This window comes from Sciurus carolinensis, unplaced genomic scaffold, assembly GCF_902686445.1.
Source record: "Sciurus carolinensis unplaced genomic scaffold, mSciCar1.2, whole genome shotgun sequence".
In the NCBI taxonomy this organism is placed as follows: Eukaryota; Metazoa; Chordata; class Mammalia; order Rodentia; family Sciuridae; genus Sciurus; species Sciurus carolinensis.
In genome coordinates, this window is record NW_025920258.1 from 20,366 (window position 1) to 92,454 (window position 72,089).

Here is a 72,089-nt window from a genome sequence, read left to right on the forward strand (position 1 = left end):
TGGAGGTGGAAACTCCACAAACTTGAGAACCAGGCCAAGTCCCCTCCCTGACCTAATTAGGTCATTTAGCACAGCTAAAACAGTATATTTAGAGAAATATAGGTATATGTTTTCCTTATTTGTTATTGGCATTGACCAAGTGGTTTGTAAAGCGGCATGCTTTAGTATCATGATAATTTTAACTTATAAACCAAGAAATTCATTTTGTATTTACTTCATGTAACTTCATAATGGCCAATTATTGTCCAAAGCTTGCAGTGGCATATTTAGAAAAGTCCTAATTACTCAATAGACTGATAACATTTTTTAAAATAATTTTATTTGACCTAAAATGACTTTATTCCCAATTCTACATAAAATATAGGAGATCTCACATTTTCCTTAACTTAAGATGTTAACTAAATTACTTAGTTTTGTTTTATTTTGCTTTAATTTTTCTAGGGCATTAAATACCTATTATGTTTGAAGTATCATAAACTGGAACATAAACAAATTAATGATCAAACTGCCTTTCACAATACAAGGCAGCACTTAAATTTTGACTCTAATTTTTAGATGGCTTGTATAAAAACAACCTATAAGCAGTATTTGTTATTTTGCTGTAAGTTGGATGTGTTCTGGATAGTTCTTAACTATTGATAACCTTTGGGGTACTATTTCTTCCCTCCAACTGAATGTAATTCATAAGTAAATGCACCTTATGTGTTTAAACAATTTTTTGTAAACTTTTTTAGATTTTGGTGCTTATACTCAATCACATTCAGCTTGTATATTTTGACATTTAAAATACTTTCCCTCAAATTTGTAAGTTAAAAGAATAGCTATTTTACAGTTCCAGGGATTGTACAATAAATGTTGCAGGTTTTTTTTAAACAATGAAAATAAATACATCTTGTTTTACACATGAATTTTTTTTATTATCTGGCAAAGTAATATACTATGAAACTTTAAGGTTTTTTGAAGTATTTATTGTACTGCTTAACGTGCAAATAAATTAAGTCAATGCTGTTGTTAAACAGCAGAGGATATATCATAATATGTATAGAACTTAAATATCTAGATGCCAGGACACCCCTTTGATTTTAAAGATTGTAAAAGGATGACTTTTGCTGATGCAAAAGTGAAGTGTCAACAGATGAGATTAAGGTTAGTTTAACTGCTTTGGTGCAGTATGTTTTTGTTTGGCTTCTGTCTTGTATAGATTGTGCCAACTTGACTTTGGAAGCAATAATTTTACTACATTTATTTCCATATGTCTTTAAAGTCAGCCATTATAAGTAAACAATGCTCATTTAACAGTTTATAACTTCTTTATTAAAGTACAAATTTGATGTCGACATTTCAGTAGTTTACTGTATTTAAGGGCTGTGGATGCATATTTTATTTGTAATCACAGATGATTTCCTAGGACAAATGTATTTTCATATGAATGTTAAAATAGAGTAAAAAAGGAAGAAGAAAATAAGTGATATTTGGAAAATTAAAGAAAAATTGAGCCAGAAAAAAAAAAAAGAACGTTTTCTTGACTGAGATAAAGTTTATCCCCAAACTAGGATCCAGTAGAAGTCAAGCTCCTGCTTCTCCGTTGGGGGTGAAGACCTAGGCCTGGGCTCCCCTCTACTCCACCCCTGAGGTGCTCTGTACCATTCCCCGGTTCCTCCTGTCCCTGTCCTTCGGCATCCTGGGTGAAGGATGCTCTCCTATAAGTTCTGTCATGGCGAGGGGCTCCTCATGCTGGTGTCTGTGGTCCTTTGCAGGTGACAGCACGTGTCCTGATGCCTGACAGCTGGAGGTCTGCCAATTTCTGATCCCAGAAGGTGGACGCTCTAAGCCTGGGCCCGGCTGGGAGAAGGGGCCAGAATCAAGGCCCTGGTGAGATCATCCAGCTCTCCAGGCCTGAGGGGCCAGCAGGGGCCAGGAGTGGCCTGCCCCGGAACCCTCTGCCAAATTGCCATTTTCAGTATCATTCGGGAATTCTGAGGTGAAGAACAAGATGTAGGGACATGAGACCCCCTCCTGAGTGGCCCTTTTTGTGGTTTCAAAAAGCCCATCTTGACCTCAACCTTCACCTTTGGTGGCCTTTCTGTTGGCTTCAACCAAGTGCCAGACCTGTCCCTTGACCTCTGGCCTTGGGGACCACCTTTGCAGGCAGAGGAAGACTGAGGACCCCCAGGGGTGCCATCCCTAGGGAAGCCCGGAACCCGAGGCCCCTCCGTCACCTCCCAGCCAACCCAGCCCCAGGAACCAGTCCAGAATGACCCCGCTATGGCCAAGCTCTGGTTCAAATTCCAGCGGTACTTCTGCAGGAAGCCCGTGCACTTCTTCACTTTCCTGGTGCTCTACCTGACCACAGGGAGCCTAGTCTTCCTGCACTCTGGCTTGGTGGGCAAGCCCGCTGTCTCCCAGAGCCAGCTCAGCCTGCCCAAGGAAGGCCCTGCCCAGGGCAATGAGCTGCCTTTCTTGGGCAACCTGAACCTGGGCCCAGGTTTCCGAGAGGGCGAAGCTTCCAGCAACCCCGCAGGCACGGACCCTCCTTAAAGGGCAAGGAGGCCAATGAGAGAGCCAAGCTGGGTGACTACAGGGGAGCCTAGAGCAGAGCCCCCAAGGGGAGAGTCCTCCAGGAGAAGGAGGAGGAGCAAGGTAAGAACCCTATGGATCAGGGCCTGGGAGAGGGACGGAGGGACAGGCCAGAGGGTAATACAGTTCTAGCACTGGCATTTGATAGGAACCAGCTGTCCCAAGCTCATAAGAGACATTGCAAGATTTCACTATCACCCCTCCTGCTCCACAGTAAAAAATAACTGAAGCTCAGAGAGGTTAAGCAACCTGTGCAAGTTTGCACAGCTTGTCAATCAGCAAGTTTGCTTTTGAACCCAGCTGTCCATCAGGGCTCCAAGCTCCACCCCACACCCCTCACACACCTTCCTCCAACTTGTGAAACTCACACAAAATTACACCAGCCAGCTCTCAGGTATATCAGGCCCAGGTCCTGTTATAAGCACTTGGCATATTTGGAGTTATTTCCACAAATCTACACTTGGTTGCCATGATTCCCGTGGTAAAGAGGAGGAAATGGGTTCCAAGAGCCCGTGTTTACCTGGCTACCAAGCGACAGGGCTTGGGCTCCACCACACCACCCATGGTCCACATTCTGGGTCCTTGGCAATGGGTCTTCAGGGGATGCCACTGCCCTGGCCATGTTTGATTGCATTTTCTTAGCAATCATAAAGGCATAAAGGGCTTTACTGATTTCCACTGAATTCCATGGGTTGAACATGACATGTAAAATGCTGTGCTCAGCTGACAGATGTGGACACAGGCTGGTAGTAGTGAAGACGCTGGCTCTCGGCTCAGTAGCCCTGGAGCTTAAACCAGGTCTCCCTGGCCAGGACACTTGGCTCCCTGTGACGGCACCCTAAGTCTACTAGCATCCCCATCTGCCCAGCATGCTGGGAGGGACCTGGCAATCCATGAGATTGACAGGGATGGGTCCCCAGATCTCAGGCCAGATGGCTTGGAGAATACACCAAGGCAGAGGGAACACCCGGCCAGCCTTGTGTCCACGGATTCAACTCACAGAAAGTCCTCTCTGCACCATGGAGGGATGCAGGGTGACTGAGGGAGCTCCTCCTGGCTCAGAGGCCTCTAGTAGATTCCATGCTCCTGCCCTGGGGACTTCCCTAGATCTCTGTCTCTTGAAGACCCCCGTGTTCACTGGGAAGGGAGAGGCAGGCAGCACACAGCAGGACAGGTGGGGGACTGGGACTCACACTCCACCTCCACCCCATCCAGCCGTGTGGTGCAGGCAATTGGCTTGGCCTTCTTGGGCCTCAGTTTTGAAATCTGTAAAATAGGGGTAAAAATGGCTCCCTTCCATGCAGTTCTGAGCATTCAGGGAGCTGACGCTCAGGAAAGTACATGGCACTCCCAGCCCAGCAGAGATGATCAGAGATGTTCAGGGGTGCTCATGGGGTCTTCCTGGGAAGGAGCCCATCTCCCAGGTACAGGTTAGGCAAGAGGACCACCCAGTGGAGAGGCTGGCCACTCCCAGCTCCACCTGTCCTTGGAAAGCCCCAAAGCTCCTTGTCATGCTTCAAGGCCAGACCCAACCCCTGGGAGGTGCCTGGCCACCTCCCAACCCCACCTTGGAATATCCCCCCTTCAGCCATCTTGTTGCTGTTCACCAGGCATGCCCAGTTTGTTCCTACCTCAGGAACTCTGGGTAGGCCATTCTTCCACCCTGGATGCTCTTTCCCCAGATCTTTCTATGTCTCCCTTCTTCCCTTCCTTTGAGACTCCAATCAAACCTTGCCTTCCACAGATGCTTCCCAGGGTGACCCAACAGGTCCTGCTTCCTACCTGGTCACAACCACATCCCCCAGCTTCTCTTTGGTCACTGCCCTTATCACCATGGAGAGCACCCTGCTCCCCTGCCAGCTATGGGAAGGCAGGGCTGCTGCCTGTCCTTGTCTCAGTTCCATAAGCACCTGAGACAGCACTTGGTGCTGAGCTGGCTCTCCACTCCTGGTCCACTCCTAGTTGGAGGAACACATGGTGGGTCCCCCGCTCCCGGGAGGACTGCCAAGTCTCAGCTTTTCCATCTCCAGGAAACTGCCCCTTCCAGTTTCCATGAAACCCTTCTCCCCAGAGATTCCTGCCTGGCCCACGTAGGAATGGTCATGACCTGTGCCTGTCTAGATGCCCTATAAGGTACCAATCCCCTTGGCATAGTTTATACATGCACAATCATGTCCCCATTTGTTGTGAGAATGAAACAGTCAGCCCTCAGTGTCTGTGGGTTCCATTCCCTCAGATTTGACGAGACACAGATGGAAAATAATTGAGAAAAAAATAGGTTGCAGACATTTTTCTTGCCATTTTGCCCTCAGTGATACAGAGTGACAACTACTTACATAGAATCCATGTTGTATTGGGGGGTCGTAATAATCTAGAAATGACTTAAAGTTCCAGGAGTGTGTGTGCAGGTTCTGTACAAACATGACACCATTTTACGCAAGGGACTCAAGCATTGCGGTATTTTTGTATCCCGGGGGGATGCTGGAACCATCCCCCACAGATGCTGCTGAACTGCCATATGCTGCTGGCCCTGCTACTAGTCACCTTTCTCAAGCAAACTACTACATGCCATCAAGCTTATTTACTTTCATATCATAGTGAAATGATATGTGCAAAATGCTCATCCTGTCTTCGGATTATACCATAGTCACTTATTAGTTGCTGTTGTTCTTATCAGTAGCTGATATCTACTCACTGATCGTTAAAGACTTTACCCGTGTGAGTTCTTTCATTGAATTTGTCCAACTCAGTTCAGAGATTGTGCTGTTTCACAGATGGTAAAACTGAGACCCAGAAATCACTCACCTGGGACTACACAGGTAGTTTGTGGAAAAACTGAGGTTTAAAATGAGGTCAGTTAAGTTCCAAAGTATGTGAGCCTTCTCCACTGCTATGCTAGTCAGCCTTGCATGCTGAGCCCAGCAATGCTCTAGAGTTTATGAAATGCAAAGAGAGAAGAAAAGAAAGAAGCATAAGGCAGCCCTGGCTGGAGTCTCTCCACAGGCAGCCTTGGGATTGGTGGTATTAAGATACACCAATCCACAGATCCACCCTGTCCAGGAGGGACTTATTCAGAGCCCAGCAGGACATGACAACCAAGTGGATTAAAGCTCAGCAGCTTCTCCCACCTGGTGCTAAACACATGGGCTTCCTCAAGCCAGCGGGGGATCTGCTGGAGGCAGCAAGGCAGAGGGGAGGTACTGGACAGGAAACCCAAATCCTGGTGCCACCGGTAGAGGTGGTTTATGGGTCAACTCAGGAGCCCCACCCGGCCTGAGCTCCAGAGCAGCGGGTCAGGGTTGAATCCGGTTCCACAACTTGCTGGCTGTGCAGCCTCAGGCAGGATCGTCACTGCTCTGAGACTAAGTTTCCTCTAAGGGATAAAAAGGACTGAGCACTGGTGTCTGTTGTGATGTTTCCGGAGGGTAAATTGAGTGTGTGTTAAGTACCAGGTGCTGGGCTGGCCACTGTACATCTATTACTTCTTCATAGCAATACACTAAGGTACTCTGATTAACTCCAGTCACAGGAAGAAACTCAGGTACAGAGAGGTTAAGTAATTTTCTCCAGGTTCCCCAGCAGAAGGGAGAGGGTAAAACTGTATTTGAATGCAGATGGTTGGAGACTTTCTTTCCTCCCTCCCTCCCTCCCTCCCTCCCTTCCTTCTTCCTTCCTTCCTTCCTTCCTTCCTTCTTCTCTCATTATGCATTTTTTGTATGCCTAGCCCCTTCCTGGGAGATGCAGACTCAGAAATAATTCAAATGTTTTTTCTCTAAGGAATATTCACAGTCTCTTAGGGAAGGACAGGTAGGTTAAAAAAAAAAAAGCTATATTTTCAAACACTAACCGTCCATTACCAAAGCCATACATGCTCATTGTAGAAAAATTAGAATATGTCAAACAGATAGAGCCCAGGAGGAAGATGGCTGGACCCCACCAGCCGCCCCACAGGGGCTGGTGCCTCCCCTCCCGCACCATGGCACTGCGTCTCCAGCATCTTTTGGCATATTTGATGGGTCACCCTGCTTCCCCCACTGTAGCAACTTTTACTTTGATAAATTCTTCCACAAGGAGTCAAAATTATTTCTAATTTGAAAACATAGTGCACAGTACTGGGAAAATCACTCAGGAGACAGTTCAGCGGGGAGCAGCTTCGAAATTCCCAGGGAGACCCCTTGGTGGCCTCCTGGGGGAGAAGCAGTGGAGGGAGCTGTGGGACCCTCCAGCCCCCAGGCCCCTGCGCATGAGCAGGAAATGCCAGTCCCTGCATGCAAAGCCCAGACATCCTGGAGTGGTCAGCCCCAGGACCACTTCCAGGGTGGTGGAGCGTCCCGAGCAGTAGAGTACCTACTTGAGTTTCCAGCCTGAGCATGTCCCTGTTCGGCTCGGTGCGCAGACTCATTTTGTGTAACATCAGTGGGCAATTGATGCATTTGTTTTCCGGGGCCACCACAGCTGAGTTCCCTAAATGGGTCCTTCAACACAGGGGTTGAGGCTCACGCACCTCCAGAGTTCACAGGTCCAAAATCAAGGGGTTGGCAGGGCCACGCGCTCCAGAGGCTCTGGGGACAACTGCCCTGTGCCTCTGCCCTGCTGCCCTCCCTTCCCTTGGCTTCTGCTGTTACTCCAGCATCTTCTGTTGCCACAAGGCATTCTTTTGTCTCTGTCTCTTCATAGGCCAGGGGTGCTTGACCACTGAGTTATATTCCCAGCTTGATTTATTTATTTGTTCATTTATTTATTTATTTGGAGACAGGGTCTCACTAAGTTCTTACTAAGTTGCTCAGGGCCTTGCTAAATTACTGAGGCTGGCCTCAAACTTGTGAACCTCCTGTCAGCCTCCCGAGCTGCTGAGATGACTGGCACGCACCACCATGCCTATTTTATGTGTGTTTGTTTTGGTATTAGTTATTGAACCCAGGGCATTTAACCACGGAACCACATCCCCAGCACATTCTATTTTTTGTTTTGAAACAGGGTTTTTATTTTGAGACAGGGTCTTGCTAAGTCGCTTGGGGCCTGGCTAAGTTACTGGGCTGGCTTTGAACTCACAATCCTCCTGCCTCAGCCGCCCAAGTTGCTTGGATGACAGGTGTGTGCCACCACACCCAACCCCATATGGCCATCTTCTTATAAAGACTGCGGTCATGTTAGATTGGAGCCCACTGTCCTCCAGTGTGTCCTCAGAACTCAATCACACGTACAGTGATCCTATTTCAAATAAGGCAGCATTCTGAGGTCCTGGGGATTAAGACTCTTGGTTTGTTTGTTTGTTTGTTTGTTTGTTTTTCAATGAATAACATACCGAGTAGAATTTTTGTTTCCACTTTCAGGGAGAAAATCCTACTTCCAAGAGCTTGAGTGACATTCAGAGGTTCCTGTGGCACTTTCCTCAGGATTGGAGCCTAGACCTGCCTGACTCCAGGATAACAAGTCACTTACTGTCACCAGTCTGTTCACTAGCCATTCGGTAAGGGGTGCAGGTCATTTGCGTTCGGCCCTGGGAGGAGACTTCCTTGCTCTGGGAGAGCAGAACTTCATGAAATGTTAAGTGGAGCAACGGGACAAACTTAGGAAAGAAAGATCCCCCCAACCATGAGGAGGGGTCCTGACACTGGTTTCTGGGCTTGAGACAAATAGCCCATCTCAGGGGGCCTGGCCACCATTGTAGTCGGTCACCGTGGAGACGAGCTGCAATCGTGAGATTGCATGATAGTGAGCTGCAGATAGTGTGAGCTTGGCCACGGATCCACCCTGAAGTGGCCTGGGAGCCTGTCCCTGTTTGACACACCTGACCACCCCTCACCCCCATCTCCAAGAGAGTCTGCTGCCACAGCAGGATTTGAAGAGGGGCATGAGTAGAGACTGAAGAAGATGGCAGGGGACTCTCAGTCCCCACGCTGATGAGCCCAGCAGGGCCATAGAGCCCCAAGGACAGAACTGATGGTCATGTGGGCGGCAGCCTGCACCCAAGGCCAGCAGGAAAGGGGTTGCCAGGTCTCTCCCAGGACAGGTAGGAAAGCCCCAGGGCTCTGCCAATTCATTAGGCCCTAGTATGCAACACACCCGTGTCCTCCAAAGCATAAGGAAGGGCCCCGAGTCTTCCCTCCCTCCTGTCCACAGATAAGGGCATGTAGGTCAATCAAAAAGTCTCTGTTCAGCCTGCCAGAGGGGAAGCAGGGGCACCCCAGCACTTCAAAGTGCAGACTTTGGGGACAGTGGATACCTAAACACATCCCAGGAGACCCAGCCTCTCCCATCCCCCCCAGGGTATTCTGAACAGGTGGCAGATAGCCCCAAACTGTGGTACATGGGAATGGATGGGCCTAGGCTTGGGTTGGGTCTGAGGCCCTCACTCCCCGGTGAACTCGGGCAAGAGACTAAATGACATAGCTGGAGATCAGCACAGGTTGGTCAGTGTGCCCCAGTGGTGGCAAATGACAAGAGAACCCACCCGGGGCTTCAACTAAAGAAGAAAACACAGGGGACCCTGTCACCAGGCTGTAGAAGGGGCTCCCTGGCCTGGAGTTCTTGTGACTTCATGCTGAGCATCCTTCTGGAAGGCTCAGCTTGGCTCCTCTCTACCCTAGCTGCTGGTTCCTCACTGACAGGCTGGTGCTGGCCCCAGGGATGGTGGCTGCTGGTAGCTCTGGACTCACACAATGCCAACGCCATTAGCCAGGAGAGTCTTTAACCTGAAGCAATTCAGTGAGCAGTTGGGTGTCCTCTTCTGGGTGGGCAATCTGATAGGCACTGTGGGGGTCAAGGTCTGGAAACCAGGAAGAGGAGCATCCTGCAGGCAGATGGTGCCCACCCCTCCATGCCAGTGGGGAGCTACGAGGCACCTGCATACATATGTTTTCACTTTTGTAATTAGATTGTATGTGACCGCTGTCCTTGGGTTGGCCAGATGCACCACCCTCGATCCTAACTGACAGCCCACAGTCATGCTGCCACTGGCTCCAAGCAACCTGTCCATCAGGTACTCCTGTAGGCCTTTTGTCTTGAAGCCCATGTGTCCAGAGGAAGCACAATGCCCTTGAAATAAACTGGAAGGCGAACCTGCGCTGAACTTGAAGGGAGGCCCTTGCAAGCTGGGCAGAGTACCTGGCTCCTGGTTCATTCAGAAAAGAGGAAGCAGAAGTGGACATCAGTAGCTGCCAATCAATGATGATGCCCTGCGCCCAAAGATCAGCTTGTGAGGCCGGTGCAGGAAGAGTCCTGGTTGCTCGGTTCCTCATCTGTGAAACGGTTCATGAGAAAGCAGAATGAACGGGACAGGGGCGTGGCTCTGCAGGAGAGCACTCACCTAGTGCGCATGAGCCCAGGAAGCAGCTACAAACCTCCAGAGTGTCACTGTCTGAGGTCCCTGCTCCGGGCAGGTGATGCTTCCTCTAAAGGTGGATGGTACCTCTAAAGGGTCGCTGAGCAGGGCTCCGGTCTCCTAGAGAAATCCCAGGGGTCCCTGTGGAGGCTCAACTCCTGCAGAGCTGGAGCCTGCACCTGGCAGGGGAGCATCCGGGGCCTGTGTCTAGGTGATGGGATGGCATCCCTGCTAGGCTCCTCTCCTCATGATGAGGCAGGGGAGAGCGAGGTCCACCTTTAGACTGGATGGCAGCCTTGCCATGGGAGGGGATCGAGGGCCCTTTAGCATTTTGTTTGTGCATACCTCTGAGGTCCACTTAATTCAAAGCACTGGCTGGATTCACCGCCCCACCTCCAGTTGCTTTTGTGTGTCGGCAGTGGGAAGAGCTGGTGTGGGTGTCTCAGAGACCCACTTCGTTAAGCCACCATTAGTGCCAATCTCAGGAAGGACACCTTTCCGAGGCTTCCCCCGCTACTAATGGGACATTGAGAAGGTCCCCCGATTCAAGAAGTAAGAAGTTCAGAATGTGGGCCAGATTGCTTGCATCCAAAGCTGTGTTACCTTGGGCAAAGACCATAACCTCTCTGGGCTTTGGTTTCCTCTTCTGTATAGAGTGGGACTAGTATGCTCATGGATTATGGTAACATTCAATGGAGACAATGTACATACCGCACTTACCAAAGTGCATATCCAAATAACAATAATAGTAATTTTAAGATGTAAGGGAACTGAGCACAGTCATGCTCTCCTGTAATTCCAGCAGCTCAAGAGGCTGAAGCAGGAGGATCACAAGTTCAAAGCCAGCCTCAGAACTTTAGCATGGCCTTAAGTAACTTAGTGAGACTCTGTCTCTAAAAAAACAATAATACCTAAAAAGATGGGGATGTGTGGTGAGCCGCCTCGCCACCATGATAAGATGGCGCTGGTTTCCTGAAGTGCTTTCTAGGTAAACAAGCCCATATTGGTTGAGCTAACTTTTGCAATGGGAGCACCTATGAACATAGGCCAAGTGGCAGGAGTAGATTGGCTATTGCAAGAGTATAAAAGTGTATGAATTCGGCTCAAGAGGAGAAGAAGAAGAAAAACCATGGTTTTATAATATTAAGGTCCTTATTAAACTGCTGAAGGAAGATTCCTGTGTCGTGCTTTCTTGCGGGCAAGGGACACGACAAGTGGTGCCGAAACCCGGGAGTCAGAACTTTCCGTGGTTAGGGGGTGCACCGGTAAGTACCACAGGTAAGTGGGGTCCACACATAGTGGGGCGCTTCTCTGCAGATAAAGAGAGAGCGGGAATCGACCTTACATAGTCGATTAAAAAAGAAAAATATTTAGTTGACCTTGCATAGTCGATTAACAAAGCGGGAATCGACCTTACATAGTCGATTAACAAAGAAAAATATTTAATCGACCTGCATAGTCGATTAACAAAGAAAGAAAGATATTTTGTTTTCACTTTCTTTCTGCTTGCTCTGAAGGCTGCTTCATTATGGGCAATTCTCCATCTAGTTCAGTAGTACAGTCTTTAGATTTTTTGTTGCACTCCAAAGAGCTCAAGGTCAAACGCAGTACTTTAGAAACATTCCTTGTAAGAATTGATAAAGCAGCCCCATGGTTTGCTGTCTCCGGAAGCTTGACCTCCTGCTAGCTGGGATAAGTTGGGAAAAGATTTGGATTTCCTTCAGGAGCAGGGACAATTGGAGAAAGGAGTGATTACCGCTAGGAATTAATAAAAGGATGTATTCTTGATGGTAGATGTCAGGAAGCTATTCATAAAGGACAGAAGTTCTTGAACAACTACATGAGGAGAAGTCCGAGGATTCTATGAGTACTTCCAGTAAACATAGTGCAGGAGAGCAGGTTTATGTAACTATTCCAAAGAGGAGACTGTACCCAGATTTAAAAGCCCTTAGAACACAGAAGAAACCAGGGGAGTCAGAATCAGACGGTGATGAGGAAGTGAAAGAGCTAACACAGCACTTAAGGAAGGTGAAGATAAAAGAAGGGGGAACTAAGAGGCAAAAAGATTTTAGACAAAAGGACTATGAGGAAGAAACAGGAACCAGCTCTAGCCTATGATCCTCCCCCATATGTGGGAGGGGTTCCAGGCACGGGTAGAGCTTTTAACTCTGCAGCTTGGAGGGCTGCCCATGTAGAGTTGAGGTTTGCCTGTCCTGTATTCCAGGACAATGATGGGGGAAGACATCAGGAACCCATAGAATTAAAATGATAAAGAATATAGCAGAATCTGTCCGCACTTATGCTGTGGATGCTGCTTTTACTATTGCCCAAATAGAGGGGCTCAATAGATTCTGCATGACCCCCTCGGAGTGGGCCGTTTAGTGAAAGCTTGTGTTTACCCGGTAAATATTTAGACTGGAGAGCCTTCGTGTTAGAGGGGGGCCAATGAACAGGCTGCACGCAACCAAGCTATGGGCAAACTCTGCCTGGGATGTGGATATGCTTCTGGGGCAGGGTAGATTTGCCAATCAGCAAACAGGCTTTCCATTAGAGGTTTATGAACAAATTAATAAGATCTGCATTGCTGCCTGGAAAGCACTTCCTAATAAAGGAGAGGTGCGAGGTAACTTAACAAAAATTGTCCAAGGCCCCACAGAAGCTTTTTCAGATTTCATGGCTAGAATGGTAAATGCAGCAGGGAAGATCTTCTGGAATGCTGATGCAGCTATGCCTTTAATTAAACAATTAGTATATGAACAATGTACAAGAGAATGCAGAAATGCTATTAATCCATTTAAAAGCAAAGACATAGAGGCATGGATGAAAGCTTGTGAGAAATAGGTGGCCCATTAACAAATGCAGGCTTAGCCGCTGCCTTCCTTCACATGGAAGGGCTATTAAAGGCTTTATTAAAGCTAATGGAGCCCTTTAGAGGTTTCCTCAGCTAGGAAGTTTTTAAAAGCTGTAGAAGACAAAGCCCCTTGGTTTTTAGATAAGGGCTTGTTGGATCAAGAGAAACTATCACAAGAGACAGAGAAAAGGCCCCCCTCCTGATCCCTTTCCACGCAGCTCCATGGCCACCTAGGGAGGGAACCCATGTCCTTAAAGCAGTCCTCCCCCTAGGCAGAGATCTCAGCAGCTCCATCCTCAAAAGTAGTAAGAAATAATGTTTTGTGATTTTCTGCATTCAAACCTAACCTGATTTCTCAACCAGGAAGAAAAAGGGTTAAAAAAGTCCTGGGTGATCCTCCCTCCCCCTGCCTGGCCTTGCTGAAGCCTACATGCTGAAACTACAACAGTCTCAGCGGAAAAGGGGGGTAACCTAAAGATAAGAAAAAGAAAACAAAAGGGTGTCTGTTTTAAACTTCTGGGTTGCTACACAGAACTAATTCATTTTCCAGGATTCTTGTTTTGTTTTGTTTTTCTTTAATGCTGTATTTTTGAGCTCATAATTTTGATCTTGCATACCTAGGTTAATGATTTTTTTTTCTCTTTTGATCAGTTCTATTTTTTATTCAACTAAAGTTTTTAAACATCTGTTACATTACAATGGAGATTCACCTATAAAGTTACAAGGCCTTTGATTTGTGTTATTGTATGTCGTGCTGTCTGGTGTCATGTCTTGTCTGCATCAAAACTGAGCACTCCTAAAATTAAAATTTAAAAATGGATCCAAATACTTTTATTCACGTGATTTAAAAAGGTTCAATTTAATTGAATAAACTAATAAAAGTGAAATGTCTTTAAAAATAACTTACAAGTCTCTAGGTGGTCAAACTAATGAAATGTTGATGTTAAACAATGTCTAATATCAATTGTTTCTAGGACTTTTCTTCAACAGGAGAGAGACAGCAAATACTGTTCAGGACACCTGCCTGCTTTCTTGGTTTTTACAGAATAAGTGAATTAAAGTTAACATATATGGGATTACTTAAATGTGTTTGTAGAGACATCTGATTAATTTACAAAATTAAAATGCTCATTGTTAATAACATCAAGTACTCTTAACTCCTTAAATTCCATGGAGTATCATACTTAAACATTATTGGTGCTTTCATAGGTTGGTAAATAAAAAGGGTTTAAACTTGCTTTGTGTCATCACTAAACTAAAACAAGGTTACTAAGAGTTATGTCTTAACAAGTACAATTCTATATACAAAGGGTTCTAAAGGTTTCAACTGTGTTTCAATTAGAGTACTATAAACAACAAAATATTTAATCTTATTAAAATAGAGCAATCTATCTAAATTCAGAAATTTCATAAGAGTTGTTTCAGAATGTAAACAAAAAGGGGTCAACAGATAGAAAAGAAAAAATAAAAGGGTCTGGTATGGAAATATATTTAGTAAAAGGAAAAAAAATGTTTCTGGGTAAGAAAGTGCTTGTGTGATAAAATACATGAGGGTCTAAGTAAGTGCTAAGAAAGTCTATGTAAGTAAAGGGCAAGTTTCAACATGTTTGTGTAAAACTAAGTTGGTTGTGTGTATGTGAGACAGCTAAAGCTATTAAAGGTTTTTCCTAAGGTGAAATACTAATGTTCTGATATAAACCAAAGTTTAATCTACATGGTAAAATGACATGGTAAAATGACAAGGATTTCTTAGAAACACTAATTTACTCTTAACTTTGTGTCTATTAAGTTTTATTCTTTAAAACAATTAGTCTTAAAAATTGGGGTGTATACAATTATGGTTAAGCAACTGTTAAAGTATTGTACTGTGTTACAGAGTCTACATTTTTCTTAAGAAACTAAATTTGGTAAAAAAAAAGTGTCAAGGTAATTGTAAAATGGTTTCTAGTTGTATATGAGATGTGTTCATATTTTTCAGGTACACAAGTTTTAAAGCAAGGAATTTATTAAGCTCTGCTATTCTCCAGATTAAACTTGTCTGTAATGGTAATCTTAAACTTATAAAGAGTAAATTTTAATTAGGGATTTATTTCTATCATTTAATGTTCTATTATAGGACCTGCTATCAATGGGGTACGTGTAAAATTTGTTACTTTTTACATTGAGATAAAGAACTTCAAATATAAATGTATTTATAAAAGTTAGAGCCTGACTTGTTTAAAGGTTAATTTTGTGAAACATAAAGGTATTTTGCCACTTTATCACACAAAAGGAGAGTTAAAAACTCTCTCAGCCTTTCTTTAATTCATGTTTTAGTTACAATGTTAAATTGTGTTAATTATAAAGTTTATATAGACTCAGGAAACAGTATATGTAGACTACTTAATGATATTTAAGGAAGAAACAAAGATCAACATCAAAATTAAAACACTTAAGATTTGTAAGGAGCCACGCCTTACCTGACATAAGACTCTGCCTCCCACCTTACTGCATGTTAAAGTGAGTCCAAAATAAGTCAGACTTCAGCTTATTTAAAGTTATAATCAAAAGATTGTTTTTTTTGTTGTAAAATTACTATGATCTCAAATAGGGAATATAATGTGGTTCTCAGTCAAAATTCAAAATAGCTATTATACAAACAAAATATATTTTACTCTAACTTATTTCATTTTGTAAAACTGTTACCTATTAATGTTTTGCAGAAGTAGCTGCTTCAAAAACATGCAACCTAGGTAACTTGTGATAATAAGCCATCACCTAACAAATAGTGGTAACAGATACCAGAACAAATAGTGGTAACTTCCAGAACTAATGCAGACTCCAGTTAGATAAAAGGGTAAATAGCTGTAAAGTTATGGACATTAAAGTTAAAGCCCAGTACTCTTACTTTATGACTAGTGAGACTGGCTTGCTGGATGATTAAGATCAAACTTAGAGATTGGAGTACAGAAGGCAAGATACACCAGTATTTGGATCTTTTGCCCTCAGTCAGCCTGAACCCAGGAAATAAGAGGACTTCTCTAAGGAGCACTTAAGGTGTTGGAAACTGTAGGTGCCATCAATCCTAACAACAAAGTTTCATCTTTATTTACTCAGTTACAAAATTTGATTTTGGGCCGTTCTGCACCCTTTTTTCCTGTACATATAAGAGCTCATACAACTCTTCCTGGACCAATTGTTGAAGGAAACGCAAGGGCAGATGCCGCTACCCGCACAATTTGTTTTCTTTCTTCTCTTGACAGTGCTCGAGACTTTCATAATAAGTTTCATGTTAACTCCCAAACACTTCATAAGCGCTTCTCTATTCCTCAAGCAGAAGCGAGACAGATTGTCTTAGATTGTTCTCATTGTGTTCCATTTCATCATCTCCCTTCTTTTGGTGTTAACCCCCGAGGCTTGCGACCTCTTACGATTTGACAAATGGATGTAACTCATATTACAGAGTTTGGTTCCCTAAAATATGTTCATGTCTCAGTAGATACTTTCTCTGGAATTATACATGCCTCTGCTTTGGCAGGAAAAAAAGGCCATCATGTCATCTCCCATTGCCTAGAGGCTTGGGCCGCCTGGGGCCTTCCATGCTCCTTGAAGACAGATAATGGGCCGTCGTACACTGGTCAACAATTCACCTCTTTCTGCTCCACTATGGGAGTACAACTGACTCATGGCTTACCTTACAACCCCCAAGGTCAGGGAATCGTGGAGAGAGCTCATTGAACGATTAAAGAACTTTTGCAAAGACAAAAAGGGGGAATAGGAGCAAGTCGTACTCCTAAAGAGCGTTTGTCTTTGGCTCTTTTTACCATTAATTTTTTAACTTTGGATGCACATGATAATTCTGCGGCTGACAGACATTGTTCGCCGCCTGCCCCCCTTTTCTATTTCTATTATCAAACAGTTCAGAAGTGATTTTAAATTGTTCTAATGACAATATTACCTGCCTGCTTTCAGAGTGTTGGAACGGTAGTGAATCTGTTGCTGTGATTGTAAAAGTACCCACCTTTGTACCTGTCCCAGTGGAGGTCAATCCAGATAATTTTCCGTTGGTGAACCTCTTCAGAGAAAAGAGAGACTTTGGCATTACCGCAGCCATAATAACTGCTATTGCTGTCTCTGCTGCTGCAGCCACTACCGCTGCTCTAGCCATGACCAATCAAGTTCAAACAGCACAAACCATTAATCAAGTCATACAGCAAACTGCACAGTTGCTAGAATCCCAGGACCGTGTCAACAGATATATCCTATCAGGGATCTTGGCGGCGAATCAAAGGATAGATTTACTACAAGTACAGTTGGATGAACTTTTCAACATTGCACAAGTTGGATGCATCGGGAATCATAAACACATGTGTATAACTCCAGTAAGATATGAAGAAGCAAAAAATCAAAGCCACTTGATTTCCACCTTTCTTGCAGGCAATTGGTCCCTAGAAGCTGAAAAGATGATGACTCAACAATTATTGCAGATTGCGATTTTAAATGACACCCGTGTTGAGCCTGTTACTTTGAATCAGTTCTCTAGCTGGCTCACCTCTGTCTTTAGTTATTTTAAAGAATGGGTTGGTGTGGGGATTTTTGGATGTGTTTGTTTTGCAGGCATTTGCCTTTGCCTTTGGTTTATTTGCAAGCTAAGAGTACGTCAAGCACGTAAAAAGGCGGTGCTAATTCAGGCTGTGTTAGCCATTGAACAAGGGGTGTCACCTTCTGTGTGGTTGGCTAATCTGGCACGGGAATAAGTGTCATTTTTAGTATATCTCTGTTAGAGTTAGAATTATCATTTACGCTAGGTGTCTGCAGGGTATTGCTGTAATTACTATGTACTTTTCTTTGAGTACTGTCAATTTGCATTCTGGGGATTTCTTGTATTAATTAAGGCTTCAATTGTCTTGTAACTTCCACCTTTGATCTTGAGCTATAACAATAATGTTGGAGGAGAGAACTGTTACTGTATGCCTTGTGTTCATTATGGTGCCCCTGTATTGTGCAGCATTGGCAAGAAGGGTAATGTGTTTTCCTACCTCAGACCTTTACAGTTGCGTAAGCTGGATAAGCTCCCCCTAGTATGGTTTTCCATACCGCTATGTCTTCATGGATACAGGATGCGAGGCAAAGCACTGCACTTGAGAGTTTTATTTTTGAACCTCAAGGAAGGCATGCCCTATTGCATGTGGGTTTGATGTCCATGTCCCACCCTACGAAAAAAGGCATCGGCTTAGGTGATGTCAGGCCCGGAGAAGGCGCCACTCTGGGATTGACGTTCACTGCCACTTTTGCACAGTAGGATAGGGCCTCTACCTTCACCTGTGTTCATAAAATAAAGAAGGGGGAGCTGTGGTGAGCCGCCTCGCCACCATGATAAGATGGCGCTGGTTTCTTGAAGTGCTTTCTAGGTAAACAAGCCCATATTTGGTTGAGCTAACTGTTGCAAATGGGAGCACCTATGAACATAGGCCAAGTGGCAGGAGTAGATTGGCTATTGCAAGAGTATAAAAGTGTATGAATTCGGCTCAAGAGGGAGAAGAAGAAGAAAAACCATGGTTTTATAATATTAAGGTCCTTATTAAACTGCTGAAGGAAGATTCCTGTGTCGTGCTTTCTTGCGGGCAAGGGACACGACAGGGATGTGGTTCAGTGGATAAGTGTCCCTGGGTTCAATCCTTGGTCCCCCCGCCAAAAAAAAATGGAAAAAGTCTAAACTGTAAAGTCCTGTCTTTGTGCATAAGAGTTCACTGTTCACCATGAAATATAGGAAAATTTATTACTTTAAGAAAACTAAGTGCATGCTTTATAGTTGGATGGCTGTTTATATACTTTGAAATGGTCCTTTGGATGGGAGCATTTGCCTTGAACCACCATAGAGACAAACTGTAAAGTGCTTCAAACAACACTGTGAATGGCCAGTTACTTAATCTGCTTACCTGAACTATTATGTGCAGGACATCATGGTAGGGGCATTTACACAAACCACTCCATTTCAACCTCACTGAATTGTTAGTTTCACCCCCACCATAAAGAAGCCTCTGGAGGTGGCCAGCAGGAATGGTAAGTTGCTGTCAGAGGTTAAGTCTGTAGAGGTGCCTTAGTATGGGCCTCATCCTGGGTGGCGTAGGACACTTCATTTGGAGCTCAGGGGATGGCATTGTCTTGGGTTTCTGGGCACCCAGCTGTCACCAGGAGACCAAGGCCCAAGCCACAAAAGCATCCCTCCCACTCCAAGTGGGCCTACAAGACCCCAGGCCCCTCCTGGACCAGGTACCACCAAGACCCTGGCCTCCAGTCTCGTTTCCCCAGAAGGAAGGAATCGGTACCCAGGGCCCCACCAGGTCAGCCACTGCGGCATGCCGAGGCTTCTCCCGTAACCCACACCAGACTTCTCTCCTCTCCCTAAAGCCAAGTAAATCTGCTGCTACCTGGATGACACCCAGAGGCAGGCCCTGAGAGGCTTGTCCTTTTCGACTACAAAAACATGACCATCTTCTGTTGCCAGGACAACTGTGCTGAATGTAGGCACCCCACGGTCCCCGGACTGCTCCATGTCGACCCTTTCTTCTCCCTCCTGCTGTGCGAGGGACGGGGGCAGTGAGCACCAGGAGAGCAGGATGCAGGCGTGCGAGTGCACATGGGTGTGCACACACAGGGACTAGCGGGCCTGCGGGGTGACTGTGCAAGGCTGCGCCCAGGAGCGAGTGTGCCGTGTGCAGAGCATGGGGTTGGCCGGCGAGCATCACGCAATCGCCTGATCCTTTATAAACAGCAGTGGCACAGCTGTGGTCCTTGGGAGCACATGCGCAAGGGTCCAACATAGTGCCTGTGTCCAGGTAGCCGATGGCATTGCCAAACGTGCCTCACTGAGTTGGAAGTGAACAGGGTTGTGAGGACTTGCACGCGGCTCGGGAATGTACAAGTGGGTCAGTCTGTCTGCACGAGGCTCATTTGAAGGGTGAGGTGAGGACCCGGGAATGGGGGCATCTGATGGTTTCTCAGCATAGAAACCCCTGGCTGCTCTCCCAGGAGAAACACTCAGCTCTCCAGACAGGCTTTCCAATCTGAGCAGGAGCTGATTAGAATGTTCGATTAGACTGTGCACTCAGGGGGTGGTGCATGCCTGTAATCCCAGCAACTCTGGAGACTGAGGCAGGAGGATGGAAAGTTGGAGGTCAGTCTCAACAACTTAGCAAGATCCTGTCTCAAAATAATAAAATAAAAAGGGCTGGGAATGTGACTCAGGGGTAAAGAATCCCTGGGTTCAATCCCACCCACCTGCCCCCCCTAAAAAAACAAAAAATGTGCCTGACGGTGGAAGGAGTGAGTTTTAAAGAGTAGATGAGTCTGTGTAAGACCAGCAAACACAGACAGGACCCCTAGGGCTGCCATGGGACTGAGCTGATCTTCTCCTCCCCTTGTCTCCGGGATCTTGACCTTGTGGTGGCTCACAGGGAGACCTTTAATCCACTCACCACCACACTCCAGCCAGCTGACTCTGAGGGCCACAAGCTCTACTGGTCACAGCTGTATGGCTTGTGCAGAAATGAGCTAGTTTGTGGCCACTGAGTGACTGTTCCTGCTGTCCCTGATTAGCAAACACTGTCCCCTTTATAATTAGCTGCCTGAGAAGCCCACCATTAAAGTCATGAACCCGGGACTCTCTCCAGCTTGGGAAAAGGACCTCGAGTCCTTGATGACGTGGACTTACTAATGAACTTGCCAACCCATGGGGAGATGGAGGGGTTCCACAGAGCCCCTGCCCTCTGACAGCACCCAGCCTAGGAGGAAGATGGACACGTACCCAGAGCAACACATGAGATGGGGTGCAGTGGCCAGATGTGCTGAAGAGGCCCCTTTGGAGGTGACAGCCAGGAAGCGCTGGAGCCCTTGAGTGAGTCGGCTCAGGTCAGCAGCATTGGCTGCACACATGTGCTGGGATCAGGGGCCAGGCAGCCACAGCCCTGCTGCAGGGCTCCCTATCTTACTGGGGAAAGTGAGGTGTGGACAGGCTGAGTGGTTTCCACTTGGGAAGACTCACTCCTGTCAAGCACTGTCCCACGGCACTTGGCACACAGGTCCCTATGAGGCTGGAGGCTCATCTGCAGATGAGCACGCTGTGCTAGAGACACCAAAGCAGGATGGGCGCTGAGCCAGGAGCGCTTACAGTGGGGACGTGAAGGGGTGGAGGGAGCCACATCGGGGACTCAGGACAGAGTACAAAGGTAAGACCTTGAGCTGGATTTTGAAGGATGAATAGGAGTTTTCTAGGTATTGACAGTAGAGTGTGTGGGAAGAATCATCATCTCATGAACTAGGAAGCAGGGAAAGAGGGAAGGGCCAGGCTTGCTCCTTTTGTAACAGCTGACTCACAGGAAACACCAAGGGTCCCACAAGAATAACCTTAATCCCTTCCAAGGGCACACCCTCAGTGACCAAAGACCTCTCACGAGGCCCTACATCTTAAGCCTCCACCACCTCCCCAAGGCACCACCCTGGAAACCAGGCCTTTGACACATGGACTACTGGGAGACCCTCAAACCTCATCCAAACCACAGCACCTTGGAAGGTACTCGCCCTCCGTGTTCATCAGCTTCCCATTGCTGTAACAAAATACCTGAGACAATTAACTTATAAAGAGAAAAGGTGTATTTTGGCTCACAGTCTGGGAGTTTCCAAACTATGATTGAGGGGCCTTTTTGCTTTGGGCCTATGCGGAGATGGTGCATCATGTGGGGAGCACATGAAATACCACAGCCACTCACCTTTTAGGAAATGAGAGGCAGGAGAAATGGCTGGGCCTCACAATTCCCTCCCAGGGTAAGTCCCCGGGGACCTAAGGACTTCCAGTGAGGTGCTACCTCTTCAAGTGCCTACCAGCTGCCGGGAGCACCTCCCTGGAGGTTTGTAAGTACAGTTTAGAACCTCCACCCTCCTGACCCAAGAGACTCCCTGGCCCCTTTGTTCTTTTCCTGACCCAGAAATGATGGGTCCCCTGCCCCCCCAGACCTCCGTCCTTTGGATCTCTGAGTGATGAGGTCCCTCTTGCCTTGGAATTGCTAATGCTGCTGGACCCTGTTCATAGAAAGTGCTGCTTCTGTCAGTGGGGTCTTTATAAAAGAGAGGACCTGGGACATCTGAGAACTGGGGCTGAAGAGACAGGAGACTGAGGTGGGCAGATGTGGGAGGCTCGCCAGCCACAGGATTTGGCTGGGTATCGGGTCCCAAGATGCTCAACTTGTCTGAGATGCTCTTCCCCACCTGCCCCAGTGAGCAGCTGGCTGCAGCAATGCCACATTTGACCCAAGCCACCTGGTGTGGAAGCCACAGGTCTGGCTGGGCATGTCCCTCCATCTGGAACCATGCCATCCAGGGAGCTGACGGTCCCCACAGGATGCTCCTCAGGTGCCCGGTGTTTTGCAGGCTGCTTCCTGAGGCCACCGTGTCTCAGAAGCCACCGTGGATAAAGGGGCTGAGCAGAGCCTGTCTCCCTCCCTTCCCTAGCTCCCTAGACCCAGGTCCAGAGCCAGAGCCAGCAGGGACTGTCATTTTTTTCTAGACCATGTAGTCACTGAGCATCATTTTTAGGAAGGGTTCCATGCATATGGGGGAAAAATAGTTAAAAATCTAAGCATGCCTGGGTTGTTTTGTTTTGCAAAAGGCATTGCTTCCTTGGCTGGGTCTGGAGCATAGTTTTACCACCTTCTGAAGGAAAGTGAGTCTCTACCCCTCCCCTGCCTCCAATCCTTTAGAGACATGGAGGCATCAATCCTGGGTGACATTTCCTGGAATAGAGAGATGAATGTCTCCTGTCCCCAGTCAGGGAGGACCAAGGGAGCAGGTGGGGACACATGGCGGAGAAGGATGCGCTGTGGATACGGGTGGTGGGTCATGTGGGTGGGCCACGCCTCAGGCAGAGATGGGCAGGGGGGTGGCCCTGGGGTGCTCCTATTCCTCTTCTGGGTCTCCCTGTCCTCAGGGTCTCCCACCACACCTCCAAGGCCTCCCAACTTCCCAGCCTCCCTGACTCCTCTTGGGGGTCTCTTGGAGTCTCCTTCACCCCGTCTCCTGGATCCCCAGGCTCTCCTGATGGCCTTGGGGCATCCTTGTCTCCCAAAGGCCCCTGTCTGCTGGGGTGCATGTATGGGGTCTCAGTCAGGGTCCCGGGTGCCCCCACCTGACAGCAGCCTCCCCCAGGGGTTAACTGTATGCTGAGCTGGAGTTTGGTGCCAAGTGCTACTTTGGCCACAAGATCCAGGTGGCCAACATGAGCGTGGCCCAGTGCACCATGGAGTGCATGGGCGAGCCGGGCAGCGTCTGTGGTGACACCAAACGCCTCTCTGTCTACTGGCTCCAGCTGGTGCAGCAGTCGCCCTGCAGGTGTACATGAGTCCACCCGCCTGTGTCTCCTCAGGTCTTGTCCCCACTGTCTGCCCCGCACCTTCCATGGTTCCCCAACACCCCAGGCGACAGGTGTTGCCCACCCACCTGCCTCCCGCCGGCCTTGGCAGAGCCCTTGGGTCCAGCTGCTCCGAACATCCCCAGGGCCCCTACCCTCCCCTGCCTCCCACGCCAGGGGTCTCCCTCATTCCTACCTGGCTTCCTCCTTCCCAAACTGAGCTAAAGCCTGAACTTGTCCTTCCTTGCTGTCTCTAGTGATGGTGATGATGACAATGGCCACCACTGTCCTGGTGATGCCAGCAGACCCTCTGTCCTTTCTGAGGATGACCTCTGGAGCAGCCCCTCTGCTCTCCACAGTGACCCTTGAAATGGGCCCTGGTATTTAGCTGCTCCCATTTGTCAGATGAGGAAGCTGAGTCTGAGTCTCCATGTCAGGAGGCTGGCAGACAGCGGAGGACTTAGACCAACTCAGGAGGCCTCCACGCCCTCCTGGCCCACATCGGGGCCTATGGATACTTCCAGTTGGAGTCTTGTTGGAAGCACTCACCAGTCTCCAAACCCAGGGAAGGAGGAGGCAGACAGGAGAGGACAGGAACCAGTTCCTCCTCTGGGGGCATTGTCCCATGGTGGCATGGCCCTGCTCCTGAGGGGAAGGGCTATTGAATGGCAGTAATCACCTGTCAGACACCTGCCAGGTACTGTGCTCAGCCTGGGGTGGGCTTGGCTTTACTTACCTTCCCTACAGACTTTTCAGGTCACTGCCATGGTTAATTAGCCCCCTTTACAGCCAGGGAACTGAAAGCATCAGAGTAAACTTGCCAAAGGTCACGTGGTCTAGTGCCAGGTGACCTTCAGACCTAAAAAAGGAGCTAAAAGGCTTGCTGAGGAGTGGGGGCTGGGCTTACCCCATCACACCATTGATCCAGAGGCAGTGACAGAACTCCACCATAAAATCATCTGACCCTGTGGCCTGTGCGTCCCCAGTTGGAACATGCCTCAGAGGCCCCCAGAGACCTAGATCGGCTGCTGCATCAGCAAGCCCACACAATTCTGCCTTTCTAAGGAGTCCCAGGTGACACCAGGCTGGAACAGACTTTGAATAATGAGGCTAGATCTCAGTAGATCTCTCCTAGGATGCAGATCTGCTGGCACAGGATTTGGCAGAAAGTTAGCACCTCTGTTTGCATTAAAAAGTCCTCATTCATGTGAATTTCATATTTCACAAAACTCATTGCTTGCTGCACGTGGTGGCTCATGCCTGTCATCCCAGCAGCTAGGGAGGCTGAGGCAGGAGGATCGCCACTTCAAAGACAGCCTCAGCTAAAAAGTGAGGTCCTAAGCAACTCAGTGAGACCCTGTCTCTAAATAAAATACAAAATAGGGCTGGGGAGGTGGCTTAGGAGTCAAGTGCCCCTGAGTTCAATTCCTGGTACCAAAAAACAAACAAACAAAATAACCCTCCTTAACTTGATAATGTGTTCAGTATTTCAAATCCCATATTTCCGAAGCCCAACTTGAGCTGCCCCACCATGCACAGGCTTGGCAGTCATTCTGGTCACCACCAACGGGTTGCCCCATCTCCCTGCCACTCGTCTCAACTCAGGTTTGACACCTGGCTGGCAGGAGTAGAGGTGGTCTGTGGAATCCACGCTGGAGGAGGGCCAGCCAGTGGGTGTCTGGTATGACTTGGTGTCTCTAAAGGGGCAGATTTCACATGGTCACCTCAGGTATCCTCTATGCCCATGTTTATGTTATGTGGATGGTGACATTTTGGCCATGTGAAGCAATGGCCTCAAAGTTAGGAAGACTTACAGGGGGAAGCTACTGCCTCTAAAATAGGCCAGTAGATGAGGCAGAGCCAGATAAGGAGATTTGGGTTGTACTTGTCCTTAGTAAGACATTAGTCAGACCTCCTTAGCTACAGTTCAGTTGGCCGGATAATCTGGACCTCCTCTCTCTCTCTCTCTCTCTCTCTCTCTCTCTCTCTCTCTCTCTCTCTCTCTCTCTGTCATACACACATACACACTCTCACAGTTCACAGATATCATGACAATCTGGCATTATAACCCTCCCATGAACCATCAAAGACTTTTCCATTAGCTGAAGTATATCCACCTCAACACGCAGACGTCACTAGAATCTGTTAGGGTGAGTTGTGTTGTGTTCCCGTAGCTGGGTGGGTGCTGGGAAGCTGTCCCTAAAACTGGCAGGAATACCATGGCACCTCTCAGCTTGCCCGCTGCCATTGCCCTGGGGGGCAGTCGTGAACCAGACAGAAGCATCTTTGCATCATGTCCAAGAGTGGGGATCTTGGTCATTTCTACTGAGAGTGGAGCCCTAGATTCTCAAAGTCCACCCAGTTCTGAACAGTCACCGTACAAGGTCTGCAGCCTGAGCACCTTCAGCTGGACTCTGAAGGACAATCCCAGCCTTGTCAACCTCAAGGCTATTGTGGCTGAGGCTTGAATGGTGGCAGCTTGGATAAGAAGACAGATGGCTGCTGATATGTCCAAGGGGGACTCATGGTGAGCTCCCAGTTGACAACATGGCATCTGGAAACAGTCTTGAGATCTTTCCTGAATCAGACCATTTGATGAGCTCCCACTGGACCAGGTACGGGGAGACTTGATGGGGAACTGAGCACTGTCTCTCCCTGATAGCAATAAGGTTGGTACAACCATGGGTGGTATATTCAGAGGACTTCGGGAGCAGCATTTGGGTTCAATTGCATTCTAAGGAGGTTCAGGGGAATGGGAACGCCATGTTCTCCAGTCACAAGCAGAAACCCAGAATCAGCAAAAGCCATGGGTTGCATGTCACATTGGTGACACCTCCTTGGTGTCTCCATTTTACACATGTAGAAGCTCAGACTCAGAGAGCAGAAGCAGCTTAGTTGAATAACCCCAAGGAGGCTCCAAAGAGTAGAGGGTATGTATGGGGGCCTCAAAAATGCATAAGGTTGTGCCTGGTGGATAGGGGGAAAATATTTAGACTAGGGGCAAGTCACCAAGGAATGGGAGAGAGATCCAGGCAAAGGAAGTGGAGTCTGCAGAAACCTAGAGGTGATTTCTGGAAATAACAGGCAGGTGTGTTTTTTTCCCAAAGCCATGTCACCTCTTAGGGACCCATCATGGGCTGGAACCCAGGTCTCCCAATTGGGGTTCTCACTCAGTACAGTATGGTAGACACCCTGACCCCTTGAATTGGACTCAGGACCCATCTCCTCTCGGCAGGGGACTCCTCAGCTCCAGCTTAACTCCTCTCCCCAACCCTGGCCCTCCTTCTGCTTTGTTCCCTGACTCTAAGCAATATGAAACCACCGAGGTCTTTTCTCTGACTTTCCATGCCTGGGATCAGTTTTATACATAAATAAATCAGAAAGAGGTGACTTCCAAGCCACTGGCACATGACCCTAGCATGTATTGCATCAGAAAGAGAAATAAGCCAGCGTTGGAGGAAACAGGTAGGCAGAAGCCAGGTTCTGTGTGCAGAGTCGTTACTCGGTATTATCACTGTTTCCTAGTGGAGTTTCCCTGGAGATCCAAAGGAGGCTACTTATCTCCCAACACTACCCTGAATGGGCCTCTACCTGAGGTAGGGGGCCAGCCCACCTTTTTCTGAGCCCACAGGGTGCTTTTACTGGCAATATCTGCAGGAACCTGCTGTTCTGCCTTGACACAGACTCCTGGACACCTGGACTCTGCCTGGTTACAAAAGAACCAAGAAATGGTCTTCCTCCTTGATTGGAGTCTTAAAAAAATGGATATTGAACCCAGGAGAACTAAACCATTGGGTCCAATTCCCAGCCCCATTTTGTATTTTATTAGAGACAGGGTCTCACTGAGTTGCTTAGGGCCTCGCCAAGTTGTTGAGGCTGGCTCTGAACTTGTGATCCTCCTGCCTCAGCCTCCTGAGCCACTGGAACGACAGGCATGTGCCATCATGCCTGGTTGAAGCCCATTTTTCACAGTAGTTTGCTAACTGTGTCTGCAAGAGTGACTCTCCTCCCAGAGGGAGATACCTGATGGACTCGTGAACATTATGATTTCATAGGGTGTTGCCAGAATCTTCACTGGGCTGAAAATCATGCAAGATTTGGGTCACGTTGTTCCTTAGAACCATGCTGGGCTGCTACCTGTTGGGCTCGTGGGTGCTGGCTGCCTTTCCATGGGGCTGAAACCCAGATGACAGCAAACTGGACCTGCCCTGACTCTAAGCAATCTGTCTTATGCATCTTGAAGAAAGCATTATGATCGCTGGGAAAACAGAGATCCCTGATTTGTGCTGCAACTTCACACACCATGGACAAGTGATGAGAAGGGAACAGGAAGTGGCACAGCATTTGCTGAATCTCAGACAGTCCTAAAGTCCATTCCAGGGACTTCCACCCAGCTGTGCAGGGAACACATGATGAGACCCACTTACAGATGAGGAAAACTGAGGCTCAGTGAAGTGAAGACACCTGCTCAAGGGCACACAGCTAAGGGCATGCCTGGCCTAAGCAGATGCCCTTCCTTCTGAATGTCAGAGTTCCCTGCATATGAGAAGACACCTTCTCACTGCTGTGGAGAGCAGGAGAGTGTCGGGAAGGACAACAGATCCCCTGGCCGCTTCATTTTGAAGAGAAGAGAGCTTCTCACCCCTGAAGGGGAGAGCCAGGTGACCTATATCCCAGAAGGAGGGAAGTGGAACATCAAGGGTCAGGGCTGTCATTCCTACTCACTGTGCCCAGATCACTAAGGTGCCATAGAGAGCCACCCACAGAGAGAAGCAGCCTCCAAGAGGCTGCCCAGGCTCCTGGGACTTGAGCTAAAGAACTCTGCTGGCTGAGAAGGCTCTCCAGCCCCTGTACTGAATGTCAGGAAGCCCCTGTGACTCAACAGTTTCCCACCCCCACCTCCCAAGCATACTTCAGGAAGATTCTCCACCCTGGAATTGACTTCCCAAACTGTCCTCTGGCCCCAGAACACACCTTGACCAAAGAGACACACAGTGGTAGCTTCTGATGGTCCCTAACCCTTTCAGACCTCTGAAAACCTGACCTTCTTTGATATTCAGGACATTCAGGGGAGCCCTCCTCAATAAGCAGGGGACTCAGGGACTCATTAGCAGCTGCTTAAATGCCAAAGGTGACCAATCTCTGCAGAACCATGACAGCGAAGTCTTCCTTTCTCCTCTCCCCATCTTTTCTAAGGACAGCCAGTACCCGGGCCTTGGACTGCCCCTTCCTCAATACCAGGTTCACAAGGCTTGTTCCTGTCCATCTCTGAATGGCCCACCCCATATTCATGCTGCCATCCTACAGGTGAGCACTCTGAGGCTCTGGGATACAGGGAAACTACCCATGGTCAAAGCTGAGGGGTGTGGAGTTGCCAGTTGGTGCTTCATGGAGGAGAACTTCTTGTTCTACAGGTGATGATGAAGGGTTCCAGAGGGGAGAAGCCCAATCGGGCTAGAGCTGGCATCTCCTGGTCATAAGTTTCCTGTCACATGGCCTGAACCGCCCATCCTGAGCCTGTTGGTTCAAGGAAGTACCAAGGCCTTCTGCTGGGACACCAGCTGGCAGACCTTCCAGGGCCCTGGGTTGTGGCTGGACCCTCGAGGCCATCTGAGATGCATGCTGATGTGGCACTATCAGACTGAGCCCAGGAAAGTGGTGCCCAGTGGGGGAAGTGGGGAGGTCAGAGCACTTGGCCATGGGACCCCAGGTGAGGAGCACATGGACCCTGACAGACGCCCCAGTGCCTTTGGTTACTCAAGGTCATGGCTGCAAGAGGTTGCAAGAGCAACCCCCAGTAACAGTAAGGAGGACCCAAATTAGCAAAGGGACTCCAAAGACCATCTGAGATGCATCATTCACAGACACCAGCATTGTCCCTGGCTGTGAGCATCAGGTGTAAGGGTCCTGAGTGCTCTTGGCTTCCTGGTGAGGGCCTGCCTGGGCTGGTCCCCACCTGTCCCATTTCTCTCTGTGTGGTGCTGGCACTGGGGAAATAGCATGTTCCAACCAGGTGCCAGTCGCTCATGGGATTGCTGGGAAATGCCAAAGCCCTGGTGGCATGGAGCTGGCAGGGATATGAGGAGGTGGGCAGAAACTAGACCTCTCCCTGTGCTAGAGGCGGGGAGTCCTCCAATCCACTAACTGTTGCCAGGCAACCCGGAGAGAGTCCCTGTGGTCATCCTCTCCACATGCACAACCCCCCCCATGGTGAGACTGGGCTCACAGAGGTGTGATGGTGACCCACAAGTGTCTGCCCAAGTGTCCTCAAGCACACACAGCACAGCTGGACACCCATTGCCAGGAGACCATCCAGGCAGGTGGGCACATGCCTGCCCTTCGCCCTGGATGACCAAGAGATCCACAAGGCCCCTGGGTCTCCCTGGGATCCTCACTGTTCAGCATCCACAGGGAGGATTCATGCCCCATGCCACACACACACAGGCACACACATGCACACATATAGGGACATAGGCTGATGCTCACTTGCTCATGCACAGCAGGACACACACTAGCAGCGTGTGCGAGATGCATGCTCAGCCTCGTGCCCCAACACCTGAGCACACCTGGGTGCTGTTGGGCTCTCCTCCTGTGGTGCATTCAGCTCCCGCCTGCCACATGTGCTGACCGACTGATGCACCCCACACCACGTGCCCAAACTCCAGTGACCCCTTCCCAGGCAGCTCTGTTGGGACCTGAGGGTCTCAGACCCCCTGGATCATAGGAGGGGCTCAGGGAAGGACCAACCTTGGAGGATGAGTTGGGGGGGTGAGACCCCTTCCTTGCAGGGCTGGGGAGCAGATCAAGGGTCCAGTGCAGCTGCAGGGAGCCTGGCGCCAGCCCCACTCCCTGAACACTGGTGGGGTTCACAGGGAGCTGGAGCCAGTTCTGGAGCAGGCCAGCATCGCTGGGCTTTCTGGTCAAGTGAGCGTCACCCACCCAGCTGTGGCCTGCCTGCCCCAGTGCCCTGCCTAGCACACTCCCTGAGCCTCAGAAATGGGCTTCCCTGAAGCAGCCACAGGACGGGAGGCTGCCCAGGGCTCCCCGAGGCATCTGAGTCTGATGCTTCCTTGTTTGGGGACTGGAGGACAGAAAGTCCAGCCTTCTAACTGCCAAGACACAAGGCCATCAGAGGCAGCTCTGCACTCTTCTGGATATTTCCATGACTGCAGGTGTGAGGCTCCTTGAATGGTCTGACCCCTGCTTCCCATCTGTGTGGGGAAACTGAGGCCTGGAGGGAGTTCACAGGAGGTCACCGATGGTGGCTCTCACACCAGGCTGGGGACAGAGTCAGGGAACATGAGGATACAACTGCCTGGTGTCACCACAGCATGCTCCAGAAATTAGCAATTTAACCAAAATCAGCTGTCCCTGGTTTGATTTGGCACCACAGTGAAGGACTTCTGGGTCGCCAGGTATCGGGAGGTAAAAATAATCACTCGGATGTCTTTGGTGGCTAAAATATAAAAGCGTCATTGGTAAACACTCCCAACCTTCTCAGGGAGTCATTTCATATCCTTTTCTCTGAACATATAGACACCTGTGTGTGTGCTAAAGAGTGTCCAGTTGTACCCTATGGACACACCCAGGTCCCTTACAGGTGGAGGCATCTGGCTTCTGCAGTTGGCTTTGCTTTTTCCCCAGGCTGACATGTGTTTCTGAGATGAGCCTCAGTAAGGTCTTGCCAACAGTGGCTCCTTAGGTTCCTCTAAGTTCTGCTTCTGTCCTCTGTGAAGTGAGTCTCCATGAACTTTGCAGAGTCTTCCAGAGAGTGGGACCAGCTGATGTTGCTGATGTTTCCAAAGTGCTCAACAGCTGGGTACAGTGGTGCACACCTGAAATCCCAGGGCTCTGGAGGCTGAGGCAGGAGGATCTCAGGTTTGAGGCCAGCCTCAGCAACTTAGCAAGACCCTAAGCAACTTAGTGAGACCCTGTCTCCCAGTAAAAAGGGGGGACTGGAGATGTGGTTTGGTGGTTAATTGCCCCTAGTTGTCAAAAATGACATGTGCTCATCAGAGTGAACAACACGTAGTAGGAACTTAATGATTGGCACCTATTCCTGTGCTTGTGATTGAGATCCACACAATGTCAACAGTGTCCTTTGTTTTAGGTGACAGCTGCTTCTGGGAAGGTATGTTCAACTCGAGATTTGAGAAGTAACTGAGCCTAATTTTAAATGTGCACAATACAAATTTGACAGGAGTCACTTCTTATTTTTTCTTTGTCTTTAGTTCATAAAAGTATATATTCCTTGTAGAAAGAGTTAGAAAGGAGTTGATCCAAAAGATAGACAGAAAATTTACCTCTAATCCTATGGGATCTGAGTTCTCTGAAATAGAACCGACAGACTGTGTGGATATATGTGCATATTAAGAGATTTATTTTAAGGAGTTTGTTGGCATACTGTAGGAGTTGGAAAGTCTGACTTGGTAGGCCAGGCCAGAAACCTGTAAATGCAGGCAGGGGTGCATTCTGCAGTCTTGAAACCGAATTTCTTCCTCCCCAGGAAACTTCAGCTTCTCTCCTTAAGGCTTTCAACTGATTAGACAATGCCCACCCGTATCATCAAGAGTAATCTCCTTTACCATATAATTGTAGATACACAATTACACAATACACATATACACAATGTCTTCACGTATATACATATCTTCACACATACACATATCTTCATGGCAACATCTAGTCTTGGACCAAACAACTGGGCACCTTGGGCTAGCCAAATCAACACAGAAAAGTCACCCATTAGACCTACTTTTCAGAAACATCATCATGAGTTTTCTATTGATAGTTTTTTTTCTTTACAAAATTGATACTTTAGATGAAACTTTATATTCTTGGTTTTTATTTAATGTTGTATCTCAAACACATCTTCATCTGATAACAATAACCTTTAACAGTAGTTGAGGTTGTGGCTCAGTGGTAGAGCACTTGCCTAGCATGTATGAGGCATGGGGTTCCATCCTCAGCACCACATGTAAATAAATTAATTAATTAATTAATTAATTAATTAATTAATTAAATAAAGGTCCATCCACAACTAAAATGTTTTTTAATTAAAAACAAAAAAACTTGAACACCATTACTTTCAATGGAGGCATAGAATTCCACCATTGGTGTCCTTACCTAATCTATTTGTCTAATCCCTAACTGTTGGACACCTCTGTTGTTTCCCATCTTTCACTTGTTCATTTAGAAAATGAGCAACCTTACTGATGACTCTGTGCACAGCTCAGGGGACACCCTCACGGTCCCCAGCTGTGTCCACCCAGGTTCCTTTTAGTACTGTGACTGCTGGAGATGAAGCTCACACTTGCCTCCTGCTATGGAAAGTAGCCACTGGACCCCCAGGGGCTATGAAGGGGCCCCCTTCCCCAGGCAGGCAGCCCACAGCCAGGGGCAGGTCCCATGAGGGAAGCAGCACACGAAGCCAAGGCCAGCCGTTTTTCCTGAAGGCGGGACAACTCTGGGGGCAGGTCTCCCTCCTGAGCTTCTTGGGCCCCCAGCTGAGAGCACAGCTTCAATGAAACACTATCTTAGGCGCTGCATCCAGGAAACCTGGGCAAGGACAATGGCTCTGAATGTTTTCTAGGAGGCGATTCTCGGGGAGATAGCAGTGGCTTCCACGCTGCCCATGGTGTGGGATCATGATGGGATCAGGAGAATCGTCCATGGACCATACGGCTTCCCCAAATGGGGCTTTGCTGCCATGAACCAGGAATTAGCATGCCACAATGCTGCCAAAGGGAAGAGGATAAAGTGACCCAGGAGGAAATTCACCTCGGGACCTGGATTGTTGGCAAAGATGCCAGCCCCAAGAAGAACATTCCCTCAGTTATAGAGCACATAGACTCTGAACAAGCCTGTTCAAGAACAACAACAACAAAAAAAAAATGCAATTGCTCTTTCTGTCTCTGTTTTGACTTGCTGTGTGATCTTGGGCAAGACTCTTACCCTCTCTGGGCCTCCACTTCCAAGAGCTTCCTCTAGAAGTTTGTTCCCCTAGGAGATCTGACTCCTTCTCAATATGATGCTGCTTTTTCCTTCCTGTTCTTCAACTGGAAGTGCAGTTTTTTGAGGATGCGTCCACAGACGTGAGAACCTCTCCTTGGCCTTACTTGTGACAACCGCCATGCCGAACATGCCTGTGGACAAGCGTGTGGATCTCTGCAGAGAAGGTGAGGCAGGGTCCCTCTTGCTCACAGCACTCAGGGTGGGGAGAGAGCCGTGCAGCATAGCTGTGGGAACCAATGCAGGGCTGTGAAGCAGCAGTCCGGTTGGGATGGGCAAGGTCATGGACCATGGGAGAGGGCTGATGTCATTTGATGGGGACCTGAAGGGGTGGGTATCCCTCCCTCTGAGGGAAGGCTCAGGAAGGTGGTGACATTTGAACAGGGCTTAGGAGTGTGAGCAGGAGGTTTCCAGGCCAGGACAAGGACAGCCCATCAGGGACAGTCCCCGTCACTGCAGGTGTGCACACAGAGGCAGCAAGTGGCGTCCAGAACCCTGGGCACATGACAGCGGTGCCCACGGGTCCCTTTCTCAGCCAAAGATCATGGGAACCCTCCCTCCCCAGCCAGACAATGGCCAGATCAGGGAGGAAGCTACCTTGCACTTCCCAGGTCCCCCAGGTCCCAGCACAGAGCTGGACGCAGAGCTGGCACCTGAGGTGCCCAAGGAGCTCATTATATGGCCTCTCCTGGGCTCAGACCACCCAACTTCTGGCCACCTGGCCTCGCTATCCTGGTTCCTCGCTCCTTGGGTTCCTGATCCAGGAGCATCTCTCCTGAAGGCCCACAGTCTGCAGCTCAGAGTGTCCTGTCCTCCCTGTGACCTTCATGGGGCCTGAAGTTCACTTCACACCAAAGCTGTGGGTTTGGAGTTCTCACCCCCATTTCCCAGATGAGAAAACCAAGGCTCGGTTGGCAAAGGCCCCCACCTGAGCTCACAGCACACGTGAGTGGGGCCACTGGGGTGGACGCTGGGGGCCACTCCAAACCCATAGGCCTAGCACCTTGGCTTCCCTGGGCCCTGGAGGACATACAGGTGGCAGACAAATGCAGCGAGGTCACATGGCATCCATCAGAGTTCATCAGCCTTCCCTGAGACTGGAAGAAAGTGCTGAAGATGGGTGGATAGGAAGCCCCACTGCGAACCGCCCCCTTCCTGCTTCCTCAGCTCTCCTATGGGGCCCCAGGGGCACCACTAAGGACATTAGGGGGAGGGGAGACAGAGCTGCCCATGCCCGAGGTGGAGGGTCTGAGATTTAGGGGGGTGACTGAAGGGACCCCCCTGCACGTCAGCATCTCTATCTCCACTCTCCAGCCAGGGACCACCATTCCTATTTGACATCTGGCAGAGAGAAGCCACACCTGGTGACACAGCTCTCTGGGTGTGACTTGGGTCTGAAACCAGATTATTCCTGGATTTGGGGCGACCCAGGACAAGGCAGGGCTACGGGTCTGGTTCAGAAGCAGGTTGGACCGGGACAAATAAAGCAATCAGGGGCAGCTCTGTCCACGCAGGGCAGAACACACAAGGGTCAGGATCCCTTCTGGCTGAGAAGAACTGACTCCCACAGCTGTCCCCCAAGCGTGGGCTGCATGTCACCATCAGACAGAGGGGCACTGACTGTGGCGTGCTGCCTGACAGAGACATTTCTTTTCCAGTTCTTTCAAGTCCTCCAGGAGAAAACTTCCCCTCAATGCTGAAGTGTCTTTAATACATCCGTCAACTGATCACTCTTTTGCAGGAAAAATTGCAGCTGACCCCAGGTTCAGAGTCTTTGCACGCGAGAGTACCTAGGTAGCATTTAATTACAGTCATTCCTCAGTATTCGCAGGGCAGGGACCCCAGGTGTCCCGCAGATGCCCGCGTCCTCAGAGGCTGGAGTTCCTTAGGTAAAATGGTGGAGTTTCTGCAGAGAGCCTCGCACATCATGCCGTATGCTTTAACTCATTTCTAGCTGGACACAATGGTGCATGCCTGTCATCCCAGCAGCGAGGGAAGCTGAGGAAGGAGGATTGCAAGTTGGAGGCCAGCCTCAGTCACTTAGTGAGAATTTAAGCAACTTAGCAAGACTCCATGTCAAGATAAAAATTTTTAAAAAAAGGCTGGGGATGTGGCTCAGTGGTTAAGCACCTCTGGGTTCAATCCCTGGTACCAAAAAACAAAACAAAACAAAACAAAATCTTCACCTCTAGATAACTTACAATCCTAACACAGTGCCAAGGTATATAAATAATTTCTATACTCTAAGGAATAAAGACAAAGAAAAAATCTGTGTGCACATTGTCAATATATGTGGGATTTTTCCCTGAATATTTTCAATCCACATTGGTTGGACCAGGAAGGCGGGGCACAGAGGCAGGCGGTACCTTGCTGTTTCTATAGGACTTGGTGTTTGTATTTAGTTTTTGGAAATATGAGTGACTTCTGCAAGTAATTCCTGTAGGAGTGATCAAGTTCCCTTCAAATTTTACGTTTCAAACATTGAGTTGTTGAAGGGAATCGAATAACAATCCCAGGTACCCAGACGGGCAGGATTGCAGGGGTCACTCACGCATGTGGCCCAGGGACCCTGGAGCCCAGGGAGGCCCTCGACCTGGGCATAGGGGTGCAGATATGCCCCAGATTTGGAGTTGGGGCATCCCTGGCTCGGTGACGCGCCCGCTTCTCCTCCCTGCCATCCCCAGGAGTACCTGCTGGCCACCCTTGCGGGCACCACCTGCCACTGCGGCATCCCCCCCATGCGTTTCCCACTCCTCAAGAGGGAGGAGGAGCAACTGTGTGCGCCAAAGTGCAGTGCCGAGGAGTTGGAGAGCTGTGGAACCTCCAGCCACTTCATCATGGACCAGACGCAGGTCCAAGGTGAGCCTGCACACCCAGAGCCTGGTGACGCCTGTCCTCCTGGCCATTCCCTCCAGTGGAGCTGCAGCTTGAGAGACTGTGCAGGCCACAGGGCAGGGGGCAGGGGCAGGGGCAGGGGAGGGAGCAGAAGGGATGGGTAGGCAGGGCAGGAGCACGGGGCAAGGCTGGTGGACTTTGCAAGGCCCGAGGTTCTTGAGTAGGCGATAGAGGAATGTCTAAGCAAGAGATTCTAAAGACCCCACTTCTGTCCCTCCTAGGGCCCTACCTCTGTCCCTTGTCACCAAGGATCTTTGGTGGCTCTCCACTGAGCATAGAAGCATCAAGACAGCAGAAAGAGGCCTGGCACTCAGAGCTGGACTCTGCTGGGTGACATTCTCAACCCTGTCGCCCAGTTCAGCTGGTGCACTTGGGTAAAATATGCGATCAAGATGCAGGTGTCCCTCACCCAAAGTTGCCTCCTTGGGTTCCTTGCAGCCAGTCCTTCCCCCCTCAGTCCTGAGTGACCACGCCTCTGCTTCCTGTCCCTTTTGTGCCTGTTCAGGATGCTGTGACCTGGATCCACATCTGAGTTGCTGAATAGGTCAGCATTGTGCACCATCGATGGATGGGTGGGCACTTGCGGTCTTTCTGGTTCATTTACATACAAGTCTGTGTGGCTGTAGTAGTTGGGTCAGACCCTGATCAGAAGAGTGATATTGATTTACATTTTCATTTTTAAAATTTTGATACAATTTCCAAATATGTAAAAGTTACCAAAATAGAATACAGAACTCCCACAAACACTTTAAGATGACCTGAGTGTTCACATTCCTGAGCTGAACCAATGGTGACCTAACTCTCAGTTACCCCTTAATGTCTCAATATATTTCCTAAGTAAAAGACAGCTGTCCCAGGTCACCACCATACAACCATCAAAATCAAAGCAGCATCATTTCCATATGGTTGTCCAATCCAGATTTTGCTGATAACCCAGTAGAAGGCCAAGAATCCTATCCAGGATCTTGCTGCCTGTAGTTGCCATGTCTGGTGACTTTTGTTAATTCCTCAGCCTGCCCTGGTCTTTTCTAACCCTAACCTTGTATCTTTGAATTTATCTGTGTACTTACATTAAAAACCACGCATGAGTTGACAGTGGTCGCTCAGGTTATGGTCCCACAGCTGAGTTTTTCTGGCTTTATCCATTTCCTTAAGTTAACAATCTCGACCAGTTCCACCAACCTCCATGTATTAATGTTTGCTCCAAGTTCTCATCAGTAATCAAATACTAGAAAGATGTGTCTCGACTTGTGCTGTGCATTAGAATCATCTGGGAGATATTTTCAACTACCCTTGCCCAAGGTATACCCCAGATAATCAATCACAGTATCCAGGAGTGAAATTCTGTTCAATGCATTTTAAATTCCTGGGGTGACTACAGTGTGAGTCAAGGTTAAGAACTAACAAGGCAGATTACTTTTATGAAGGAGGTTATAATAATGATCAAGTCATTAGCTCAAATGGTACTTTTCAAAGGCAGTATGTTGGTAAATAGGATAGAGTGTAAAGAAATTTTTAAGAGGCATATATCTCCACTTTAAACTCAAAGGCTTATAGAATTTTTTGTTTGGATATTTAATGAGCATTTTGTTTCTTGAAACAGTGTTCAGTGAAGACTAATAAAGAATGTGGCGTCCTGGCTAAAAAAAGGAAAAGAAGGAAAGGCCCGGGCCTCACTGGCTCCAGTACAGACCCACCATGAGGTCCTGGGCAGTCCTTTCCTCCCTGAACTCAGTTTCTCCAGCTATAAAGTGAAGCTGCAGGTTGCTCACCTCCCGGTCCCTCTGTCCCTGGCGGCCGTGCCTCCCTCAGTTCCTCCTTGTCTCCCAGTTCCTCTCCCTGTCTCACTCATGCTTCCTCTTCCATCATTTTTACTTTGCTAGTGGGGCTCACACCTGCTGCTCAGCTCTTGGGGCTGCCAGGTGTGGTGGTGAGGAGGAAGATGAAGATGGTGGTGGTGGTGATGATGTTGATAATAGTGGTGATGGTGGTGGTGATGGTCATGGTGGTGGTAGTGATGGTTATGGCAGTGGTGATTGTTGATGGTGGTAGTGGTGGTGGTGGTGGTGGTGGTGATGATGGTGATGGTGGTGGTGGTGAGCAACACTAGGGATTCCTTGAGTTCTTACTCTGTGCCAAACTCAGTAGAGAGTCCTTCACATGCATTTTCTCCCTGAATCTTTTTGGCTGTACTATAAGGTGGGGACAGTCATCATGCCTCTTTCAGGGACTTGAGAACCCTGAGAACCAGGGTTGAGGGACTTGCCTGAAGTCACATTGTGCATAACCCTTTTCTCCTGGGGCATCACGAACAGTATGTGGCATCTGAGGGGCATCCCGTGCTGGACCACAGAGAAAGCCCCTGAGGATGGCCCTGCAGCAAACCCACTGTGCACCCATCCTCAGGCTAATCCTCTTCTCATTCAGTGATGGGATGTTGTCACTAAACCAATGATCAGGGCTCTTTTATAGATGAGAAACCCAGAGGGGTAAGGAACTGGCCACAATTACACATCCAAGAAATCAATTTGCTTTCAGGCCTCCAGAGCCCTTACTAGAAACTTCTACCCAGGGTAGGAAGAACACTCCCCACACCCTCTGAAACCTGAAGAATCAACAAAACACCTCTGCCTGCTCATCTCCCAATAACCAGGTTGCCACATATGGATAGGCAGGTTGGACACTGCACAATCATGACCTCTGAGGAAAATGATGCCCAAAGCCAGCCCATGGTGGTCTGCAGATGGCATCACATCTGCCCAGTAGAAAGTTACCTTTTCCTGATTTGCACAGAAGTGCTGTAAGAGCTGGAAGCAACCCCACCAGTGGCTTCCCCCTTATTGGGCCCAATGGGGCTCCAGCAGTGGCCAGCTGTGGCTGCTTTTGTGGCAGCTGAAGTCCTGCTCAGAGCCTGGCAGCAAGCTTGGCTCTTGGCTCTGTCTCTGTTTTGTGGAGGAAGGATGGGTGTCTGTCGCGTCCAGGGCTGCATTGTTTAGTCTGGTAGAGCTGGGTCTCCCCACCAGAGGGGAGAGTCCTATGCAGATTAATTATGCTGTGACCATGAACAGTTTTGATGCGGCCCAAATAGATGCTGGAGTCCTTTCAACAGCAGATAAAGAGCCTCTAATTGATGAGCTTGCTCATTCCCAGTGCCCAACCCGCAGGCTCTCACTGCTTCTCAATTTTTCCATGTCAACCTGATTGCTCCCACACATGGGGAAGGTTCATCACCTGCCAGAAGCCTGGTCCACAGAGGCTGCCACGTATCGGGCACCTACGCACGTTCCCCATGGGAACTAAATTATCATTGAACATTTATCATGTGGCAAGCATCTGGGAGCCCTTTCCCTGGCTTCACTGACCCAAACTTCCCAACGGTCTCATGATCTAAATGCTGTGATGACCGTTTTACAAATGAGATAACAACACAGAGAGGTTGAGAAGCTTGGCCAGAGTCACACAGCTAAGACAGGGCACTCAAACCCTGGCACTCCGGGACCCAAGACTGCACTGTTAGACCACAGCTCTTCAACAGACCTTGCGAATCTTTTACATTTCATATACCTAGTTAATCCTGTGAGGTTTATGAACTCTGTTTTATAAGTGAAGAAACTAAGGCTCAGAGAGATGAAAAGCCAAGTTCAACGTCTCAATGTCTGGAAGGTCCAGGATGAAGCCAGGTCTGCCTGCTTCCCAAGCTGAGCAGATGCTGCCTGCAGCCTCTGCCTGACTCCACAGGCTTGAGGCTCAACTAAACTTTCTTTTTAGTGTGGAGAATGAGTATTTTCCTCTGGGTTGTTCCTGACTCCCAGGAAGTACTTGAACAGAGAATTCTGTTTGCAGAAGTGAAGGAGCCAACTCTCTGCCCCTACACCCAACCCTTTATTATAAAATAAGTCAAACCCAGAGAAAAAGAAAAAGTTCCAGAAGGTGCAACCTGTGCTCATTCCAGAATTACGTCTGTTCACTTTTTGCCACATTGACTTGACCATAAAGCTCTCTCCTGCCCTTTCCCAGGGTCCTTGTCATTTCTGATGCATTTTGGAGTAAGTTGCAAACGTTGTATGGCACTAGGCTTCTCATGAATAGTAATTCCCTGTTTCCTGGGGCATCTTTGAAGTCACATTCCCACAGAGTGAATCACACAAACTTTTAAGTGCGCTCACCAGTGACCTCCTGGTGAGTCCGACTGCCATGCAAATGCAGAGCGTGGTCGTTCTGTCCAGAGCCCCATCACCCGGCTCCTTTTTGAAGTGCGTTCCCAGGAGAGCCACTCAGAGATGACCACACCAAGGTGCTCAGGTGTGTTCTGAAGAGCTGGCCCTTGGCCTGCAGCAACAGCTCAGCCACCACCCTGGCCCTTCACAAGGCATGGGCCCCCAGCCAGCGCCCCGTGTTCCTCCCCAGCTTAACCCTCCAAATACCTGCAGGCCATCGGTCAGTCCATTTTACAGCTGGGGAAACTGAGGCTCAGTGGAACCATTTCCTCAAGATCGCCCAGGAAATGAGGGGCAGACCTGGTGTTTAAATCTAGGACTTCAGACCCGTCTGCCCTCCCAGAGGCTTGTGCGTAATCAACGAGGCTCACGGTGGAAACTCAATGAGCCTGAGCTAACGCAGAGCAGGAAGGGACCCAGGTGGAACCTGGGGAGGAGCACCAGAAAGTGGAGGAATCCGCTGCTGCTGGGTGACCGGGACCTGCACTTGGGCTGAATGTATCACTGCAGGGTCTCTGGGGACCTCAGGGACCTCAGGGAGCACTGCTGCAGGGCAGCGGAGGAGGCAGGGGTTGGGGCTGGCAGTGAGGGGGCAGCCACTCTGGGACATGTGGCTGTGAGCGGCTGGAGAGATGGAGACGGTGGTCCTGGGGTGCCAGGCTGGCTTCCCTTTGAGCCACAGGGGCCCAAAGAAGCCCTTGGGCTCCAGAGGCTCCTGCAGGGTTGCGGTGGGAGGGTAGTGGCCTCCAGAGGGCTTTGGAAAGTCAGAGCCAGGGAATATCAGAAGGGTACTCACCCAGCCCATTCTACAGATGAGAGAACCGAGGCCTGAAGAAAAGGCATGACTGCCCGTTGGAGCACATTAGAGTATTAACAAAATCTTTGCATTATCTCATTTAATCCCCACGAAAGCCCCACCAAGTAGATCTTGTCCTTATCCGGGTATCCAGCCACTATTCCCTCTGATCCCCTCGCGTCCCACCTCCCACCCCCACCCATCCGCACCCCCACTCATCCACCCCAGAAACATTTGCCAAGGTTGTGGGGAAGTCAGAAATAATCTCCAGGGAGGGTTTCTGACAGCCCCCATGTAAAACCGTGGTCCCCTCTGATTGGGACGGAGCTCACAAGTTCCTGTTGTCCAGTAGTTTCGTCCTCCCCCTTTTCTGTGTTGAGACAGGCTGAGAGGTGCGATTGCCGGTCACTGCATTAGTTGCCTTCTGTGTTCAGGATCATCGATGCTGCAGGCTGTGCAGCCCGGGAGCACCAAGCTGAGCCCTAGAGTGCAGGCGCGAGGCTGTGGGCTCGGCTTCTCTTCGCAGGCAATGGGTTGGCACCTGGGTAGAGTCCCCTCGTGGTGCATTTCCCCGATGCATCCCTTTTGTTAAACAGTGACTGGGATCACCTGATCACTACTGCCATCGGTGATGTGCAGGAGACAGGCTGGAAGTGTGGTCATGCCAGCTCCTGGGGTCAGGGAGGAAAGATGGAGGGGAACCCAGCAGAGGGGACCCAGCAGAGGTGGCCCTGGCACTCAGCTGGCCACACAGGGCTCAGAGGTCAAGGGAGAACTTTGGGCTCTATCCCATCCTGGGGGCCCAGCGTTGTGGAGGGCTCCCTCTGGAGAAGAGAGCGAAAGGCTCGCTCTGCTGGTGGAAGCCGAGGCTGCGGACTCACAGCCCACCTAGCTGACTGTCCTGGAATCTCCACTATGTGCTAAGCACCATGGGTATCCCTTTTCTTGCATTATCTCATTTAACCCTCACCTCAATCCTGGGGGAAGAGCCACTGCTCCATTTTACAGATGGAGAAACCAAGGCCCACAGAAGCATCACTATGCTGTGCTGGGTCACAGAGCTGAGAAGTGACTGGGGGTGAGACTCACACCCTTGTCCCTCTTGGATGGGGCCCTACCTGCCATTCTGCTGACCCTTGTCTGTGCCCAACCCTTTATAGACAACCGCTGCATGGACAGAAGGTTCCTCCCAGCCAAGTCCAAGCAGTTGATTCCTCTGGCCAGCTTCCCAGGTGCCGGTAACATGTGGGCCCACCACCTCATTGAGCTGGCCACTGGCTTCTACACTGGCAGCTACTACTTTGACAGTTCTCTGTACAATAAGGTGAGGAGAAGGAGGGGGCAGCAGGAGACCTCCTGGGCTGGGGAGGGTCCCCACCCACAAGGCACAGGAATGCCCCTTTCTGAGCGTCGACTGTGTGCCAGGCACCTCGTGGAGGTTCAGACCACCACAGATGCTCTCCTGGCCCCTGGCTGTGCCTGGTGTGTGGTCTTGTCTAGCCCTGGTGTGTGGTCTTGTCAACCCAGGGAGTCTGGGTTGGGAGAGGGAAAACAACATGCCCAAAGCCACACAATTGGAAGCCCGCGTCCTTGTCACTCTATCACACAGGCAAGAAATTCCTAGGTTTCTTACTGAGGAAGTAAGTTTCTTGGCTGTGTGACCTCAGGCAAACAACAACCTCTCTGATCCTGTGTGACCATGCACAAATAAGAGGTTGTAAAAGGCCATGAGTGGATACATATAACATGCTCAGCACATAGAAAATAGGCTGAGTATTTTGGTCTGGGTGCCAAGCACAACCTGGGGTGATAGAGAGCCATCCCTGAACCTAGCTTGCGGAGATCTCAGGGCACATGTCTTTCCCAGGGAGAGAAGAAGGGGGAGGCAAAGACTGGGAAACAAGTGGCCAGAAGGATGAAGAAGGGCAGGTCAAAGGTTGGAGTCACAGGGCAAGAGGGCAGGGATCCCACCCTGGAATCCCATCTCAGTCTGTACTAATTTTACTGAGCACCTATTATGTACAAGGACTTCAGCTATCATTTTACTGAGCACCTATTATGTACAAGGCTCTGTGCTGAGAGTGCTGCATGTTCACATCAGGATTTGAACTCAGGCCCTGTGTTCCTGAACCCTAGGCTGTACTGTCTTTAGGGAGTTTTCTGGGAGAGGCCTAGGCAAATTCAGGAGCAGTGGCCGGAGGGAACATGTCAGAAAGTATTCTATGACTCAGCCACCATCTAACCATCCTGTCACAAATAGAAGAGTCCTTCAGGATCATTGAAGCCAAGGATCCAAAGTGGTTTAATCTCATGGGTCCATTCCAGTGGTCCCTCCTTTAAGATGATGTGTTAAGAAGGATTCTGAAGTTCTGTTCCCCCTCAGAAACAAAGTGACTTCATCCCATAGAGCTGCCTATGGTAAGTGTAGACTGTGCACAGTGGTCTGAGGCCAAGTATTCATGACCCCCAACCTCCTAACCTCAGAGAAGGGGACACGGACTCTGGACAGTCAGAGCATCGAACATTCAGTCTGAAGGTTCGCCCTGAGGCTTCTCAATGGTGGGACCCTGGACAGGATTCTCCACCTCTTCCGTCTTAACTTCCTCATCTATACTGAGGTCGGTACTGGACTCAGATTTCCCAAAGGGGTCCTAAGTTAATGTTTGAGGCAGGAGGTGTAAGAGTCACCTAGTCCAAGGCCAAGGGAGGTTGATCCCTGATGACGCTGATGTTACCCGGAGCTCTCGAGTCTTCAAGGTCAATCTCGCAGTGTCCAGGGCCTCGGGTTTTGTAAACTCTCCCCAGGGGATTTCGATGCCAAGCCAGTGCTGTGACCTCCCAGCTGGGACTGACCGCCTGGTCCCCTTCCTTCCAGACCCACAGTGTCCCATAACTCCATCTCGCCCTGTTTTTATCTAGTCTTGCAGGAATAGCTGGGGATCCTTACTGGGGTGAGGTGTCTACTCAGATCCTAACTCAACTTTCAAAAAAGGAGAAAGAAAGAAAATATAAACCCCCTGTGAATACCTCTGCTTGAGCTGGGTCTGTTCACCTGATGTCTCAGTTTGGCATAGAAAGGCAGGGTGGCTGGTCACGGGCAGCTGAGGGGTTGAACCAGCTGTCCATTCACTGGGGGCTTCCCAGGAGCTCCTGTCCCACAGTTGGGTGCATGCAGAGAAGACCTCGCAGCCCCAGCAGCATCAGTTCATGTGGACACCACTGAGTCCCCACCTTCACCTTTGAAAAATGCTGTAGTGAACAGAGTCCTCATAACTCCTGAGGCACGAAGGAGCCAGGGGAGGCAACCCCAGCCTCCTGTCCCCAGGGCAGCCCCTCTTGGACATGAGACTCCAGGTGGAAGGAGCTCTTTGCAGTTTGAAATGCACCAGAAGCTTGCCTGTGCTGTCCTGGGACAGTGGGCCCTGCCAACCCACCCTTTGGCTCATCCGCCTGCTCTCAAGCTGGGGGTAAAAGCCACCTTTGCAAAGTCTGGAGGGCTGAGGTCCTCCTTGACCCCAGTATCTTTTCCATAGCTCTTATGACTAACATATCCACATCACTGCTCCTCATACTGGGCAGCATGACCAGGCATCAATCGTATACCAGGGTCCCAGCCCCATCTGGGGTGCTGTTTTGCTAACTTACTCTTGGGCGTGGGCACAGGGGACAGACTGGACTTTCTCCAAAGGAGAGAGAGATGCAGACACAGGCGGCAGGACTGTTGGACAAACACAGTTTGCTGGTGTCGTGCAGTGGAGGAGGTGGGGCTGGGGGTGGCGGGAAGGGAAGCCAGGACTGCATCTAGCTTGGCACCTGGAATATTCTCTGGGAGTCGTGGTGCTGTCCAGAGGAGCAGATGGGACATGTTCACAGGCAGCACATCTGAGATGCCCTTCCTGGCAACTGGGAGGCTGCAGGCCATGCAGGCATGGATCATGCTGAAGAGGGGACAGTAAGGTGGTTGTGGAGGAGGTCACTGAACAGAAGTGAGGGACTGAGGCTCAGGTGTCTGACTTGGGGCCTGGGTGGGTGGACCTGGGAATGGTTCTGTGCCATCCTGACCCCCAGCAGCTCCTGATGAGAGATTAAATCCTTTGGGGTTCTCACTTGCTGGATGCCTGGGGGCAACCCTGTCTCTTGCCCCCCCCTTTCCTCCACCAGGAGAAGCCAGTGTTGGGATCCCCGCGGCCCTCCTGGGTCTGACCAGCCATCTGGCATCTTCTGCCCTCCCCTGCATTTTCTGTGTTCTTCTCTCCTCTCACCCTGGCTGAGGGTTCACTCCACCAGGAGCCTGGTGAGGAGCCGGATGGTGGCACATGCCTCTCGTCCTAGAGGCTCGGAAGGCTGAGGCAGGAGGATCTCAAGCCTCAGCAAAAAGGAGGCCCTAAGCAACTTGGCAAGACCCTGTTTCTAAATAAAATACAAAATAGGACTGGGGAGGTGGCTCAGTGGGTAAGAACTCTGGGTTCAACACCTGGTACCAAAAAATTAAAATAAAAAAAAAATAAGAGATTGGTGGGGGTAGGGGGGTGGACAAGAGAGTCAGGGAGTGAAGGAATGAGGGAACCTCTGTCCCCTTCCCATCTCCTCCTCCCGCTTCCCTTCCGCGGGAGGCTTAGTATTTGCAAAGCACGGTGCTCTCTGCCTCTGTGTCCATCTGCCGCCTTCTCGCTGTCTCTCAGGATCGTCTTCTCTCTTCCGGTCTCTGGAGGGTCTGCCCTGTCTCGCTCTCTGTGACTGTGACTCCAGCCACAGGAGCCTTTTGCACAGCATCCTGAGGCAGCTGCCTGGGAAGCCCTGTCAGAACTTGCAAGTCAAGTGGATGCTCCCAAAGAAGCCAATATTCCGGTGACTCTTAAAAAGTCGCGGATTTAAATCTGCCACATTAATGAATGGAGAACTGGGCTCCTGTCATCGGCGGTGGGGAAGGGCGCCCCCTGGTGGTGCGGTCAGCCAGTCTGCCGGCTCCAGGCTTTCATCTGATTCCCCTTGATGCCCGCAGGTCACCTTAGAGGACGCCAGGCCACCCAACCCTGCTGCGCTCAGGAAAGCACATGCCTGGCTTCTCAGCACCTGCTTTCTAGGTGCTTCTCTATCTGGTAGACATTCTGTTCGGTGGAATCCCCCCACCCAACGACACTTCTGGGCTTCCTCTAGAATCACTCCTAAGCACCGAAGTCTGGAATCTGGAGCTCTCTCCTAGTGGGTCGTTTTTCTTGTTTATGTTCGCTTTTTAATCTCCATAAATACTGCCTGAGGTTGACCCCATCACGAACAAAGAAACATGCCTCAGGTCCCAGGTGCATGGGGTGTGGCTGGGCGTCCCTGGACCGTCTGGCTATGTTCCTGATGATCTATTTTTCCCCTCGGAGTCTGCACAGGCTCCTGTATATCCCCTACCTGGCTGCCTTTCCATCGCTGAGCTCATCACAAAATGGAGCTCTGTGAAAAGGAAATCACAAAGGAACCAAGGTCCCTGTCAGGCATGGTCCCACCAACGCGCAGTGCATGATATGAAACCACCTGTGGAGAAAGGTCTGCACCCCCGACTCCCTTGCACCTCCCCACACCTGTCCCTCTTTGCACATAGGAGGTGACTCCTCGCATGACACTGCTTCCCATCAGCCCCAGAGGCTGGAGCTGGGGGTCATAGTTTATCATGACCTGGGCCAGCGCTAATCAGCAAGGCTGGTTTGCTCCCTGCAGTGTGGTAGGTGACTCCCAGGACAGAACTTCATTTGGGAAAGCATATTCCATTCCTGGCTCTTCTGTCCTGTGGCCCTGTTACAGTGGCCACACCACTCTGTCTCCAGGAGCAGGACCAGGTCCATGGCCACCTTCACCTTTATCCACCTTAAAACCCACAAATCATTGAGAAGGTTTGTGAATGAACAGAGGAGGAAGAACATACACTCTGCGGCCCGATGTTGAGGTATGGGGACTCCTCAGCCCATGAGTTCCCCCTGGGTCTCTTTCGGTCCCTCCTTCCTTCTGCTTAAATCCTTTTAAGGGATGACCTAGTACTGATCTCTTTGTTGCTGTCCCTACACCCTCTCCAGTTTCCCTTTGCTCCTCTCTACTTCCTGGCAGTCTCTGCAGGGACCCATGTTTCTTCCAACCCACCACAGGACCTTTGAACTTGCCATTGCCCCCTCTGACCCTCCTCTCTTGAACTAGTAAATTCCTCTTCCTCCAATTTTCAGCTTAAGCACTTCTTCCCCAGGAGGCCTTTCCAGATGCCACTTGATTGGGTCTGATTTTGTCTGAACGGACAAGTCCAGGCCGCAGGTTGGGGCCATGTCTCCCATGTGTGTCCTGCCATTCTAAGCAATGCCTCCTCTACCCTCATGCACAGAACAGAGGAACACAGGAGCCTGACCAGGAGTGTGTGTTGCATCTTGAGACTTGGGTGGAGATCCACTCTGTCCTGGTTCCACTGGCCAAAGAGTCACAGTCACGGGGCCACACCCAACCTCAGGGCAGGGGTTGAGCAGGCCCTGCTGGTCAGTGCCCTCCCAGGCCCCTGTCCTAGCACCCAGGTGTTAATGCTCCTCCTTTGTGGAACTAACTGTGCTGTGAGTTTACACTCACATCACTGCCTAAATAATGTGATCCTCAAAAACTAAGCTCCGAGGTATTTTTACAAATTATTGATTTATCTGCAGCTGTGAGTGCAGAGCCTGGCACATAATAGGTGCTCAACAATTACAGGCAGGGATGGCTGAGCAAGGGAGTGGGCAGATGGGGTGGGGTGTCAGAAGCAGGCGGGTGAACTCATGGCCCCAGCTCAGCTTCCCTGTTCCCTAATCTCTGGCTGCTGCCAAAGCTTCAAGGGTGAGCAGGAACACTGGCGCAGCGGGAGGACCATCTGCGTCAAGACGCACCAGAGTGGCTGGAAGGAGATCGAGGCCTTCAACGCCAACTTCCTGCTCTCTGCAACCCCTACAAGGCCCCGATGGCAAGTTCAACCGCCAGTAAGGAGGTCACATCGACTTTTTGACCCACGCACACTGGAAGGGCAAAGGTATGAACTGGGAGCGGAGCAGAGGGCCCGGGTGCAGGGGTCAGGGCGAGGGGCCAGGGCCTGGTGGGGCTTGATGCATGGAGTCCAGGAGGTCGCTCTTGAGGGGTAACATTGCAGTCCCTGCGCAGGGCAGAGCTTCTTCGGGGCCCACCGACCACCACACCCAAAAGCATCAGCCGCCAGACCCTGGCTGTTACCTGGCTGCAAGACCCCTGGGACTCAAGTCCCAGCACTGACTTTTAGAGCTCTCCTGAGCTACCTGAACTTAGGCTGAGTCTCTGCAGAAGGGGTGAGAAGACCACAGGGCAGGAGAGCCTCTGGAAGTCACGTGACATCTAGGCAGGTTGAAGAGCCCTATCCTGGGAATCCGGAGACAGGAATCCTGCCCCAGGCCAGGAGCTCTTAAGAGCCCAGGTTCAGAGCATCATTTCATGAATCACCCCAACCATCCTGGGTTGGGAGACTCAGAGATGTTAAGTGACTGTCCTCAGGTCACACAGCTGGGAAGCAAGAGGGTTGACCCCCCAGATGATCTACCAGAGGGCTGTGTGTAGATAAGTATCTCGGCACAGAGAGCAGCCCAGGTTGGTGGCCAGAGCTTGGAAGTCAGACCCAACTTCTGCCTTCTGTCTGTCTCTAACACCTCTGGGTCTCTAACACCTCTGTCACCATGGTCACCACTACTGAGACTTATTGATAAAGGTTAACTTCCTAAACTCCTACATGATTCTCCCCATTTTATAGCTGAGATAACCCAAGTTCAGAGAAGTCAAGGAGCTTTTCCAGGAAGACAGGGAATAGGGAGTCGCTGTTCAGGGAGTTCAAAGTCACCTTCATGCCCTATGATTAGGTTCCCGAGAGCTTCTGTGCAACAGGTGCCTGTAACCAACAAGAAGGTGTTCTGTCCTTAAGTTTTGTCAGGAGGGCACATCACAGGTGGAATGTTTGTAGCACATGCGTGCACGCACACACACACACACACACACACACAAACACAAACACACACAGAAAAGACACAAGGAGACAGAGGAGGTGAGAGAAATGTTTTTGACTTTTGTTGTAGTGAGAGTAGCACCACTGTGTACACAAACCCCAACTTGCCAAGTTGCAGATATTAAATCACATGCGGGGTTTTGCATACCAGTGATATCTCAGTGAAGATGAGGCAGGAAAAGGAGCTTCTCCACAAAGTGGCCAAGCTGGGATCTAAACCCAAGGACTCTTGCTCCCAAGCTCAGTCTCTTAGGGACCCTGCACTGTGATCATGGATACAGATGACTAATTCATAACAGTTCAACTTAATGCAGGTTTGACTTACGGTGGTCCCAGAGCATCTCCAGGCAACCATTCTGGTATTCAGTGCATCACCAGTGAGTCCACACTGCATTCTATGTAGGCTTCACATCTGATGGTTTGGCCTGACTGAGGAGTGTGTTCTGAGCTGGGAGGTTTGGTGTGTCAGGGGACCTCAGGTGTTTATGTGCAATATTTTCCATTTGTAATGGCTTGATCAGGGCACCTGTCAATGAGCTCTTTTTTTTTTTTTTTTTTGTGGTGCTGGGCATTGAACCCAAGGCTTGTGCTTGCAAGGCAAGCACTCTACCAACTGAGCTATCACCCTAGTCCATGTCATTGAGCTCTTGGTGGCCGCGAGCCACCTGGTCCAGAGCCATGGACACACAACAGATTCTCTGTGAATAGGAGCTGATGAGAGCTGTCCCCAGGTCCAGCCACCAGACTGCAAAGCCCCAGTCCCTCCGCAGTGAAGAGCTCCTCGTTGATCTCCTCATGCGAAACCTTGGCCCTGACTGACCAGCTGTGCCCCTGGGTTCCCAGCTCACTTAGGGGCTGGTGTGTCTCTCTCCCAGCCTGAATCTTTCTCCGGGAAGTGGAGGGAAGCTAGGACCGTGTGACATGCATTCACTTATTCCCAGGACTAAAGAGGCCTCTGCATTATTTAACTGCATAAAAATTGGAAGTGAGACTAGTCAGAGGGTGACTGCAGTGGTTGGGGGTGCATGTGGCAGTAACAGGTCCCAGGGGCATGGACCCTGCTTGCTAGAGCTGGAGCAGACTTGGGAGACCTCCAAAGCCTGGTCCTCAGCCTGGGATGCACACCAGAAACCCCAGAGGAACCTGGGGAAATCCCAGGACCCAGCTGCAGCCCTGAGCATCACCAGGGTGGAGCGGGGTCCTCTGTCTGTTTGAAAGCCCCTCAGTTCCTTCCAAAGGGTGGGCAGGCCCCAGAGCCCTGGGTTCCCTATTGATGAACCAAGGCCCAGAGAGTTAGAGACTGCCAAGGTCACTGGGACACATGGGGGCAGGACTGGCTCGAGAAACTGGGTCTCCTGTACCTCTGACCTCCCTCACTCCGAGGGGAAGGGAGGGGACCAAGCAGGGAAGCCCATGGGCCCTGAGCTTTTGTGGTCTATTTAAACCCTGCAGGAACCAGGTGAAGGGAGATGGGCTATCCATCACTCAGGTGGGCCAAGTCACCTGGCTAAAGCCCCAGGCACTGACTGAGGGACCTCAAGTGCAGGTCTTGCCCACTGGGCATCACTCCCCCCAGGGATGCATTCAGACCACCCCCTCTCCTGGCCACACCCACCAGCTCAGCTTCAGACCAGGCCCCTAATTCCTGGGAGCCACTTTGAAAACACCTGGGACCTTTAAATCACTGCTAAGGAAGAAATCAGGACAGGCCGAACCAGGAGGCTGTGGGTGGGTGGCAGTCTGCCACACCAATCTCACATGAGTCTGGGGTCCCACATCAGTCTGGAAAGCGGGCTTCTCCCAACATCCCCTCCCAAGCCCAACCAAGGTCTTCAAGCAAAGACCCTCCCCACAGACAGAGCTCCCAGGCCCCACCAGGTGGGTGCCTCTTCTGCCCTCCCTCTCCACTTGAGTTTGAGACCCTTGCTTTTGGGAACCCCCCACTCCCACCCCACCAGCAGCAGCATGGCCAGGGAGCTTGTTAGATATGCAAATTCTCAGGCTGGGCCCAAGCCCTACTGAATCTGAAATTCTGGGAGTGGGCCAGGCCCTCTGCAGCTTGGCCAGACCTCCAGGAGTTCCTGGTGTGAACTCAGGCTTAGAAACCACTCCTACTCAGTGTGACCACAGACCAGCAGCACAGACATTAAATTTACAGACAAGACCTAGGCAGGACCCAGCCTCCTCTTCCTGGAACCGAATCTGCATTTCAACAGGTTTTCCAAGGTGCTTGGAGCGCAGTTGAAAATTTGAGAATTGTCACTTTAGGATGTACTGGGTGTCCAACAGGAGGGTTGCCCCTCAAAAACAGAGGCCACCCAGCTGTTGTGCAGGCCTATTCCCCCTTACTCTTGCCCCCTTCCCAATTATAGCTGGGTTGAGGCTCCCACACGCCCCTTTGGTTCCACCACGTTAATTTTACAACCTCCCTGGAGTGAGTCTAAAGTAAAATTCGATGTGATATGACTACACAAGGTGAATTGTCCTGGATCTGTTTAATGAGGCAGAGACTGTGGTTAATGATTCTGTGGGGAACTAAGTAGAGGGAAGCCATCCATCAGGGCCTGTTTCCTCCTGTGAACTAGACGATGGAGCAGAGACTGGCAAGGCACACAGGTACCTCGGTGGCAGTGGAACTGGCACTAGTTGTGTGGTGTCCGGTGGCTTAGTGAGCCTTCATTACCAGATGTGCAGGTAGCCACCAATCACCAGGAATCCTGAGTTAATTGAGGACTTTTGTTTTAATTTTTATTCTTTCTTCCAGTGAAGTCATTTAGGAGCTTTGCCACAGCAGGGGGACAGAGGGCCCACGTCTGTGGCAGAAACAGCTTGGGTTGCAGCTGAGCTTTTGGAGGAAGGCTCAGACCAACATGGTGGGGCATTTGGAGTATCTCCAGAGATGCTGGGGGGCCTACCTCCTGAGGCCCAGATGTTGTGCTGGGTCTTTGCCAATCTGTCTGCACAGCAGCCATAGGAGGTAGGTCTATGCTGGACTTCTGATTGGCAGATGGGTAAACTGAGCCTCAAGGAGGTGCGATAATGTCCTAGATGAGTGACTCCGAGCAAGTTACTTAACCTCTCTGTGCCTCAGTGTCCAATCAATCCCATAAGGTTGTCAGGATTAAGTGGAATTGAGAGTTATATTAATATAGCTATTAAAATATAAATATAACTACATACCCATAATACATAATTGACATGTTAATATAAATTCTAGACAATATATCCATGTCTTTTATTATATATTATAGATACATTATTTACATGTAATACATGGTTATTTGTATATTACATATATCACATATTATTACATAAATTTATATATTTACATATGCATTATAGTTATACATAAGGGGTAATATATTTAATATGTGATAATATAAATATGCATGTAACAATACATATAATATATGTATACAATATATGCAATATAATATATGCAAATATAAATAACATATGCATATATTAATATTATTATTAATATATTAATAATAAATAATATATGCATAAGATATATGCAATATATAAATGCATATAATATATGCAATATATAAATTTTATATATTGCTTTCATATGATTTGCAGTGCACATAATTTACGTATTTCCTATGTTCATATGTGTAGTATAATGTGCATGATCTATATTTATATGATTGCATATTTCTGTGTCCTGTGTTACCTGTATCTTTCTATGCTGTAGTTGCACAGATTCATACACAGGGCTGTGCCTGGCACGTGGTAGGCACCGAAGGGTGCTACCATCCTCAGCGAGGAGCGAAGGAGGCGGTGCCAGGTGGAGGCAGTGGCACAGGGGAGAGATCTGGAGAGCCGCCGAGGTGCTGCTCCACCCAAGGAAATGGGCGGCTCCACCCCAGGCCCTGCCTGACCACCGGCTCCTCCTCTCAGCAGAGTGGCTGGAGTTCATGCCCAACTACGCCCCCTGGTGGGCCACCCACACGCTGGACTGGCTCCAGTTCGGCAAGAAGGTGCTGGTGCACTTCAAGGACCTGCAGCAGGACCTGTTGGTGCAGCTGGGCCGCATGGTCCGCCTGCTGGGCGTGGCCATGTGACAGGAGCGGCTCCTGTGAATGGAGAGCCAGTAGGACAGCAACTTCAAGCGCTCCGGTCTGCACAAGCTGGAGTATGACCCCTAAACGGCTGACATGCGGTGCAGCATCTCCGCCTACATCCAGACAGTGGACGCGGCGCTCTGGGGGCACAACCTCGCCGGTGTCCCGGACGACTACTCCCCCAGATGATGCAGCAGGCTGGGATGCCGACAGCCTCTGCCGCCCCTGCTCAACTGTCCTCTCTGGTTTGGGGACAGCCACGGCTTGCCCTCGGCGACTTTCCTGCATGGCTTGAGGGAAGAGATGGTCCAGGTCCTCGCGCCCTCCACGCTGCCCCTTCCCTCTTGGAGATGTGGGTCACCTGGCGGGGGCAGTTCTGGTCACAGGTACCAGAGTCCCTGCACCCAGCAGTCCAGGTTCCACCGGTGGGCTCCCTGGTTCACTGTCCTCATGGAGATGAGCAGAGTACCCTCCACCCATGGCCATCTGCTTAAGATCATGGTGCAAGGGGCCGGTGTTAGGAACGCATCCCCAGCTGCACCTCCACAGTCGCCTCTCTCCCTTCTGGAAACCCTGGCACTGACATGACCCAGGTCACCTATTGTTTGGGAGGAAATGCTGGCAGCACCTCCGAGGCCTTAGTTTCCCAGTGTTCCAGGTAGGGGGAGGAGACCTGGTGCTCAGGGTGGAGTGGGCACCGCCAGGCAGGCCACGAGGTATTCAAAAACAGCCCGGTCACCCCTCCCCCTCTAGGGGCGAATTGCACCTCTTCTTCCTGCACCTGTGTGTCTAGGAGGTGAACGTGAGGTCCTGGATCCCATTTCCAGGGCTCCTCACCCAACAGAAGGCCCTCATTCCCATGCAATGTGAGACACATCCCAGCGACAGTGGTGGAGAGTCTCAACACCTTGACCTTACACTGCCCTTGTGACCCCACAAGGGGTCCTAGGGTGGGGTCCTGTGCTATCCAGGTGAGAGAGCCAGGGGGCTCCAGGCCAGTGAACCAGGCCCTTAACAGAAGCCCTTGCCTTCACAGAGATCAGTCTCCCCTTGACCACAGCCCAACAGGACCTGCTTCCCCTGGGGGCCCTCCAAAGAACCGGGTCACCAATGGCTCATCATCTCCAGAACACTGCTGCTCTCTTGATGCTGAGACACTAAACCAAACCATTTCTGAGGGCCTGAGTCACTGATCACACATTTTAAACAGCACTGATCCAGGATCCCCTCCCTCCTCCACATCGGAACCTGTGACTTTCCATCCGGTCCACTGGACACTCCCTGATGTAGATACAAAAGCCATAGGTCACAGCCTCTTTGCTGTTCTGTCTGGGGCGGCCTCCTGGGGCCTCCCTATGAAGTCTTGGGGAGCGGTAAGTACTCATTCCCAAATAGTAAAGTGCCTCTGGACAAGGCAAGCAAAAGAGATATGTTTTAAGAGGTATATGACTAATACATTCCACCCCCAACCCTGGTCATGCAAAGAGACAACACAGGGATTGGACCTGTTTTCCTTCTCCGATTCCCTCATCATTAGGATGGGGGCCACCCCAGGGCTCAGTCGGGGGGCTCTGAATGTATTTTGTAGGCATTCCTTTCCCCAGGCTAATTTCTAGTCTTCTTTCATGAAGAAGTTGTGGGCCTGGCCTCTGCTCCCACTTGGAGGCCAGCTCTCTGGGAGACTCAGTCCAAGACCTGGGCCAGGTCTTTGCTGGTGGTCAGCTTTGACCCCACTCTTCTGTCTGAAGATTCCTCAGGGAAACACAACCATTAAATGAGAGTTTTGTCCATAATTCCACCACGTGGTAGAGTGTTGTGTTCACAAATGGGATGAATTCTTGGTGTGCGCATGTGTGTGTGTGTGTGTATGTGTATGTGTGTGTATGTGTGACAGACAGGTAGACACAGAGACTATTTGGGGAAGGGGTGTGTCTAATTGCTTTTGTGAGCCCTGCTCTGTAGAACTGTGTGCCTCTGTTTGAGACCATGTTCCCCAGTGGGTGGGATGACCGTCCCATTTCTAAGGTGTCTGTGGAATTGTGTGTGTGTGTGTGTTTAGAAGGAAATGACAAGTGCGAATGGACCCTGAGTGTGAGAAGCTGCCTTTGTTTTGGAGGGCCAGGCTTCTGCATGGTCTTTTTGTCCCCTAGCAACCATGTTGGGGGGATGTGGGTGGAAGGATCTCTGCTTGGGTGTGTGCAAGTTACAGAAGAGGTTGTTTATGGGAGGGGTTCCCTGGTGGGTGGTCTCCACACCTCTAAATACACCCAGAGGAAGACCGTGTCCTCTCTCCCTCGACAGCAGAGGGACTTCTGTTTACACCTGCAGGTGCCCAGAGACTGGTTTCCAGTCAGGGGGAAGGACAAGGTTTTAAATGTGCAGTGTGGGTGGTGTGGGACCGGGAGTTGGAGAGGCAGAAGAAGTAGCAACAGGGTCTTCTTCTTGAGTGTTCAGGACCCAGCGTCCTGAGGTCACTGAGATAGGGAGGGGAAGGTGCCTGAGCTTGTTCAGAGTCGAGGGCAGCGTCCTTCTCCTCAGAGTTTTGTGCTGGCTCCTGTAAACCGTTCTATGCCATGATCTGTGCCCCAGGTTATATTGGGACCCTGTTCTTCAGCCAAGTGTGACTGGGTCACAGAACCCAATCCTACACCCTTGAACCTGGTTCATAGCTAAACCCTGCACCGAGTCCTGATTCCAGGCATGTGCTGATCCATGATCTGGTCTCACACTGGTCCCTTATCCACACTCCACACTGAGTCCCAGGCTGATCCTAACCATGCAGAATCCTGACCCCAGTCAGAGACTCCTCCCACCTGGGTCAGTCCACCCCAGAACCAATGTGAGTGACTGAGCCCTGATCCGTCACCCAAGCTCCAAAGCTGGCCACAGATTGAGCTGTTGCCCTGGCTCCGGAGGAGTCCTGACCTTGGTCACTCTGATCTCTGGCCTGATTTCAGATCAAGCCTTGACTTTGGTACCAGGCTTGGTCCCAGGACTAATGTGCCAATTTCCTTCTACCTCTCTCCATAGTGTCAGAAACAAGAGAAGCCATGGAGCATCTAGCTGCCCTGGATTCTCCCCCTGGGGCCTCAGATTCTCTGCCATATCCGGCTGAACCTCCTCCTCACTGGGGACTACCAGAAAGTGGGAGGAGCTGGAACAGGGGTGGGGCTGGGGTGCACAGACTGGCAACACCTCTCTGCCAGTGTCTGCCTTTGCTGTCACCCCTACTCCTGTGAAATCAGGTCATCAAATCTCAGACTTGGAAGGACCTAACCCTGCACCCATTCATTCCTTCATTCATTCAACACCAATTGAGCACATACTTTGTGCCAGATGCTGCTCCTGATTCTAGGGACTAAAATGGAATGGGCAGAACTCCCAATTTCTGCAGCGTTCACGTTGAACCAGGCCCTCAGCAGGTATTTGTAAGCCATCTGAGAGCATTGGGGTAGGTGGCCAGTGGGACAGGGAAGGAAAAGGACTTGTGTTGCTCTCCACCAACCCACAAAGTCAACAGAGTGAGATCAACACCCTCTTCTGGGGACCTGTACACTCAGCATGGGCAGTCACTGACCTGAGCCCCAGAGCCCAGGCTGCTGCCCTCTCCCTCAAAGGCCTCAAAGACCATCCCCTTTGCAGAAAGTGACAGTCCCCATGTGAAAGTGAAAGTGCATCATGGAGGAAGAAAAGCTGCAGACACCAGTGGTCCTCAGTGCTGGGACACCCAGGCTACAATCTACTTCAGATTTCCCCAGCAACCCTTGAGTTGGCTGTAAATGTCTCCCAGGGACAGTGTGGGAGGGAGGTAATGGGTATGCTAGGGACAGGTCCTGTGTGGACCTCTCCTCCCAGAGGCTGGCTCCTCTTCCCCTCCCCTACTCTCATTTTGTTCTTTCCCATCCTTGCCCTTCCCTGGTTGCCCTTCCTCACCCTCCTCCTCCTCCATGGTCTCTTTGTTCCCTTCCAGCTGCTCGTGCTCTTCTCCTCTCTCCCACCCTGGCTCTTTCCTCCCCACACCCAGTCACCCTCTCCCCATCATCTCATCTTCATCTCTTTCTTGATGGCTGTTTTGGCTCCTGCGATGGCTCTCCATCATCTCTGCCTCCGGATCTCTCTGTTTTGTCCCCCCACCCCTAAGGTCCTCTCCAGCCTCCTCATCCTGGAGCAAGGGGGCGACTCAGCAGGATCCAGATACAGTGAGACAAATGGCACCCAGGCTGGTAACCAAGGAAGTGGTTTCCTCAGCAACAGAATCTGCAGGCAGATGCTGCACTGCCCAGTCCCTTCACTCTGACAGTAAGGAAAGGGAGAGAGAAAGACAGGACAGTGGTGTGACACCAGCTCAGTGCCCAACACTCTGTTGATACTCAAAACTCTGAGACGCAGAGGCTGTGGGGTCAGAAAGGAGCATTTAAATGGAGACCTGGAGGAAGAACCCACAGATGTGGGGAGGGGAGGACACCAAAAGAACAAAGAGGACCCCAAGGTCCTGAGCTGGGCAGTTCCTGGGAGGTGGAGCCTTTGACTGAGATGAAGAACACAGGGCAGGAAGGACCAGGTGAAGGAGTGGAGGACAATCTGCTGAAAACAGCTCCCTGTTCCCCAGAGATCCTCTGGCAGGCAGGGGAGGGAGTGGGAGGTGTTCAGTCAGATGCAAAACCCCTCATTCAGTTCTCCCTGGGGGAACCCAGTTCAATCCTGAGGGTGGCCAGAGGCTCAGAGAAGTTGAGTGAATTGCTTTGAGATGCAAAAGTTGGTGACAATACCTGTATTGAATCCAGAGACTGTCCAGAAGGTGCAAGAGATAGAAGAGGGAGAGAATATGGAGAGACAAACACAGAAGCAGAGGCGGGGGGCAAATCATTGGCAAATCATTGATCTGGCCCTTTTTCCCACCGGGAAAACAAAAATATGTTGTATTTTAGAAAAAGGAGGAAGAAAACCCTGTGCCCTACTATAGGATAGCTCTTAACTGCTATAAATAACCATCCCCAAAGAAAACCTCCGTCAAGATGTATTCTGGTCTAGAGAGGAGACTTGTCCCCTGTCCGTGTTGGTATTTACAGAACTCGGTGTGGGGAAGGGGAGAGGAGGGAGGGAGGTGGGGGAAGTTGAGCAATGTCACCTGGAAGCCTGGCAAGTGGGCGAAGAGAGCTGTAAATCTGGAGGATAATGACATCTTTCCTCGCAGAAGCAACATATTTATTTATCACATTTGCAGTTTTACCGTTTGCCCTCAAATTTACAGTCTGCAATCTGCCAGCGTGCAGGGGGAAACCCAGGGAGGGGAGGACCATGTAGCAGAAGAGGGAGGAGCTCCCCTCACCCCGCCCCACTCCCTCAATCCAATTTCCCATGAATGTGCCAGCGTATTGTGGCTGGGCTCTCCTTCAGGCCTCAGATGGACAGCATGCCGAAATGAACCATGGTCACCCAATGGGATGTACTGCACAAAAATGACTTTTGTGTATTCTGGAATCATTTGCTGAATGATGATGGAGAATGGTCAGCCAGCCAGGAGGGACAGAGGGAGTCATCCTGGGTGTGACCATATTTTCCTGCCTTCTAAAGTGGGGATAGGCAGGAGGAGGAGAAAATCTCCTCTGAGACATGAGTTAGGCAGGCACCCAAGCCCTGGGCTTCTAGAAATTGGCACATCCGGGGTTAGCTCAGAAATTCTGAATCCAGTTTTCCAAAAGAGGGGGCCCAGGTGTACAGCTGTATTTTCCAAAGTTTTCCAGGTACAAAAACCCACAATGATAAGAGGGTGGATGGGAGTGATTCCATTGATCACCACAGGACCCAACCAAGCCATCATCACCACAAGAGAGGATGAAGGATCGCTGCTTTCACTCACGCCTGAGTGAGTCAGGCTTTACTACCAGTGCATTCCTAGAACCAGCACATAGTAGGCCCAGTATCTGGCACATAGTAGGTGCTGAGTAAATGCCTGTTGGTTTTCAGAATAAGTGAATCAAGGACTATTCAAGGCCAATGAGTGAAGGATCATGATCATCGACCAGAGCAGGTCTGAGGTAGTCCCTTAGCTGTCCTGAATTTCCAGTCTTATTCACCTGTTTTTATTTTTTAATTCACTCTACCCTGCTTAGTGTCCCAAAGCCAGTGGTGCAGTACAGCCCACAAATCCTGGTTCTCAAGAGTTGCTTGAGCACATCTCTTCCCAAATTCACAGGCAGTGATGTCACATGAGTAACTTGATATTTGACGATGGCAGCGACATTTACACGTTGGGAATTGGCAAATGCTGCGAATCAGGATGGAGAGTTTATATATGATATCCATTCACATACATACATACACACATTTGAGAGGCAGTTAAGTATCTGCCAGCCCACACAGGAAACCCTCATCTGGTTGATGTCTTGACCCCCTTAAAACTCAGTTCAGCTCTTCCTTGTCCTGCTGATAAAGACCAAGTTCTGCCTGCCCTCTAACCCTCCTGATCACTACTCTGGATCAGATGGAAACCAGCTCTACCTTCTGAATTTGCAGGTGCCTCCTGGCACAGACTAGGGGAAGAGCCACTGTTCAGCTAAGGAAAGGAGGGACACATGATTGCACTCAATACCACATGCCTGAGTCTAAGCCATCCCAAAGTTTGGGAGCAATGGATCAAAGGATCCCCCTGCCCAGACCCTGGTCAAGAAGAAAGGGGGATGAGAAACCATAATTATAGGGATGATAGCAACATATATTTATTAGATGCTAAGCAGGTGCTAGTACCATGCTTGAAGCTTCACATGTATAACATCACCACATTACCACTAGAACACTGGGAGGCAGAGACTCTTACTCTCCTCACTTTAAACCTGGGAAACCAAGGCTCAGAGAGGTGAAGCACTTTCCCCAAGGTCATACAGCTTGGAGATCATGCAGCTGGACTTTGAACCCAGGCGGTCTGCTTGCACAGACCGTGTTTAACCCCCATACTGTGTTCTAGGGGATAAAGAGATTTCAAGGTCAAGAAGGAAGGAGAGGGTGTAGCAAGGTGCTGGGGAGGCCTGCTGCAGGGCATGCCTAGCAAGAAGGTGGCTACCACACAAGAGACATGGGAAGAAAACAAAGAACCTACATGAGGAATTATCCAATCCAGTGGTTTCCAAATTAGGGCAGTGGAGCCCTGACTTCAATCAAACAGAACATGAAAACCTTATCTCAAATAGAGAGCTATTAAGCAGTACCTGCAGATATTTCGGGTTTTCACTCCTGGAGGGGGAGGGGTGTTGCTGGCATCTGGTGGGTACAAGCCCAGATGCTGCTCATTATCCCACCAAGTGCGGGACCCTTGGGGTGAGGTGAGATGGAGACTCGCCCAGGGAAGCCTCTGGGGGCTGTGGTCCAGGCTCTCTGGGCTCTTAGCTGCAAGGTCAGTTGAAAGGTTCCCATGAAGACAGCCATGCAATGATCTTCAATTGCACAGCTCAGTGGTTCAATTCTTTCCTTCCTGCTTCCACCCTGGCTCCCCCGTCACCTGCCCCATAATGATAAAGGACTGAGTCTTCCCCAGAAAAGACCACACACAGGAAGGAAGCAAGGCTTTCCTGTCCCCTTCATCTGGACAATGGAAGGGAGAGATGTGGATAGAGGCAGGGAAAAATCCAATCTCAGAAAGAGAAGTTGTATTCTCAGACCAGCCTAGAAATTTCATGAAAAACATGAATTGTCTCCCCATGGGAGACCTATTGTCTCCCTATGCATGCAATCAGCTTTTGCATAGCTTCCAGGATCATTTAGATCCATTGGGACCTACATTAGAAAGTTAGAAATCTAAATGGGTGGCTCCCAAATAAGAGCCACCATGAAACTCTATCAAAATCAAAGGTGAAACCCTGATCTCAACCACAGTGGTTCTTGACCAGGGATGGTTCTGTGGATCAGGGGTACTTAGTATGACTGGAGATATTTTGGGCCCATTGCAGGGAGGGAACATGCTCCTGGTATCTTGCAGGTAGATGCCTGGGATCTTCTCAACACCCTACAGGGCACACAACAGCTTGCCGCAGCAAAGCATGATCAGACCTGAGTCGTCTGGAGTCAGGGGGACAAAGCCTGGAGTCCTATAACAGGAAGGAGCTACTCAGGCTTTGGGTCAGTGCAGAGGGTGGAGAGCAGGGCAAGAAGCTCCTCAAGCACCAGGCCAGCTTGACTCAGACTGGACTCCTCCAGAGTCAGTCAACTCTGCCTGAGCTTAGGTTTCCTCATCTGCAGAATGGAGGCCATCATGGTGGAATCTGGCTCCCAAGGTGGCTGTTCTAGTGACAGTGCTGTAAACAGAGGGGAAGAAATGGGCAGTGGTCTTATGATCCTTATTACTAATCATGGTGTTGTGGAAGATTTCACAATATGGGAATCCATTTGTGACCAGTTCAGAGAAGTACCCAGCACTGACTGACCTGAGGGGCCACAGACCTGCCCAAGGTGAGAAGTACCTCCTGAAGCTGAAAACCTGACACAGCAAGGGGCTCATGTTACTGCTTTTCCCTGTGTAGCTTATAAACTAGTCCTCAAATGCATGACGTTTCAACCTTGTGGGGGGAAATCTGTCACAGAAACATATGATAAAGCCACATGGACACATGGAGTGCGACACCTTCAGATAAAAGTTCATCTTTTTTTTTAAAATAAAGATGGTATTTAATTTTGGAAGGAAGAGAAGGTGTGATGTGGATGGGACACATGAAGTGATTTTTGTGGTGTTTGGTAAATTAAATTGTTTGTTTTTTGTTATTATTTGTTTGCTTGAATCAGGATTCAAATAAAATCCATATATTGTTAATATGTCCTTAAATATCTTTTAACCTCTATGTCACCTTTATCCTAGTTTGTTTGTTTGCCCTATACTTTATTTGCAAAGGAACCAGGTCACCTCATTTATCCTGTAGAATTTCGTAGATTCTGTAGATTGTATACCCAGGGTGTTTTTTTAAAATATATTTTTATGTCCCCTGTATTTCTTTTTTTTTATTGTAAACAAATGGGATACATGTTGATTCTCTGTTTGTACATGGCGTAAAAGGCCATTTGTGTAATCATAAATTTATATAGGGTAATGTTGTTTGATTCATTCTGTTATTTTTCCCTTCCCTCCACCCCTCCCACCTCTCTTTTCCCTCTATACAGTCCTTCCCTCCTCCATTCTTGCCCCCTTCCCTAACCCTAACTCTAAACCTAACACTAACCCCTCCCACACCCCATTATGTGTCATCATCCACATATTAGTGATATCATTCGTCCTATGGTTTTTTGAGATTGGCTTATCTCACTTAGCATGATATTCTCCAATTTCATCCATTTGCCTGCAAATGCCATAATTTTATCTTTCTTTATGGCTGAGTAATATTCCATTGTATATATATACCAAAGTTTCTTTACCCATTCATCAATTGAAGGACATCTAGGTTGGTTCCACAATCTGGCTATTATGAATTGAGCAGCTATGAACATTGATGTGGCTTATCTCTGTAGTATGCTGATTTTAAATCCTTTGGGTATAGGCCAAGGAGTGGGATAGCTGATTCAAATGGTGGTTCCATTCCAAGTTTTCTAAGGAATCTCCACACTGCTTTCCAAAGTGACTGCACTAATTTGCAACCCCACCAGCAATGTATGAGTGTACTTTTCTTCCCACATCCTCGCCAACACCTGTTGTTGCTTGTGTTCTTGATAAACGCCTTTCTAATTGGGGTGAGATGGAATCTTAGGGTGGTTTTGATTTGCATTTCTCTTATTACTAGAGATGTTGAACATTTTTCCATATGTTTGTTGATTGCTTATAGATCTTCTTCTGTGAAGTGTCTATTCATTTCCTTAGCCCATTTGTCGATTGGATTATTTGCATTCTTGGTGTAGAGTTTTATGAGTTCTTTGTCGATTTTGGAGATTAGTGCTCTATCTGAAGTATTAGTGGCAAAGATTTTCTCCCACTCTGAAGGCTCTTTCTTCACATTGCTGATAGTTTCCTTTGCTGAGAGAAAGCTTTTTAGTTTCAATCTATCCCAGTTATTGATTCTTGCTTTTATTTCTTGTGCTATGGGAGTTCTGTTAAGGAAGTCAGGTCCTAACCCGACATGTTGAAGATCTGGACCTACTTTTCTTCTATAATCTGCAGGGTCTCTGGTCTGATTCCAAGGTCCTTAATCCATTTTGAGTTTTCATGCATGGTGAGAGATATGGGTTTAGTTTCATTCTGTTGCAAACGGATTTCCAATTCTCCCAGCACCATTTGTTGAAGAGGCTATCTTTTCTCCATTGCATATTTTTGGCCCCTTTGTCTAATATGAGAAAATTGTATTTATTTGGGTTTGTGTCCGTGTCCTCTATTTTGTACCATTGATCTACCTTTCTATTTTGGTAACAATATCATGCCATTTGTGTTACTATTGCTTTGTAGTAGAGTTGAAGATCTGGTATTGCGATACCCCCTGCTTCGCTCTTTCTGCTAAGGATTGCTTTAGCTATTCTGGGTTTCGTATTCTTCCAGATGAATTTCAAAATTGCTTGCTCTGTTTCTGTAAGGTATGTCATTGGGATTTTAATTGGAATTGCATTGAATCTGTATAGCGCTTTTGGTAGTATGGCCATTTTGACAATATTAATTCTTCCTATCCAAGAACATGGGAGATGTTTCCATCTTCTGAGGTTTTCTTTAATTTCTTTCCTTACTGTTCTGTAGTTCTCATTGTAGAGGTCTTTCACTTCTTTTGTGAGATTGATTCCCAAGTATTTTATTTTTTTTGAGGCTATTGTGAACGGGGTAGTTTTCCTAATTATTCTTTCCAAAGATTCATCATTTATGTCTAAAAATGCATTAGATTTATGTGCATTGATCTTATATCCCGCTACTTTACTGAATTCACTTATGAGTTCTAAAAGTTTTCTGGTGGAATTTCTTGGTTCCTCTAAGTATATAATCATATCATGAGCAAATAGGGATAGTTTGAGTTCTTCTTTTCCTATTCGTTTCCCTTTAATTTCTTTGGTCTGTCTAATTGCTCTGGCTAGAATTTCAAGGATGATATTGAATAGAAGTGGTGAAAGAGGGCATCCCTGCCTTGTTTCAGTTTTTAGGGGGAATGCCTTCAGTTTTTCACCATTTAGAATGATATTAGCCATGGGCTTAGCATAGATGGCATTTACAGTGTTAAGGAATGTTCCCACCATCTCTATTTTTTCTAGTGTTTTGAGTATGAAGGGGTGCTGTATTTTATCAAATGCTTTTTCTGCATCTATTGAAATAATCATATGATTCTTGACTTTAAGTCTATTGATATGGTGAATTACATTTATTGATTTCCTGATGTTGAACCAACCTTGCATCCCTGGGATGAAACCCACTCGATCATGGTGCACTATCTTTATAATATATTTTTGTATGCAATTTGCTAAAATTTTGTTGAGAATTTTCGCATCGATATTCATTAAGGATATTGGTCTGAAATTTTCTTTCCTCGATGTGTCTCTGTCTGGTTTAGGGATCAGGGTAATATTGGCTTCATAGAATGAGTTTGGGAGGGTTCCCTCCTCTTCAATTTTATGGAATACTTTGAGAAGTATTGGAATGAGCTCTTCTTTAAAGGTTTTGTAGAACTCGGCTGAGAACCCATCTGGTCCCAGACTTTTCTTCGTTGGTAGGCTTTTGATGACTTCTTCTATTTCATTACTTGAAATTCGTCTATTTAAATTGTGTATGTCCTCCTCATTCAGTTTAGGCAATTCATATGTCTCTAGAAACCTGTTGATGTCTTCGAAATTTTCTTTTTTGTTGGAGTATAGATTTTCAAAATAGCTTCTAATTATCTTTTGTATTTCAATCTTGTCTGTTGTGATATTTTCTTGTTCATTCTGAATTTTAGTGATTTGGGTTTTCTCTCATGTTCTCTTTGTTAGTGTGGCTAAAGATTTATCAATTTTGTTTATTTTTTCGAAGAACCAACTATTTATTTTGTCAATTTTTTGTATTGTTTCTTTTGTTTCAATTTCGTTGATTTCAGCTCTCAGTTTAACTATTTCCTGTCTTCTATTACTTTTGGTGTTGGTCTGTTCTTCTTTTTCTAGGGCTTTGAGTCGTAGTGTTGGGTCATTTATTTGTTGAGTTTTACTTCTTTTATTGAATGTGCTCCATGAAATAAATTTTCCTCTAAGTACTGCTTTCATAGTGTCCCAGAGATTTTGATATGATGTTTCTTTGTTCTCATTTACCTCTAAGAATTTTTAAATTTCCTTCCTAATATCTTCTGTTATCCATTCATCATATGATAGCATATTGTTTAATCTCCAGGTGTTGGAGTAGTTTCTGTTTTTTACTCTTTCATTTATTTCTAACTTCAATCCATTATGATCTGATAGAATACAAGGTAGTGTCTCTATCTTCTTGTATTTGCTAACATTAGCTTTGTGGCATAATATATGGTCTATTTTAGAGAAGGATCCATGTGCTGTTGAGAAGAAAGTGTATTCGCTCTTGGATGGATGATATATTTTATAAATGTCTGTTAAGTCTAAATTATTGATTGTGTTATTGAGATCCATGGTTTCTTTGTTCAATTTTTGTTTGGAAGATCTGTCCAGTGGTGAGAGAGGCATGTTAAAATCACCTAGTATTATTGTGTTACGGTCTATTTGGTTTCTAAAATTGAGAAGGATTTGTTTGACATACATGGATGAGCCACTGTTTGGGGCATAAATGTTTATGATTGTTATGTCTTGCTGATTTATGGTTCCCTTAAGCAGTATGAAATGTCCTTCTTGATCCCCTCTGACTATCTTCAGCTTGAAGCCCACATTATCTGAAATGAGGATGGATACTCCAGCTTTTTTGCTGAGTCCATGTGCATGGTATGTTTTTCCCCTCCTTTCACCTTTAGTCTATGGGTATCTCTTTCTATGAGGTGAGTGTCTTGCAGGCAACATATTGTTGGATCTTTCTTTTTAATTCAACCTGCCAGTCTATGTGTTTTGATTGATGAATTCAGGCCATTAACATTCAGGGTTATTATTGAGATATGATTTGTATTCCCGGTCATTTGGTTCATGTTTTTAATTTAATTAATTAATTTATTTATTTGACAGGACTTGGTTCCTCCTTTATTTGACAATTCCTTTAGGATAATTCCTCCCTTTGCTGATTTGTTTCTTTGTTTTTTATCTCTTCCTCATGGAATATTTTGCTGAGAATGTTCTGTAATGCTGGCTTTCTTTTGTAAATTCTTTTAGCTTTTGTTTATCATGGAAGGATTTTATTTCATCATCACATTTGAAGGTAAGTTTTGCTGGGTATAAGATTCTTGGTTAGCATCCATTTTCTTTCAGAGCTTGAAAAATGTTGTTCCAGGCCCTTATAACTTTTAGGGTCTGAATTGAAAAATCTGCTGATATCTGTATTGGTTTCTCCCTGAATGTAATTTGGTTCTTTTCTCTCACAGTCTTTAAAATTCTGTCTTTATTTTGTATGTTAGGTATTTTCATTATAATGTGCCTTGGTGTGGGTCTGTTGTAATTTTGTGTTTTTGGAGTCCTATAAACCTCTTTGACTTGATTTTCCATTTCATTATTCAGATTTGGGAAATTTTCTGATATTATTTCATTGAATAGATTGTTCATTCCTTTGGTTTGTTTCTCTAAGCCTTCCTCAATGTCAATAATTCTTAAATTTGGCCTTTTCATGATATCCCATAGTTCTTGGAGACTCTGTTCATGATTTCTTACCATCTTCTCTGTTTGTTCAACTTTGTTTTCAAGGTTAAATATTTTGTCTTCAATATCTGAGGTTCTGTCTTCCAGGTGTTCTGTCCTATTGGTTATGCTTTCTATGGAGTTCTTAATTTGGTTTATTGTTTCCTTCATTTCAAGGATTTCTGCTTGTTTTTTTTTTCAATATCTCTAACTCTTTATTGAAATGATCTTTTGCTTCCTGTATTTGCTCTTTTAACTGTCGATTGGCATGATCATTTAATGCCTGCATTTGCTCTTTCATTTAATCGTTTGCTTCCCTTATCGTGTTAATTATGTATATTCTGAACTCCCTGTCATTTCTTCTGCCATGCTGTCATTGGATTTTATTGATGTAACATCTAGATTTGTTTGAGGCATTTTCTTCCCTTGTTTTCTCAAATTGTTCAGGTGTCAGTGGACTGCTGAGATGTTGCAGATTTCCTCTATTGACTTATAATGTCCCTGAAGATTTCTAGTATATCCCCTCTTAGCCTTCAGTAGCCTGAAGTCTTGGAGGAAGTTGATAATGCGGTATTGAACAAGGAGGCTGCCTCTCTAGGGGTCGTGGCCTTCAGGTGAGGTATATTCCCTGCTAGTGGGCAGAGGTGACTCCACTTGTTGACCAGTGGTCAACCAAAGGGGAACTAGGCTGCAGGCATAGGCAAGACCTGTTTGTGCCTGTGTCTCTGGTTTTACCATCCTTATGGTAAAACCTCACCCATCAGGGAAGACTCACCCGGTGGGGAGGTCTCGCTGGTCAGTTCCCCTCCTGGAGGTTCCCCTCAATCCACAACTACTGCCTGGGCAGGGCAGTCTTCCTAGGTAATGTTCCCAGGGGCCCTGGACATACCTCCTGGGCCTGGGAGACTTGCCCTTCATAGACGAGTCTCTTTAGGCTGCCCCTCCTCAGAGAAGCTGCCCAGAAGCTGTCCGCAGTCCTGGAAACTTCGCTCCACCCCTCAGCTTGTCTCTTTGCAGCTCTTCCACTGAGAAATCACCTAGGTCCTGGGACCCTGCTCTGCACCTAATCCCCTGGCTATGCGGCCCCTCCTCTGGGCAACCGCAGGAGACCCGGTGGGTTGCTCCAAAACCAAGCGCTGTGCTGAGTGGCCTCCTCTACGATGCCTCCAGTTGTCCGTGTTCACTGCTCCAGCAGCGGGAGTGGTGTCTCACCGGGCAACTCTACGTCACAAAGTTCCCTGCATTCCGGGACTATCGCCCCATCCCAGACGCCTCTCCCAACAGAAGAGACTCACGCAGTGGCTTTGAGTTGGTCCCAGGTCTCTCAATATCTCCTCTTTTGAATCCTGAGTCCTGGAGCAACATGAAATGCAGCCACCCTCTAGTCCGCCATCTTGAAACCCCCAAAAGTTCATCTTACCATTCTTTTTTTAGCTACATCTCCTATTTTCACCTATTCAAACCCTGAGATTCATCTTTGGGGTGAAGAAGCTTGATTTTAAACATATAGGTTATTTTGCCAGCCTCTGCATAAGGTCCCCTGAAAGCAGAGCGCCAGGTGAGGATTTGTGGGCAGGTCCTTTGATTAAGAGGTGAACCTAGGGAGCTGAGGTAGGGGGACAAGAAAGATAAAAGGCCAATGTCGGGAACATTATCGGGGTCAGGACTGGGGTCATGGTCTGGGACCTCCCAAGATGGTGTAGACCACCTCCCAGGATCATCTCTACAAGTCATGAGTCATCATCAAGTCTCCACCTTCCCTTCCCTTGCAAGACTCCATCAAGCTCATGACATTGGAGAGGTCCAGGGCCCAAAGCAGGATGCCTGTGGCATGCTTGAGGCAGGACACCAAAGAGGAAGTGAGCGGGAGCACTCAGAGAACTGGCACCCACCAACTTGTGCACATTAAAGCACCAGTAGAAATGTTAAACCACATGAACTGATAATTCCTGAGGTTCTTTCTGGTTTCAGGTCTCACCCTTACTAACTCTGAAATACCCTGAGTCTCAATGTTCTCCTCTTTAAAGTAGAAATGATGGCAAGTATCTCACAGAGCTCTTGGGAGAAAGGGTTGAGCTTTTGTCTGTAAGTTCCTTGTGAATAGTCAAGGATCAGTAAACAGGAGCTGTTCCCCTTAGACTTGAGCAGTGGTCTTTTTCTGAAAGCACTGTGTTCTGGATATGAAATCTGCTCCATTTCTAGTAGACTCCTGAGCATGATTTATGCCAACCACAGAATGAATTCCCAGGAAGTAAAACTTGGCAACTGTGTCCTGGTCAGCTTTCCATTACTATGACAAAACACCCAGATAAACAACTTATAAGGACAAAAGTTTTATTCTGGTTCGTGGTTTCAGAGGCTTCAGTCCATGGTTGCTTGGACTTGTGGTGGCTCAGTGTGTTATGGCAGGAGCATGTTCACCTCATGGCAGCCATAAAGCAAAGAGAAAGACAGGAATAGGCCTGACTCCCAAGCTCCCTATTAAGGACCTTCCCCCAGTGACCTAAGTTCCTCCCATTAAGCCCTGCCTCCTAAAAGTTCCACCTCCTCCCAATAGTATCATGGGCTATCAAGTCTTTTAACTATGGATCAACCTTAAAACATAGACCTTTGTTAAGTGGGCACTAATTCCACATTCTGAACACAAAAGAATATTTTTTATTGCAATGAAAAAATATATTCTTTCCCTGCAATTTTCTTGAAGCATGGGGCTCGCATAGATTTTTTGAATAGTCATATTTTTCATGGAGCTGCATGAGAAGTACTTCTCTACTACAATAAAAACATACCAGCACTGTATCAAAAGGTGACTAACTCTGTATTGAACAGGAAGCAGGAGTGGAGTGGGTAGAGACTGTGATTAACTGGAGATTCTGTGTTGGTGACATCACACACACACACACACACACACACACACACACACACACACACATTCACATGAGGAATAAAACCCCTGACTTAACCAAGCCTAAGCTGGTGAAGATGGACAGAATTGACTTTTTGGAACCCTAGAACTTACTCCAAAATGTACATCAACCAGAGGAAAGCTTAGTGGAGTAAAGGAAGCTAAATGTCAGCATTAAAGGTCACTGTCCAACCACTAAAATAATGGAGCAAGGACTTCAGTGGCCACACATGACAAGGAATGCAATCTTTACAGAAGTAGATTGAAAAAATCATTAAAGAGATAGTTTCATTTCCCAATGATCAACAACAGCAAATCCTGGGAAAGAGGCGAAAATATATTCCAAGAGTTACATATTATAAGACTCAAAATGACCAGTTCTCACAAAGCACAGGAAAGCATAGTACACTCAAAGGGGAAAAATAAATAAATTGACAAAAATTATCCCTGAGAAAACCCAGACACTGAACTTAGTTAACAAAATCCTTAAATCAACTATTCAAAATATTTCTAAAAAGTTAAAGAAAACCATGAACAAAGAACTGAAAGGAATCAAGAAAGATGCAAGAACTAAATGTAAGTATCTGTAAAACGGAAGTAAAAAGGAACCAAATAGAAATTCTGGATCTGAAAGTTCCAGTAACTGAAGTAAAAATGTCTCACTAAAGGTGTTCAGCAACAAATTTGAACAGGAAGAAAAAAGAATCATTGAATGTGAAAATAGATAAATTGAAATTATCCAGTCTGAGAAACAGAAAGAAAAGAATGAAGAGACAAGAAGAGCTAAGGGACTTGTAGGTCACCATCAATTATAATAACATATGATTTATTGGAGTCCAGAAGGAAAGAAGAAAATATTTGAATAGTGCCCTCAAAACTCTCAAAAAAGGATAAAATACATGAATTGACACATAAGATGCTCAATCAACTTAAGTAGAATAAATCCAAAGAGATTTTCATCAAGACATAATTATAATTAAATGGCTAAAAATCTAACACAATAAGAATCTTGCAAACAGTAAGAAATGACTTTTCACATACAAGGGATCCCCAGTGAAATTAATAGCCAATTTCTCAACAGAAATCATGGAGGTCAGAAGGCTCAGTTCAAATCCTGAAATAAAAATAAATAAATAAAATTGCCAACCAAGAACACTGGATCCAACAAGATTATCCTTCAAAAATTAAGACGAAATGAAGACGTTCCCAATAAATGAAAGTCAAGGAAACTCATTGCTAGTGGTGACCTATAAGACATGTCACAGAGAGTCATTTGGACTGAAACAAAAGGATTATGGAAAGTAACTCCTGAAGAATTAATGAAAACTAGTAAGGTAAACAAGCAGGAAAACAAAAGTCAGTATTGTGTTTCTGAATAATCTTCCACCACAACCACGTGAAGTCAGGGAAGAGAGATGGACCTCTAGAGGCAAATATCCATCCATGAAGGAGGTAACCACAACTCAACCTCTAGCAGTTATTTCTATGCAATCCACAGTTTTCAGAATTTCCAATTTTCAAGAGAGTTTTAGGTGAAAGCACTACTTTCAACAAAATGTTGGCTAAACAAGCTATTTCTAGGCCACGTGTGGCCCGGTGGTCAGCTGGTTTGTGAACGTATGAGAAAAAATACCCGAGGCAATTAACTTATAAAGAGAAGAGGCTGCTTTTGGCTCATGGTTCTGGCATTTTCCTCTCTCAGGTCCAGGACATAACCACAGTCTTCTACCCCTTGAGAAGCTGATAGAGCCAGAACTAATCCTGCAGATATCAATGAATCAATGGATGTCCCAGCTAATGGGGGTGAGGATAGTGCTGGGTTTCTCAAAGAGAGAGACAGAGTATTGGAATAGGAGGGTGTGGTTTCTGCCCCAGTGTTCTTAGCAGTCTCAGGTTCACTGCAAAGAGGGCTCTCTAGATCTTTAATCTAGAAGATAGGTCCTCCATATGGAGTGGTTCAGATGTGCCCACAGAACTCTTCAAGATGTCATTAGCCCAGAGTCACACAGATTTACATGGTGTGATGCTTTGGGGAGACTGAAGTGTCTTAAGGAGGGGGAATCTCTACAATTTGCACACAGGGGACTTAAGTGCTGGTGGTACAGCTTTGAGGAGGGCTTGAGTGGTCTGAGGTCTAAACCCCTATGTCCCAAGCAGATGACTATAAAAATATCTCCAAAACTGGGAAATCAGAACCATAGGGACCTTGTAAATTACCCTTTATTTTACAGGGGGGAGATTGGGACCCTGATATCACATAGAAATTACTGAGATGAAAACCAGTGACTCTGAAGAATCAAGAATTGTTGCTATTAATCAAGAATCGGCACTCTATCAAACACTTTTCTTA

At 48.3% G+C, this 72,089-nt stretch overlaps 1 pseudogene; it reads left to right on the forward strand.

Moving 5' to 3' along the window:
• The first annotated feature begins 2,265 nt into the window (after nucleotides 1–2,265).
• LOC124975356 (WSC domain-containing protein 2-like) lies at nucleotides 2,266–53,328 on the forward strand (annotated as a pseudogene).
• The last annotated feature ends 18,761 nt before the right edge of the window (nucleotides 53,329–72,089 follow it).